Raw genomic sequence first — 63,739 nt, forward strand, 5'->3', positions numbered from 1 at the left:
AAAATTATTCAAAGGACATTAATATTATCTAGAAAAATATGCTAGTCTTTCAAATGAAAGGTATATAACATCAGTGAGTTCAGTGAGCACTTTCTGAAAGCACAAGGATGCAGAGCTTTGAAGGGAAGAAATTGTAAAATCTGGTTCACCATTGCTCCAATGACTGTACATCTACATTTACTTTGCTAAAATAAAGTTGCTGTAAGACTTATGAATTTGTGTTCTCATAGATGCATGAAAAAGAGCTCAGTCTACTTAGCTTGCTAAAGAAAATGTTAGGAAGCAGTTTAATTTCAGAGAATTTTAGTATCTTCAAGATAAATTATTTTTTGATAATAAAAGTCTTCTTAATCTAGAAGACAGAAGGGTAATTAAATTCAGTGTCTGGAAGTGGTTTAGAAAGAAAATCAAACTGAATTTTTGGTACATATTTAAACCATCTTGGATTATCAGCTGCTATCGGTGTAGCAATTCAATGAAAAGGTGGAGAATTTGCATTAAATCCAGTCCAGAAATCTTTATCATAGTTTCATCCTCAATGAATCAAAGCTTTTAAGGACTGATGCAAGAATCAGAATAACAGATATTAGATCACCTGGGAGCAGATGTTATGTCCAGATGGGACAAATAAAAGTGTAGTCTTTGCCTCTTCTTTGGACCGTGCTGCGTCACACATGCAGTTATGTGCTGGTTAGATGGTTATGAATGGTTTCTACATTGGTTGCTCTTCAGTTTCAGAGAAGAATTTGCACATTATGCAAAAACTTTTGTCAAATCACTACTGGTATCATTTCTCAGTTCTACCTTTCTTGTAATCTGAAATAAAATTTTTCTTTAATAGCCTAATACCAGTGTAATTGTTTCAAAAGCCACAAGTATATCAGAATCTGTTCTTTTAGAGAAATGGTTCTAGCATATTTAGATCATCAGTTCACTTCTGTTAAGATTTTCATAATACCCTTATTCTTTAAAAAACTATTACACATCTATCTTCTCTTCAGTTCACCTTCTAAGTCTACCACTCTTCAGTTTCCACTTCCACAGCCATCTTGGATTCTTAAGTGCTTTTTTGCAGCCTTCTGTAAACTGTAAGGATTCTGATATGCACACCAAAATGCCACATGGCTTCTGTTCATATTGGCAATTCACCTTATATCAGCTTCAGAAAGAAGATTTATATCCAAAGCTTCTCATCTCCCCAAGAATATAATGAATCTCTTTTTCAAAAAGTTAATGATTAGAAACATGTCTGCTGACATGCTGTTATTACGCACAGATACAAAATAGAACGCTGGGAAATCAACTTAACTCTAATACAGGGATATAATTTCACTGGGTATGTGGACAGTTGTCTAACAATCATCTCCAGGTTTCCTCCCTTTTTTCCCTTTAGCACTGCTGTCATTTCTGTGACCATTTTGTCTTCTTCCGCTACTGCAGGCACAGATACAAACAAGTGACATCTCATTTTTGTCCCTCCCCAGTTAGCCAGCTGGAGCTTTTTGAAGCATTACGGAAGGTTGGTTGTTGACCTAGGGATAGCATATGCAGCACCAGCCTGCATCCCATAATGGTCTTACAGGTAGTCACAGCATACCCAAAGCTGTGGGCAAGGGGAGATCTCCCACACCACCAGCTGTCTCTGAGTGACACCTCAAAGTCCAGTTTGCAGTTCATGAGCCCATTATTGGCCATTTCTCCAGGTTCACACAGTGTTTTCAGGCTCTTGGAGTATTTTCCTTACTGGCCACCTGCACACATTCCTCTGAAATAGAAAATTCACTGGTTTGCAGTTTTTGCAGACTGTGTTACCCATGCCTTGCAACACCACACAGAGCCCTAAGTCTGCCCCATTTTTACTGTATGGAACCTTGTAGGGCTGCACCCAGACACTGGGGCCTCCCACCTCTGCTCACAGGATCTGTCTCTTCCTAGCATGTGCCTGTGGTGGTATCAGGGGCCACTTTTTAGAGGGTGCCAAAGGAACTAGGCAGCAGCAGAGGACAGTCAAAAAATACATCTCATGTCAAAATGGCCATCAGCCAACCACAAAAAGCAAAATGAAAACACACAGGGATTGATGATCTCATAATTGATAGCCTCCCTGCACATAGTGAGAGGACACTTCCTTTTCTGTTATTCTTTTGGGTAGGAATGGCTCAGCAATAACTGAGTGTTATGAGAACACACATTGTCAAAAAAGGCCCTGTCATAAAATGGTGTCTGAAATCTTGAATAAATGTTGTCCTTATTTTATTACCAAGGATAAGCTCAAAGAAAGTACACAATGTCCTATTACGTAGTTTGCTATTTCTTGTCATGATGAGCATGTTCTTGTCCCCATCCTATAAGTGCATGGTTCCTTAAGTACAGTACAATCAGTGTTACTTTGTCTAAAATTGGAGAGGATTACCTCTGACAGAGACAAAAGTGAACTGTATTTATGGAGATACCTGTCTAACAACACTATTTGAGAAGGAATACATGAAAAAGAACTGCAAATATTAAAGAACAATTAGTGCAGAATTTTCTATTGATGACTGCAGTGTTTATTACTCCCTTGCATATAAGTGAGGTTATATGTATGTATGTTCTGCAAAGCCCTTCACCTGGGGTACTTGGAGGAACATATAAAGACATTAAAATCTTTATATAGTGAGCTTATTCCACAGGTGTTAGGGAAAACATGTTCTTTCCATGACCTTTTCTTTTAAAAAGAGTTCAGATTTAGTTGCTACTTTTCTTCTTCTGGTTTTTTTTTTTTTTGGTTGGTTTTTTTTTTTTGGTTTTTTTGTTGGGTTTTTTTTCCTTACATGGTATTCCAGCAATGGAAAGAGTATTTTTATGCTGAGTTGGAGGCTGTTATAAATACTCTGCTGTCCTTATGACCATCACAGCCAAAGAACTGGCAAGATGCTTGCATTTTCTACAAGTCTTGCCTGCAAACAGGGCAGTACACCACTGGTACTAAAAACCCTGAGTGCGTCAATGTGCTGAGTAGTTTGTCACTCCCATGAGTCACTGACAAGCCCAGTTATTATCAGGGCCTCTTTGGTTGGTAGCTATGGAGCCAGGAGTGGATGGGGAAGATAGATTTCCCTACTCAAGGCTAAGAAGAAGGGCTTACTCTTCCAAGACTGAGATTAATCAGATTCTCTTATTAGGATTGTGTTTGCCTTCAGGATCTCTCCTGCAGAGAGTCTGTGAGAGCAGATACAAAGACAAAGCAGAAGACTGAGAGTGGAAGCTCCCACAGAGTTGTGGGCATTAGTGACCACTGCCCACTGCAGTTTATTCACTTGGTCAGTACCCAGCAAGTCATATTTCTGCCATTTCTAGTTCAGAAAAATGTAAAGTGGGGAAGGGCAGGGCTGTCACAAGGAGAGATATTCACCTCAATGGGGTGAATATCACCCCATTGGCTGTTTGGAGCCATTTGAAGCTGTTTGGAGCTGGTTCCTCCATTGTGCTGCTCATGGGGGGCTGCAGGAGGCTGCCAACCAGCTGGAAGTGAGGACCTGACAAACCCAGAGTAGGGGAAACAGCTCTTTGTGTCATGGGACAAGGAGGCACCTTGTGATTCCTCATGAGGACCTCAGAAGGAACCTCCAGTGCAAGAAACGTACAGATCCACAGAGTCCCAATATGGGTCCTGGGCCCAAGGGGGCTGTACCTACCATAAGCATTCCACTCCTCCTGGCAAGGAGTGCAAAGCATCGACCCTCACTGTGGCAGCCACCACCCTGTGCTGATGTGGCAGAGCCCAGGAGCACAGGCAGATGGGGGGAACACCAGGGAAGAGGTGCTGGTGTTAGCCACTTGAGTCACTTTTTTTCAAGGGCATTATAGTTGAGAATTTTCTGTACTAATTAAAAAATTTAATTAGGTAAAAGTAAATTTCTGGATCCACAGCTTCGGCTTGTTCCCTTTGCCCATAATAAGATTTTGACTGTAAAAGCCCATGAACTGGGAGAGAGCCAAAGTATGAAAAATTCAATGGCAAGCTAATTATGTAAAATTCCTGATCACCTCAGGCTGTTCAAATAGGAAAGTATCTATTTTCTACTTTTGAAATATTAGCTCATAAATATATGCCTCTTTGGGCTTGACTCTGCTCTCTGCTCCAGCTCACTGCATAAGCTTTCAACACAAGCTCTAATCTATATGACAAGTACATTTGAACCCTTAACTAAACCAGTGGTAGCTGGGTTCAGGCTACAAAGGAGGTAAAAACCCGAGCCAGGTCAAGAACTCCTCTAGTTCCAATGGGGTCTCTGAAAACCCACAAAGGAGCAGAATGACACAGTGAGCATTGATGCACATAAGCTTGGAACACTGATCATGTGAAAACTCATGAATAATGAGTCGATCTTCAAAACATAGTTTTAAAGGCACAAAGAAAGCTGAGGGCACATGGAGTCTCATCCATACCTTTCCCCTTTGACTATAAGCCAACCACTTTATTCTATGACTGCCTCAGTGAGCTGTATTCATGACAGTAATCTCCTGAGCTGGGAGGCCTCTCAAGGTCACTGCTTAAGGCAGAGAGATCTTTTACTGCCAGTAGACCTCTGCTAAGTGACCAATATCATGTATAACCAAAGTGGGGTAACTTTGGTTTGTGCCTTGGTAATGGATTTGTGTCTTTGTAAGTTCAATTTGTCTCGATAGTTTTGATACATTTTTCAAACGACTGTTGCTGTACAACAATATCATGGACCATGACATAAAACTTGGTTAAGTGGGACTTTTGCATTGTATTAAAACACTTTTGCTAATACCTTTTCAGCAATGAAAATCCCCATTCACAGCAGCCTATTGATAGGACCAAAGCTCCACAATAGCTATGTGTGGAGCTACCCTTCTAGATACTGGATGTCCTTACTTGCCTTGCTCTATCCATGATTATTTATGTGCTGTTGAATTTTCTCTTCAAACACTTATACTTGGTTTGTTTTTTGGTTTGGTTTTTTTTTTTTTTTTGCTAAAGAAAAAAATCTTTCCTTTTCAAGTGTTATTCAAAGAACACAGTCATTAGCTCCTTTTGCTTGTAAAAGATTTTTTTTTTTTTTTTGCTGTTTTTTCTCACCAGTCATCACTGGCTGAAGGACTGGAAAGAGAGTATATTCAATATGTTACTCATGCTTGTAAACTTCCTGGACTAGAGTAGGCATCTTGATGGAGAAAAGAAGAAATAGCCTAGCCCCCTCTCTAAAAACATGTGTTACAAACAGTACTCAATTGCATACTGAGTTACTGATCTTTACCATTATAGGTCATTAAAATCACCTTTTCACCTGATCTCACATTTCTTCACCAATGAGTCACAAAGCTGACACTGTACCCTCTGCTGTGAAAACAGTTGCAGGATTGTGACTTGTAGAGGGACAGTGGAAAATAGAGAAATATCTAGAGACAACTGTTCCATTGCACTGAGAAGCAGCTCAATTTTATATACCACTAGGTGTGAAGGCAAGGTGGTTTGACATGTGATAAGTCCTCTGGTTGAGAAAATGTGAAAATGCATTTAGAGAGAAAGAAGGTAATAGAAACCAAGATTTCTTAAGACAGGTCGTAGAGACCGAGCCTTAATTTTCAAGCAGGAATTGAAGAAAATTTTTTTGAGTCAAATCTGATCTTATTTAAGGCAGATTTTGCTTTGTCAATATCATTGCCCTTTGAGTTGAGCCCAATAAATCTGCAAGAACTAGACAGGAGAAGCAGAGATGCAGGAAGGCACAAAAAAGGAAATGCATCAAAACCAGCTGCAACAAGAGGAGAAATTCATATAGCAAAGAAGCAATATGCAAAAAAGACTGTGGCTATATATTTTCTAAAATATTTTATTCTTTTCTGCCATAATGATCTGGGTTCTACTTGTTATTTAAGACAATATGATATGCCCTCAACACACAGAGAAAAAACACGTATAGAATATTATTCTGTTCCTGAACAGAATTCCTGCTACATTCAAAGGATTACACCTGCAGTCTAATTTAGGATGTAATTCAATACCTCACAATTTGAATGGGATACCTAATCTGCCCAAGAGTGTCCACTCATTTCAATTGCATTTCTGTACGTTTGCCAAAGATCAATAGCTGAGGCCTTGAACATTTCTCCTGTCTATACATATAATTAGATGACATAATTCCTTTATTTTAGAACATGATTGCCTGCATAGAAGCAACTCTATTCTTCATCCCCACATCTTCTAGGTTTCATTTAAGATCAAGATACCTGTTGGGGGGAAATGAAGTATGTTGCTCCTGCTGACTACAACTATGCTGCTAAATAACATGGAGTGACGATGGATCAGCCTTAGGGCCGAGTGCAGGCCAAATCACACAAATGGGACTGCACTTATACATGCTAAAGAGGGCTGTTTCTAAAACTTGGACCAAAGAAGACTCATTTTTTGCCAGAGCAAAAGAATGAATAAACAGTGAAGCATCTCAACTGACCTGGAGATGATCACAGCTTTGCCCCGTATATCAACTGCTTCAAGGCCTCTGCCTCACAATATGCTTTCTGTATGAACTAAGCATCCACTCACCACATTACATTCCTGATCAGGCTGAAGTAACCATACAGACAAATCTGGAGCCCTGGCAGAGAGAGATCTGAGTCTAGGAAGTATCCAGCAATCAAAACATATTCTCTAAATGGACAGGGTTGTTTTTGGTGGGGAAAGTGTATGTATGTTCTAAAGGTGAACAGCAGCATCTGGAAGAACTGAAAACTGGGCCAGGTTTGCCAAGAGAAGCCCAAGAGCATCAGCTGAATGTAAGATAATGTGAATGAATGTTTGCCTGAGGGCTTACTCCATGGAATAATTTTGCATAATAGCAGAGTAGCTTCATACCTGTTCAGCAGTTCATAATTGTGTGGCAAGATAATTTTGTAATCTGGTAATTAACACTGTACTGTGGAACCATGGGATTGTTGCACAAAATTCTGTTCTCAAGGTTGCTGGAGAAGGCAGAACTATAGTCAATTAACACAGTGGAATTTTAAATACCCAAAATGTTGAGTATCCACCTAATTCAGAGTATCTTCCGTTGGATGTGAAATCACAGTGATGAACACCAAGTACATGGCTGGCAACTGTTCAACAAACTTTCTGTTGTGCACTGGTGCCTGGTTAAGAATCTATCAACTAACCAGAAGAAGCTTTAGGTTACACACTGTAAGTGCTGTCACTGTAAACACAGCTGGTGCCATGGTGTAAAACATGAATCTTGAAGTCTACTTGAGCAATAAGACATGATCTTGATGTATCAGGGCACAGGATAATTGTGAATCTCAAGAAGCAGCAAGTACATCTCCCTGTCTCACATTTGTGCTAGCAGATCATGTCAAATATGCCCTTGATTTATGCAGCTTTACTTATATAGGTATTGGCAACTGCTCTTCCTAGGGCTGATGTCCAGTGTCTATAATAACATAATGCTCCTATACTGCAAGACTGCATTATAATGATGTAAGAGGAAAAAACACCATAAACTGCTGTTCTTCTGTTCTCCTCTTACTCCTTAACATGGAAGCTTGAAAAGCATTTGATAATATCTACAAACACTCCAAGAAATCACCATTCAACAACTTTAGGGCATTTAGATACAAACTGTTAATAATGAATATATGTATGGGTCATGCATCAGTTATAGGTCTTTAGGCCAAATCTTGAGTAAGAGTTTATGATCAGGTAAAGGACTAGATCTCCTTTAAAGTTTGTGTCCACCTCCACAACGGTAATGGCACGTGAAACACTTGATTTGTCTTCTATTCCCTGTTATGTATGCCTTGCACCCTCAAAAAATTACTATTTTGTGTCTATCAAATTATTTTTTCCCTTGTTTCTAATTATTTGAAATAATATGTGGAAAGTGCTACATCTCAGATAAGTGTTGGTTTTCTAGAATAGTACTGAGTTGTTGCATTGCATGACCTTGAGTCTGATATGATGAAGTAGTGGGACATTTCACTTTGAAAAACCCACAAGATATTTGAAGATATTATGAGAAAGAAGGACACCAAAGGCTTTTTGGGAGCTTGGCTTGAACTATGCTACAAACATGTTCAGTTTTGGGTTGGGTTTTTCCAAAGGAAAGGAAACTAGCTAATCCATTCCAATTATCATCTTCAGAATGAATGAACATTTGTGAGATTTGTGCAACTAAGGGGTTAGAACCTATGAGCGAACTGGGAAGCTGAGTCATCTGAACCTGTATTCTTAGAAAACCAATGTGCTGCTACTCTACAAACATTTCATTACTGTTACTTTAGCTCTTAAGAGCGTTTGCTCAGAAAAGAATGTTACTTTCTCATATGATAGTGAAAAGTCTCATAATATATTCATAACAAGGAAAAAAAAAAGAAAATAACCATGTGAAATGGTGAATTTTCTTCTAATACAAGCATCCCTTGGAAAGGAAAGATTTTACATTATGTTCTTTCAACATAAGCAAAGTTCTTTAAAAATTTTACTACATACAAATTTATTAGTGAAATTTCACTCTAGGGAATGTTTCTCCTGGAAAAATAGGGATGAAATTTATCCAGTAATTACGAAAAAGTGCTTGCTAAAAACAACTTGTTTATTTCTCTTTGTTAATTATTTTATCTCTATATGGATTTAAGAACGATCCTATATTTTAGGATTTCTTCCACTCAGGACACTATTTTTTTTCCCTTTTGTGTGCTCATCACTTCTTGCATCAAAACCAGTTTTAATATATACATGCTTCTGAGAGACAAAAATTGTCTGTGCTGTTTTCATATGATGTCACAGATTTCAAGGCAGTGTCTTATTTAAGACTGAAAAAGGCCTAGCTCTGGAAGATGAAAGATCCTCAGTGTTCAGGCAAGAAGGGAGCAGAAAAAGGAAGTTTGGATTTCTCAGCTTTTGAATTGCAAGACTAGAAGAGTTAGTTCAAAGACAGAGCAGAGCTTTCTGAAGAAAGGCATAGAAGCATGTTTTGTTTTTGACTGGATTTCTATATTGTTTACAATAATTTTTCTGGTTTTTGACTTACAACCTCAGTTTCATCTGCTGTTTGAATCACTAATAAGAGTAAAGGTTTGGAATCTTTGAACAGGAAGTCAGTAGACAGAGCTCCATATAATATCAAGTAAAATTTGAAAATAGAATCCTGAGTGTTATTTAAAGAGTGTTTAAATTTTTTACTTCAGTTTTTTTAAATTTGTTAAAATAGCCTATGTCTTAATCCTGCCTTACGTATTATTAGTAGAGAAATACTCATACATAAATATAAGCTTGCCATCTTAGAATAGCACCCACAGAATTCTCAGCTATTAACAACAGTACATGCTAAATATGTAATTTGGTTTATGCATGATTGGGAAGGAGAAAAGGAAGAATAAAACCAGTTGCATTATCTACCATTTTGTTCTACATCTTGCATTTTCTCTATTGAAGGCCTCCATTATTAGCATGGAAAAAAGGAAGCTTTTCCCTTTTCCAGATTGAAAAGTATCTATGATCTCATTTAGGCATTTCAATCATTTTCATAATGATAGTTGAAATTAATTCAATCCTAGCCCCAGTTATATACAATTTGTGAAATAAAAATGTAAGAAATACAGCATTAAAAAGAATGTTAATTGCAAAGACTAGAAATAGAGATGACTGAGTTCTTACAAGATGTGTTTTTGTACACTGTGCCCAAAAGCCTGTATATAAATCTAAATTTCAGTAACTAAATATGGTTTGGCTTTCAGAATGCTGAATCACTCAAGAAAGCTGTTGACATAATTGAAAGCCAGGGAAACTTGCACTCTCGGAAAATAAAGCCACATTTTCTTACATGCATAATTTTACCATATTTATTGAAATATTTCAATCAGAAATTATCTAACTCTTCTTCATAAATTTGCCTGCTAAAATATTCTGTTTAGTAATTGGTTCTCTCCATCATCATTTTACTGCCTATATAGTGGACAACTAGTATCTGAAGAGAACTTAAGATGAAAGGGAATCAAACCAAAAATTAAATCTAATAATTATTTCCTGGGTGCATAAAAAAAACTGGAGCAGTTGTTCCAGAAATCTTAAAACTCTAGGGAATTTTGTCTAGAGTTCTACACAGCTGGCTGAGATCCAGACTCATTCATATTTTATAGAAATTTGAACAGGAATATTTTTATAAATGTTTATTGCATTACCTCTCAGCTGGACAATCTTAATGTTAAATGAAAGGATTATAGTATATGCTAGCTGAACCCTGAGGCTTCTAGAAGTCTGTTTTGCAAATTACAACTAAGAAAATATTAACTGCATTAGCAAGAAGAAAATAGCAACAGTAATGGCTTAATGGACAGAACAGCTGTTTTGCTGCTGCTGAAACTCCATTTGCTATTTAGAGCTCACCACGTCTAAAAAATACACTTTTTATCTACTAAATGCTCAGTGTTATAACAACTTTGAAAGCTAAAGAAGGAATTTTTAATTTCTTTTTTAACTAGATGTTAAACCAAACCCACTTTAATTATTTACATGAATCCAATGATGTCCCCTAAGCGGAATTTTCTCATCCGAGATTTTGGAATAATCTTCATTTCAAATTCCACTTCAAACTTATTCACACAGAGTTTAGATTTGTAGAGATGATAACAATCTACTTTCTTCTCTGAGTAGTCTCTTTCAAACTGTACTGGACTTACATGGCAATAATTCAGTAGCAGCAGAAACTTCAGTAGTGGCTTCTGTGAGAGGATGCCAGAGCTTAAGTCCAATAAAGCCAATACCAGCTGGGTCCAAGACAGACTTGCCACTGGTCCAAGCTGAGCCTCTCTGACAACATATTTAAGAAGAGGGAAAAATCTGCTGCTTAGCAAAAGCTGGAGACAGAAGTGAGGTGTGAGAGAAACAGCAGCGCAGACACCAAGGTCAGTGAAACAGAGGAGGAAGACATGCCTCAGCTTCCACAGCAGAGATTCACCTGCAGCCCATGGTGAAGACCTTGGTGAGGCAGCTGTTCCCCTGCGCCCAAGGGGGTTCCACATTGGAGTAGAAATCCATCTGCAGCACATGGAGGATCCCACATGTGAGCAAGTGTGTGTATCCCAAAGAGAATATGACTCCGTGGAGAGCCCATGCTGGAGCAGGTTCCTGGCAGGACCTGTTGGTTCATGGAAAGTGGAGCCATGCTGAAGCAGACTGCTGGCAGGATTTATGACTCTATGGAAAGCAGCCACAGTGGAGCAGCCTGTTTCTGAAGAACTGCAGCCCAGTTTCACCCAGTGTAATAGACCCATGCTGGAGCTGTTCATGAAGGACTGCAGCCTTTGAGAAGATCTCATGTTGGAGAAGTTCATGGAGGACTGTGTCCCAAGCAAGAGAATTGACACTGGAACAGGTGAAGAATGTGGGGAGCAAGGAGCAATGTGCGATGAACTGACCACAACTGCCATTCCAGTCCCTCTGCACTGCTTGGGAGAAGGAGTTAGAGAAGCTGTCAGTGAAGGTGAGTCTGGGAAAAAGGGAGAGGTGGGTAGAAGGTGTTTTCATATTTAGGTTTATTTCTCAATATCCTATTCTGATTTGATTGTTAGTAAATTTATATAATTTCCCTGAGTCTATTCTGTTTTGCCTGTGATGACAATCGGTGAGTGACCCTTCCCTGTTTTTTTTAAGCCAAGATTCTTTTATTGCTTTTTCTCTCCCCTGTCTAGCCAAGGAGGAGAATGATGGAGGGGCTTTGGTGGCCAGCCAGTCAACCCACCATTGCCACAAAACATGTCATTAGTATAAGTTACATTTATTAACGTATAACTGAACTTAAAACACACAGAAAGTGACAACAGTAGCTTTCATCATGAGATTTATAACTTTCAAATAAAATAGAAGAAAATATAGAAGGACTATAACCACTGGAAGGAGAGGAAGTGCTAAAGCTAAAGGAGGTATTACCTGCCTCAAAGAAAAACTCTTAAAAATAGAGGAGAAAGAAGGGGAATCAAAACAACTTGGAAAAGCTGCATTTCCTCCTTTATCTTATTTCCCTAGATCCTGACCAATAGCTTGTTTTTACACTCTGGACACTTAATGTATGGCCTAAACCAAAGCTCCTTTACTCTGGGTAGATGCATGGGAGAAATACCAAGCAGATACTATCAAGGGGTAAAAATCACACAAAAGTTTACTGTCAAACTATGAAAATCAAGGAATTGTGCAAATGATGTAGTAGAATATAAAACACTTATCACACTATTGACTTAGGCAATTTAGCAACCTTTAAACCCATCCAATGTTATTTTCCATGAAAAGAGAGTTAGAAGAAGGGGAGAAAGTCAGCACAACAGGAAAGACAGAAAAATAGACATATAGCTACCAACTCCTGGGCTCCTGTGATGTAATGGATAGAAAACCTCAAGGTAGGGTTACAGATCAACACGCTTGCCTTGTGGTCAGCCATCCTAAACCCTTGTCCCATCGTGGGCCTTCCTTCCAGATGGGACTTCTGGTCACTCAGGGGCTTGGCCACTCAGAGGCTGGGAGAAGCACCACTGGGGGGCTGCCTCCAGTGTGCTCTGGCTGACAGACACTGCTTGGCTGGGGTATGGGGAGCAGGGCACCACCCCACCAGAGAAAGGCCTGACCCACCCCTTATCACACACATTCCAAGCATCCCAAGATGTCTCAAGACAGACTACTCTTTCCAGTCTCTGACACTTGCTGACTTCTTTTTTTGGGAGGCGCAACATATCCTGCTTAATTTTGCATAGCTGTACATCTATCCAAAAAAATGTGTTCATTGGAGGATGCAAAAGTCTCTCCCACAAAATAAAATCATCAAGTATAAAATCATCACCTCTTTTTCATCTTCCTTCTTCTGTTACCTTTTCTGTGTCATAAACACAAATCATCATCTGAATCCTTTTATTTATGGGCAAGATATAGCTACCATTGCATGGTTTGAACAACAATTTGTATATTCTCTTTCAATATTTTTTGTTTTACCAAACTGCAGAACAGTCTATGTGACAACTCTATGTTACAAATTCTTTAAAGGAAAAAACTTCTTTTAATGGTGGTGGTTTTTTTTTTTTTCCCAAGAAACTTTTCCATCGAAACAGTTGAGGCATTTTTACTGCCCTTTTATGGAATATTGTCATCATTCTTTGTGCAATTATCCAATGCGACCATTTAATGCTAATTTTTCATCAAATCAAATCAATGCCAGTTATTAAAACAACTGAATTATTTCAGTCTTTGTGACAATGAGAAGCATGTTTGTTTGGTTTTTTGTTTGGGATTTGTTGGAAACTGTAGCTCAAATCTCCATTCTGAGTGGGTTGAATTTCTTTGTAAGAACTATATATTCAGGAGGCAAAGTTTTGTCTTACTCTATGAAGACATATTTTGGTTTATCACAGGAAAGGCATTTGGCATCTTGTACAGGAGATCTTATCATAAAAGAGGGTGTGGGAACTAAAAATACCATGAGGCAATATAATAACTAAAGGAGATACAGTTTCATTTCAGTCAAAATTACTAACTTTGAAAATAAATTGAGATAATTTCAGAACAAAGAAAATGGAAAACACAGATTGCTTAGGTAATCAGACAGGCATACATAAAAGAAATTTCCTGATATACACAGACTTAAGGCACTGAGATGAGTAATTCATGGCCATAAAACTTGATAGTGGAAAGAAAATGAGTACTTTTGGTTCACACATCAGATCAAGTTATTTTGAAGATTCATGGTGATATATTCTATTTTTTCTTAATTACTCATTGACATATTTATATATTTTTCCCATCAGGAATGTATCTCTATGTAAAGCAACTGTATTCAAAATATAAGTTAAGAGCTTTTACACATCTCATCGTTAATAATGCATTTTGGATGCTGGTTCTTGACCTGCCACCGTCATATTCAGTCCCTCCCAAATATTTCTTTAAAACTAAATTATAATCTTTTCTTGACCAAACAAGAAAGATCATTTTAATCTTGTTTTCTTATTTCCAAAAGAGAGAAAAAAATTTACTTATATATTTTCCATTACATTTTTGAGGGTCAAGACAGAAAGTTAATAACTTTCTCTTGCCCATTTGCTCTGACAGCTGGCGGTCAATTAGTATTCCCTCATCCCATAATTGGAATCACTGATTACAAACCACGGTTGCTAAGACTCAAATATTGTGGCTCATTTGCAACTTCACTGCCAGGTGAGATTAAGGGAAATGTCCCCCTGGTTAAACCACCAGGAGCTGTGCCAAACTATAATCAGTCTTTTGCATACATCAGAGACCTACAAACACAGCAGAATGATTGTATAAGCAGCAGCTGCAAGTTAAAGCTGAATCAAATTCTTCAAACATATGCAGTTTGCCAGATATCCAACCACTCTTGCAAATGCACGTATTTCATTACTTGGCAAGTTTTCCAAGACATAGAGCTAACACAAAGTAGAGGTATACCAAATTGTCCACACAATATGTAAACGATATTTTAACCACATACGGAAAAGAATTCTGATTCTTCTATTGATGAGATTATAATTGTTCTCTCTGCATTCAGTTTTCAGAATACCTAATCCTGAATCCTGGTAAACACTGAGTTTGTACAAAATCCAATTTCTGAAATAGTTTGTCCATGAAGAACTACTTAGCATAATGTTATCATGCTATCTTTTTACCAAAAGTTAAGCTTACACTGAACATTAGCTGTGATGTGAAATTATTTGGGGGTAAGAGAAGAACTGGGGGTAGGGAGGTGATTCAAAACTCTTGTAAATAGTGAGATTGACAATGTGACAATGAGAAATATGGTCACTTAGGAGATGAATAATGTTTTGATTCTTCCATTACCTTTTTTTTTACCTCTCAGTAAAGCTCAAATATAATACCATGCTCCTGTCTAAGAGCCTGTTTGACAATCAATCTTTACAGATATTGCCCTTTCAAATTTTTTTTTTTAATTTTTTTTTGTGAGGGGATTATTGAGTTAGAAATATTATTGTATTCTAGGAACTATCCAGGGAATCAGAAGGCTATAGTTCTGTGTTCATAAATATAAGTTCCTGATCTGATGAAGATTCCTTTTCTCTAACATTTTTCCCTTTGTCTCACTTTGTTTTCATTACAACCTCTTTAGAACTAAGATTCTGTCAAGTTTTTGCTACCATATCTTAGCACATTGAAGATCAATGAATGGGAGCAAGCATCTGCTAACACAATTCAGACAATAATTGGAAGTAGTTTAGCATGCAGCTCATTCTTTCAGAGGACAGTTCTTAAAAAAGTGCTTAAATATTTTTACGCTTTCAGTGTTTTCTTCAATTTTCAGAGCAACCTGCTGAAATACTCATCTTTATTAGCTGTTAGTTTGAAGTGAGCTTGCTTGTTGAAAGTAATCTATATGGTTAATGTTCTGTTATGTTCAATAGGAATAAGATTACTGTTACTGTTCACTTCACAGAAGTAAGTCCCTGTTTCATTCTGAAATGTGCCAATAAGAGGCCAAAAATCTTAATAGAGTGTGTTACCATATATATGCCTATCCTCATGCTTGATATCCTTGCCAATCTCTTATCCTCTTACATTTACATGTAGGGTTTATGTGTTGAAATGTGTATTTCTTAAGGTCTGGCGTGTCTGGGATTTCAAATTATGCAAACTTTACCTGGATCATGTTTTCCAGAGATCTCTCATGGGCTCTGGCTGCTTCTATATCAAATACAGCAGCTTCACTGCTCAAATTATAGGGGTATCAGTAGAGGAAGTGAGTGTCTGTCAGAGTTTCTTACCTCCCTTCTCCAGCTTGTATTCAGAATTTTAGACTGAGATTAACACTGCATCCACTAAGGGGACTAGCTTGCTTCATTAGCAAGAAGGATGTGAATAGTCATGGATGGGGCTGTGATGAGAAGATTAAATTTTCAACTATCCCAGAGTGTATATAAAGTGGTGCTTCGAAGTCAGCATCTGGAACAATGAGTGGAGAGATAAAACAAAATATGTGTAAAGTTTTGAGTGTTGGCGACAGTGATGGGAAGAACAGACCCGCTGGAGGAAGAATGCCTGCAACAGATGAAATTTATAGGTGAGATGAGTTCATTGACTACTTTCAAAATTTTTAGTAAAATGACTATACAGTTTCTCAGGAATAAAGGTGGGTCTTGCTTGTGATGAAGAGACCCATTGGATATGCAAATTAGCAAAAATTCCTATCTATAACCTAAGATTATTACCATTTCTATTTGTGAGTAGAAAATGAGGGACATACAATCAGCATATCCTCAATTAAAAAATTTTGTACGATTCTTACATTTCCACTGTGTTTCTATCCAATGTATTGCTTACTCAGAGAGTGTTAAAATACTCACCAAAAAAAAAAAGTATTTTTCTGGGCAGTACATAATGGAATGACTTTCCTTTTGGGTAGATTTGAAAATCTCATTTTTAAAGAGGGCAAATTAATCTAAATTATCAGATGTCAAAATCTTTGCAGGTTTTGAAAACTTAAGTCCAGATATTTTTACTACTTTTAATATGTTACTTTGTGGGTTTTTTATGTAATATCTTCTATAGAAACAACACTAAAACGGCAAAACCATATTACTCTGTCCTATCCAGTCCCTGAAGTGTATCTTTGTAGACAATAAGATGGCCACTCTGCAGAAAAATGCAGCTAAAAATACAGAAATCCAAAACAGCATAAACAAATAACATCCCAAGAACATTTATTTGTACACACTGGCCATCAAACATATCTTATGAAGTAATTTAGACATAGATATGAGCATTGTATGTTTCTGGAATTAGTTTAAATGAATAATCTCAAACTGCTTTAGCTTTTGGATATTCTTTGGCACCATCATAGTATGCTGTAGGACTATCAGTGACTGGCAATGTGTTACAGTTCCATTTTTTCCTCTCCTTGGCTACAGGGTTTTTTCTGACCGTGTTACAGACCTATTAGAACTTGTATTTTTATTCCATTATTAGTAATACATGAGTTGTTTTTGTGGTGTTTGTTGTATGGGTTTGTTGGTTTGGTTTTTTTTTACTGTGTCTCAATTGTATCATATTCTTATTAAAATTAATTTTCTTTTTTTAAATAGTTCCAAGTTTGATAAATTTAGAATTTGCAATTCAAAGATAACAATAAACAACAATTTAAGTTACTAATGCTTGTTTAGCAACGTGAAACTTAAAAAAAACCCAAACCCCTACTGGTAATTCATTCAAGATTTCTTGTTTTTTATGCCAATGGTTTTACCCTTGACCTGGAAGGACCACAGCCTCCAGGGATTAGTGGTAATTACATTTCAGACTTAAATCATTTCCACAGAGCAAAGACTGCTAATTGAATCACATTGTGCTGAACTGCATAAAAATTATGCCAAATTATGTGCAAATACTTTAAAAGCAACTTGCTTATAAAAAGGTAAGTGGCAGAGTATATTGTACTGTAAAATAAAGTTAGTTGTAAGAGAGGTATTTTCACAGGAAACTGTGAAATGTATGAAATGATTATCCCCCATACTGAGGTCTATTTCAAATAGTTTATGGAAGGAAAAAACAGAAGTAAGAATATGTTTATAACTATTTGTGAGCATTTTACCGTTGGCTTATACACCCATAGCTGGAAAGAACTTCATAGATGCTGTTTTTTACAAACTTTCTCCTCTAACTGATTTCAACTCTAGGTTTGGTGCAACTCACCTAATGAGATTGCAAAATCTCCTGCTGTTAGTTTTACTTCTACTTTAATGTGTGTTGTCTACTTAGGACAAACATTGGTGAAAACATGGTTGGCATTTAATGGTCCAGAGACTACCTGGAGACTGGTAAAGTCTGTTGATATATCTGTTTAAATATCTGTCCTGTTTGAGATATTTTATTTATACCTGGAGGAGGTGACTGGAATACATCCTTGTCAAGTTTGCATATAACATTAGTTTCATTGCTGTTCAGCAATATTCTCAATATTCAGAAAATAATTTCACCTACAAGTAGAAAAACCATTGTTTTCACTTCTCCAATAAAAATACTGTGACGGTGGTCACAGGGGTTTGCAGGTGAAGAGAGAGATGAGAATGTTGGCTCCATGATCAGAAGGCTTGATTTATTATTTTATGATATATAATTACATTATAACTATACTAAAAAGAAAAGGAAGAAAAAGGTTCCTTCAGAAGGCTAGCTAAGCTAAGAATAGAATAGAAAAGAATGATAACAAAGGCAGCTCTCCTGGACTCTTTCTGAGATAGTTTGGTCGTTGATTGGCCATTAATTATACACATCCAAGATGGGCCAATCACAGGTGGACCTGTTGCATTCCACAGCAGCAGATAACCATTGTTTACTTTCTGTCTCTGAGGCCTCTTAGCTTCTCAGAAGGAAAAATCCTAAAGAAAGGATTTTTAGTGAAAAGATGTCTGCGACAAAATACTAAGCACTTTTCATAAGTAATTGATGAAAAATGTCTCTCTGAACATAATATATAAAATTGTTCATAACTCAATGATGTGTTTTCAGCAACACATACTCATCAGTTTGTCTCTCATAATTTTTGGTTCTCAGCATGAACTGAGATTAATTCTAGTTTATGCTGCTACTTCTACCTTTTAAATTTCAAGAAGCAAAGTTAGTCTTTGTGCTGCAAACTTCTAAATTGACACACACATCAAATTTTGTGTCTTTAATTTCCAAACAAAGGTTACCAAAATAACCAATTATAGCTTTCCTTGGTTTGACTACTAAACCTATTTCCCTAGAGCTCTAGTCTTCACATAATATTTATTGTTATTGAAACATAACAAACTTTTAACTTTCTGAAAGAGTCAAAGACTTTCATGCACACAGAAGACATTAGGTTCCATGAAAGAAGTTATCTATTATTTGGGCTGAGATCTCAGAAAAGGTGAATATTTGTTATCTGTGTTCATTGGATACTAAAACCATGGTCTTTAAGTAGCTTTGCTGTTCTTGCCTGGTTGATCAAAGAATCAATTAAACTTTGTCAGTCAAGCTAAGTGTCTTTGGGCTCCTCCAGGTTCCTGTAGACTATCTCTTTCCCAAGTCTGTAGCCATTTGTCCTAGGTTTGCTCACAGGGCAGCAAAGCCCAGAGCAGCATGGGCAGGGCTAAAATGCTATTCTGTGCACCATCATCCCAAGAGCTCAGTTTCCGTTAGGCTTTGAATTATATTGAACATTAAAGGTATGATGAGTTCTTAAAAAAAAATAAAAACAAAGGTGTGAAGCAGGATGCATTTTTCTGGCCACATGGTGTTGGATAGGATTTACTGAATTTCCTTTTTTACTTTTTTTTTTTTCCAGGTAGACTTATTCTTCTAAAAGGGCACTAGAAGTGTTTTGAGGAAAGCCTTTAGATCACACTAAAAAGCAGTATTGTTTCAGAATTAAAAGTCTCTTTAACATTAAGGTATGTGTTGAACTTATTGATTCCCCTAAAAACATGAATGCAGGCAGTGATGGCAAGATAATTTAAGCAAGTGGGGAATGCACTGTCAAAGTATTAGATATAGAAGGATCTGGGGGGGGGGGGGGGGGGGGATATCTCCATGCACACTTTTGATTAGCCCAATTAAATTAGCAAAATTATCTTTTAGTCCTAGTTGAAGAGCCTATGCCTTCCTGACAAATTAGACACACACCTCTCTAATCAAAGAACTAAAAAGCAGGGGGAAGAATATTAGAAAATACTGAAAAATACTGAGAGGTTCCTTTAGGACAAGGGTCTCACACTGAAGATTGTGTTATGTGAAAGCAAATATGAAAAAGGCCTAAAGTGGAAGCCAGAGGAATGTAGCAAAACAGAAGGAAGAAAGCTTCAGAGAGAAAAAAGGTAATTTTTTGGGGTTTTGTTTTGTCTCTTTTTTAATCCAGCATGTGTTCAATGCATTATTCTCTTTTAGAAAAAGAGAAAGTTATCTATTTCAAGTTTCCTGTTTCATTTTGTTCTGGACTCAAAAAGATGCCGTCTTACATTTTCCCTCAGATTTCTCTCCTTTGGTCAGGAGTCACTTGGGAGCTGTGAGAATGGTACTCTAAAGTTCAGTAGTTACCTGCTGAGCAGAGCAACTGTACTGTAGCATTCAGAGTTACTGGGTTTTTTATTCCTCATACTCAGACACTTCCATAAGTCTCTGATGTTACTAGGTATTCTTTCTGAAATATTCATTTCTCAGACCAGAGTTGTTTGAGTGGTTGTACTTGGAAAAAATAGAAGTACAATCCTTTCAGCTTCTTGTTCTCTATTTTTTCCTTTGTATCAAAAGGACAAATGCAAGCATTTTGTTGCAGTAACTGTTCAATTTTAGGGTATAGGCTTACCTTCACTGTCATGAAAGCATATATTTCAGATGTAAGAAGAATTCCAGTTTTTTACTCTATTTTATGTGGACAGAGAAAGGATGAGAAACACCAATCTGTTGATTCTGTGAACCTGTCTGATTTTTACATTTTCTTGCTATTGAGGGAGGTGGGAGAGGTGTTGCTGAAGTAGCTTACCTCTTGCTGTAAGTCAGTGCTACCTTCACAACTTTCTCTTGATATCATCTTCTGAAAGTAAATTATGAAAAAGAACTCTATAAATTAAGAAATATTAATCTCAGTGAATTTTTCAGAATTTATAACATTAAATTCCCTGGCTGAATTATAAAAGGGGGAGATGTACACACATCTGTTCCCCCAAAGACGCAAAATAAAATCTAAGAGTATAAAGTAATTTTAACACAGCAATTTTCTGGAACTTCAGTGTGAATTTCAAAGGTGGTTTGTCCCATGCTTCATTTTTTGCTATGATTGCAACTGAAAGGTGTGCTATGTACTCATGGGAGATTTCAGACCTGATAATCCATAGGCAATCTGCAGGGGAACAGCTGATGTGATCTTGTTCTCCTTACAGTCTCCTTAGCAGTTTCCATTACAGTGTCCTCTGCCAGTACTGGCGTGCTGAGATCTCAATTTATTTCATGTGGAGCACAACTATTTCTGATTTTTTGATCTGATTTTTTGTCAAACAGAGCTACCAATCCCAGCCTGTGGTCTGCTGTCCACTTTCCCCTGGGCTGGATGTCTTGGATATTGGAATGAGTGTACCTGGAATGTCACAGCTGAAGGTCCTAGGGTCAAGTCCCACCAGAAGGGCCTGAGCTCTGCACTTCAGCAGCACCCCTCTTACGTGTCACCCAGAGCTCTGGGAGCAGATTGCACACAGGGGCCCACAAGACCTGCAGCATCCTTAACAGGCTTTAAGAAACTGGTGAAGTCAGCAAGAGTGCTAAGGGAAAAGAGCTGAGACAAGTATATCCTGTTTGTCATATACTGTTATGGCATAGGGAATGCTGGGTGTGTGGCCGGGAGGAAGGTCTGGGGTGTGCTGCAGCAACAGGTTGCCTTTCAGAGCAACCTAAGAGACAGGACTCTTTTGAGTCTTTTTATACTTTTCTTGATATGAAAAATCTGCAGAAATAATCTTCACTTTTAATTCACTTGAATTAAGAATTTATAAATAAACATGAAGGAAATATATTATTAAAAACAAACAGACAAACAACCTTTTTATTATTTATTTTAAATTTCATTGCAAGTTGGCAAAATGTCTGTTCAGTTCCAGTAATAATAGAGGCAGATTCTAAGTATTCACAGTTATTTATGTGGTGGCATTTTGGACTCGATACCATGTCTGATGAAATTTCACTATTCAAGAAGAAAAATAATGTATTATTGACAACAAAGCTTCACTCTGTGGACTCAAGCCTCTTTCTTTGTTGTTTCCATGCCTGATACTAAGCTGTAAGGCAAGTACCAACCTCATTAAAAGCTGCTTTCCAATTATTTGGTAAATATACTGTACAAGGAGCTATCAACAACTTCAAAGATTAATTACTAGGCAAAGTGACGCTTGCATTTTTCAAGATAAGACCGAACTGCTGAAGGAATTATATTATTACAGTACAAGGCATGGTACTTATGTGCTGATGGCTGAAAAAAACCAGGAGACATAGCAAATTATAACAAAGAAATGGAGCCTATACTTCATTTAATTGGGCCTCTTTTTATAGGTATAGAGCATGTATATCATGCATCATACTTACCTGCTTTAATTTTAAGCTAAAAAATAATGTGGGGGAAAAAAGTTTATTTTTTTTTCTTTTCTCCCTCCCTCTCTCTTGCTTTATATTGACACTATGGTTTCACTTTTGCATTACAAAATTCTCTGAGCTGGGATTATCACCTCCTGTATATTTTCAGAGCACTTTGCACCGAGACATCAGCCTGGTTGAGGTTTGCAATGTTGTGAATAAAGACACATTGTTAGACTCACTGGGATGTTTCAGCTGTGTTAAACCACTTTGACAGCACAAAGCAAATGCAAATGTAGTTGTGGTAGCTAGTGAAATCAGATTTATTAAAATTCTTATCCACTAGAGAAATCAAGGTGAATAAAGCATTTGGGTAAACTGCATCCAAATTCTCAATGGTGGACCGTTTACTGCTGAAAAAAAAAATAAAATGCATAAATTGGAGAGAAGAGGGGGAATATAGGTTAAAATCAAATTTAATAACATTTCTAAAAAAAACACAGCACAACCCTATATACATAATATTTCACTGGATCTGATCCTAGTCTTATGGTGGCAGTGCAAATATTGCTTTACACAGTAACTCAAGAAGTCTTCCAGAATACATTTTTTCATCACCATTTTGTACTTTTTTTTCATCACCATTTTTACTTTTTTTCTCAGTATTTCCTCTTTGACTAAGTTATAGAGTGGAACTGACTGATGTAATAGCTGAAGTGTAAGCCTAAATCACAGAAATTCCACTTATTTAGTTTTTATCTTAAGCTAAAATGATACATGCAAATATTTATATAAATTCTTGATTTAAATATATCATGCTTTATGGAAACTGAGGGAACAATAAGGCCAGGTTGCCAGAAATGCACAAAACAGCTGACATCACAGCTCACTGAATATGAAAATTATTTTCAATTTTGTATATGTGTATTCAAACCCCTCTCCTATTTTACATAACTATTTCACTACTATCAATCTATTTATTAGATTAAGAAACTTCTCTATAGGGATTCAGTATTATAATCTTTTTTGTGTAGAGAAAAACTATGATTTTGATATTGTCCTAGTTGCTCCAATTTTGTCTTTAAAATACTTTTCTGCCTTAAAATAATGTTATCCTTATTTCTTTCATTTTACCCCCTGATATGTGCTTTGCACTTGACTGAATTTCTTTTGCTATGTATGCTTCCTTTCTTTGCTCATTTCTTTCTTAAGGGTAATCAAAAATTTTCAGCCTTCATCTGTTCTTAGCAAATTAGAATTTTCATTTGCATATTATATTTCCAAAGAATGCATGACAGTATAGATGCAATGGTTTTAAGGCATAAGCCTGGGATGGCCACAAGGAAAGAAATCATTAGTGAATTTTGCCTATCATCTTAAATTAATGCTACAAAAATCTTTTTATATAATTTTAAAATTGTATTTTAAAAAAGCTTTAAAAATATATTTTCCTACATTGTGGAAACAAAATGATACAAATTCCCTTAGTAATATAGGAAATACACATGGCATAAAAAATAACCAACAACCAACCAACCAACCACAGAATAAATCATGTTTTAAAGAACCTTGTAGATAAACTAAATAATTTTAATTTGTATGGTATTGCTGTATATTTGCTCTGTTATGTCTTGAGCTTGTTCTGCTATCTTTTGAACTAGCTTACCAGAATTGTTTATTTCTTGTGTGAAAAAGTTTCTTTTTCCTAGTCCTGCTGTGATTGTGTGTGTCAGACCTCCTGAGGCTAGCACAAATCAAGAATGACACATGTCATTTACAGCAAAAAAAAAAATTCTCTTCATGGATTCAATAACCTACATAATAATTTTTTAAGGCTTGTGAAAAAACACATTTTGCATAGAAACCTCTGTTGCATTGTTATGCTCATTCTTCCTCCCCTCTTCAATTTTAAAATTCATTAATCACATCTTTTTTTTGATCCTCTCTTAAAAGTTTTGGGAATGGAACTATGACTTGTCAAAGGAGATCAATGATAAGAATATAATGTAAGTCATTCTTTCCTGGAGAGATAAATGTAGTCCTTGTATGGATGATCTGAGATATATTTAGGGAGAGCACAGAAGCCTGATCCCTAGCTGTGATCCACTCCCATCATTCCTTCTCCAAGTTCACAATTATTGTATTAGGGATTCTAACATGTTTCACTTTGCCCATTCCCTTCAGTATACATTTATTCTTTACTTGTTCATTCACCCATGAATTTGAACCTGCTGACACTGGCTGTGTCTATTATTTCCTATGACAGCAAGTTCCAAAATTTCATTACCTGCTGTGTGAAGCAATACTTTCTTTTATTTGTTTTAAACTGCTTTCATTTGGGTTATTCTAAGTGTAATGTTATGGTATTTGATGAAGAAAAACTCCTGTTCATTCATTTAACACCCTAATAATTTTGTAGACCTGAGTCTGTCAACTGTTCTGTCTCTGAACCAAAGCCCTAGGCTTAGTTCCAAAATTCCCAAACAAAATTATCAAATTATGGAACAGCTGTGTGAGGAGGACAGATCATATACTGTCTCATATCACTAACCTTTGATATCTTTTGATGCCTTTTGAGTGTCTTCAGAATTACAGAATAGCTGAGGTTGGGAGGGACCTCTGGACATCACCTGGCCCATCCACCCTGCTCTAGTGGTGAATTATGAGGAAGAACACCCAGTCCATGCCAAACAAATTCCAGCATGAAGGTAATACTTAATCTCTCAACCCATGTGGGGTGGTAATGTCATTGGGCATATGCAGTACAGGTCTGGAGATGACAAAAAAAGATTTCTGGCATGACATCAAGGCAAAAATGTTGAGTTTTTGTAAAGGCTTGTCTAGCTTCTCCATTCCATTCATTTAGGCACCAGTCCCTATTTCCATCTGCCATTAAATTTTATTTTAATAGAAAACCTGACAGTGGGCTCTGCATGGTGTCTTTTGCATATAAAGGTGAAGAGTGTGTTCACCTAAGTATGTGCATTCATAGACATGCCCATGATGTGTGTTTGTGAATGCATTTGCTCACAACTAAGTATCCATCTAGCAACATTCTTTCTTTTACTCTGTTTCAGAGTCAGCACCTGAACTCTGATTTCCAGTGGCCTTTGTCTTAATCAAGACTTTCCAGCAATCGCATTATTTTATTTAAAAGATGTCAGAAGTCCACAATTGTGTGAGAGTACAGAAGAAATGCCTATACAGAACAAACTGCAAGTGAGAGCTGCAGGACCATGCAAAATGCTTCCTGTGACTCCATTGTAAATCAGTTTATAAATCTGAATTTTGGAGGACGGTTTCTAGTTAAAGATACAAAAGATCTAAATGCTTGTACTACAGCAACTCTGGCACCTGTCATCATTGGTGAACACGCGATATCACGGGAAGGCTGTATCAGATTTCATCATTTATAGTTGATATGACTCATGGAATTTGTATCACAGCTGAGTACTGTGAGACATACAATAGCATATAATTGGCACAATGATCTCAAAGGTAGATATAAACGGTGTGCAAAAGTGGGACAAGATGCATCAGGAGTTCAAAATGTCAGCCTACAGACAAGAAAAGGGCTCACTCTAGTGGTACAATCCAGCAAAACAATAAAAATGCTCTACCTGGATGTCAACATCTCGCAGCCTTAAAGAGCTGGGGCGAAATGGAGGTATGAGACTAAAGAAAAATAGGGTGAATCAATTGTAAAAATACCCAGAAAAATGTGCAAACTCCATGACTGGTAATATTTCAGGGGACCTTTTTGACAGCTCTGCACAGGATCATCACAGGCAAAATTAGGAAAGCTTCTTCTTCTTTCAGCCATACCACACAAACCTAGCTTGCTTTGGCAGTCAGGAGGACTGGAAATGGGGTGGTTCTCAGTCCCTTCTCTGGCTCCATAAGAACACCTGAACAGACAACCCCAACATGCTTGTATCATCATGTCAGTTCCTTTTTGAGACATGAGAGCAATGGCACTTCCTAGAACCTCATAACAGCTTATAACATTACCCTGCTGTGGATATTCCCTATCCACAGCAGGGTAATGCAGCATGTTGCTCTCTTGCTTGAAAGACAGAAGACTGAAATGGATACTCCACTGCTTGGTATCACAATGCAGTTTCTCCTAACAGCTTTTGGTCACTAATTCTATTTTACTGCTTTCTCTTTGCCATTGATACAGTGGCATTCATTATTATTTAAAATAATTTGATTTTGATAAAGCATTTTCAGAATACCTCCTTTTTTTCAGATAAAAGTATTGATTTTGTCACACTGGTTTCACTGACATCTTCAAAACAAACAAATGAAAACCAAACCCCCACAGAGGTTCCCATAGCAACAAAAAATGTTTGTAATTTCTCATGGAACTATTACATTAGCCTTGCTTTGACAGTCCCACACAGTTAAAAGCCACCTTATTAAAGGAAATACCCTTTCTTTCACCACATTTTCTGCTTTATATTCTATAAACAACATAATATCAGTGATGTTCCCCAGGGCTCAGTATTTGGGACAATCTTGTTTAATTTCTTTATCAAGGAAGGAAACAAATGCACCCGCAGACAGTTTGCAGATGACACCAAGTTGGGCAGGAGTGTTGACCTGCTGGAGGGTAGAGAGGCTCTGCAGAGACTTCTGGACAGGCCGGATCAATGGACCAGGGCCAGTGGTATCAGTTTAAGCAAGGCCAAGTGCCAAATCCTTCACTTTGGTCACAACAGCCCCAGGCAGTGCCACAGGCTGGGGGCAGAGTGGCTGGAAAGTGGCCCAACAGAAATGGACCTGGGATGCTGGTTGAAAACCACTGAACATGAGCTCAGAGGGCCAAGAAGGCAAATGGCATCCTGGCCTATATCAGGAATAATGTGTTCAGCAGGAAATGATTCTTCCCCTGTTTACTTGGCACTGGTAAGGCCGCATCTTGAGTGCAGTGTCCAGTTCTGAGCCCCTCACCACAAGGAAGACATTGAGATGCTGGAATGTGAACATGTTAGTGGGGCCCTGGAAAAATGTTAAAGATAGACTCTGAAAATGTTAGGCTTTGTGTTTTGCCCAATGTGTTTTGCTCCCTGCGTAATCAGTATGATAAATGATATAATTGTTAGATGTGATGATTGTTTAGTTATTAAATATAATTATTATATAATCATAAGAAGAATCATGAGAAACTATGTTAGAAGTTTAAGGGGGGCCACGAGGAGCCATGCTTGGCTGAAATCTATGTATACAATAGAACAATATAAGTTTATATTGTATTAATGAACAATCATTAACATTAAAGTTATATAACGATAGAATATAAAAACATGTTCACCCCGAACCCATATCGGAGTCAGATTTGGGTTGGTACCCCTGACACCCAGAGCTCTTCAATAAAAGCACCTACATATAATCATTCTTGTGATTATGTGTTTCTGAATGCTAACAAACAGAGGATGGCAACAGAGCTGGTGAAGGATCTAAAGAGCAATTCCTATGAGGAATGGCTAAGGAAGGTGAGGTTATTTCACATGGAGAAAAGGGAGGCTAAGGGTGACCTTATCTCTCTCTACAACCACCTGAAAGGAGATTGTATCACAGAGGGCATCGATCTCTCCTCCCAAGTAACATGTAACTGTACTAGAGAAAATGATCTCAAGTTGCACCAAGTTTAGATTGGATATTAGGAAGAATTTCCTCATGGAAAGGGTTATCAAACTAGAACTGTCTGCCCAGGGAAGTGGTTGAGTCACCATCCCTGGAGGTCTTAAAATGATGTGTAGATGTGGTGCTTAGGGACATGGTTTAGTGGTGGATGAGGCAATGTTAGGCTAATTGAGGGACTCAATGAATCCAAAAGCTTTTTCCAACCTAAATTATTTGAATAATTATATAAAAAGCAACAACAGAAGGAATACAGGGGTGTAAGAGTCTTTGTGTAATACTCTCCCTTTCTGCTTTTTTTTGTAATTTTTTAACCTGAATCTAAGTACAGTTTTGCAGTTAATTTGATTATTTAAAGCCTAGTTAAAGACTGGATGGGGAAATAAGAAAAAGCATTAAGAGAAATCACAAGATCCTTCAATGATAAGTGCAGATAAGCAGCAGGAAAAAAATAGTCCTAAATTGTTCCATAAACAATAATTTTAGTCTTGAAATTTGCTGTTTTAATGGTATGAATGTTACAGTGAAAAGATGGGATTTTATTTTCAGGAAATACCTGATTGGTGAAAAAGAGAGCCAGACTTCTCAATGGCACCTAGAGAAAGGAAAAAAGGCCATGAAGAGAAATTGAAACACAGTAAATTTCACTGAAATATAAGGTTATTTTATTTATTTATTTGTTTGTTTGTTTATTTATTTAGTTGTACAATGGTAGTGAAACATGTTGTCCATATTATTTTTTCCATCCCTGGAGATACACAAAACCTGATTGGACAAGGCACTGAACTGCCAGCTTTAAGCAGGGCAGGTAGATTAGATTATCTCAAGATCTCTCCTAACCTCAGCCTTCTCATGTTCCTGTTGTTTTAAATTGAAAACTAGATAAATTATCATGGCTATATTAAAGTTATGTCAGATATTTATGTGTGGCTTGGGATATCCTTACCACTGTGAGCTTTGACAGAAGCACTTGGCATCAGAGTTCAATATTTACAAATACAGTGCATGTAACTCTAGATGTGGAAAATCTTTTGAAATGCCAATAGAATTCACAAGGGAAAATATTAAAATGGAGAAAAATTAAGGAAAAAATGTAAATCCCTGCAAGCATACCACCCCAAAGGTGTCTTATACTTGAGCGTTCATATGAAGTGTCTTCTCATTATACCTGTATGCCCTAACGAGGACTGGAGGTGGAAACAAAAGAGTACATACTTCAAAGGTAAACCTCTGTGCATGAGAAGAAGAGATATGATTTTATAATGGTGGAAGGCAGTGAAAGAAACACTTGATCAGAAAAGACTCAAATGATCTCACTTCACAGAGTCTGGAATTAAAAAAATAAATTAATTAAACATTGATTTAATTAATTATTTATCCTTAACTAAAGACTCAAGTTCAAAAGAAAGGAAACATAAACATTCATAAACATCATAGAGATACCCTGCCACAGCAACAGAGCCTTACTTACACTGACTACTCAAAAGAAGTATCAGTCAGATTATTTTTAGTTTTTTCATGTGAGCAAATGAATCAGAAAAAGCCAAACTAAACACCACTAAAAAAAATGGCTTTGTTTCTTGGGGTTGGTTGTTCATTGGGGGATTTTTTTATATCATCTTAAGGTTTTGGATAAGGAAGAAACCAGTTTAAAAGAGATTATTGTTTCTGAGCTTGTTAGTTTTTTTTTCATGCAACCACTAGTTTTATATTTCATGGTTTTTCTTTAACATTGTGTAGAAAATAGGAAAGCTGTTTGGCTGAAAAATTATTAAAGATCAAAGCCTGTTTTACAACAGGCAGCAAAGCTTTTGAACTCAGGTGTCAATTACTTTATTAATGCGTTCAAGTGCCTGCTGTTAAAAGTTCAAAGGCACCATTGCCCTCACCAATTAAAGTTTAGTGTTCTTGAAAAGAAGTGCAGTTGTAGTTAATCTCTACTACTGTGAGATGACATCTGTTTAATTCACATTTTTACTCTTTTGCCACAGTATTAGAATACATTATTTTGTATAACACTTACTCATAAAATCACAGGAAGGCTTGATTTGGAAAGGACCTTATACATCATCCAGTTACAATCCTCCTGTCATGGGCAGGGCCTACACCTGGCTGAGGAACCCACCCAGCCTTGCCTTGAACACTTCCAGAATGGGGCATGCACAGCTTCTCTGGTTGTTCCAGTGCCTTACAATCCTCCAAGTCAAGAACTTCTTCCTAACATCAAGTCTAAATCTCTCTTTTTCTTTAGTTTAACCTTGTCCACTTACTTTCTTCCCATGCAAAAAGTCTCTCTCCAGCTTTCCTGTAGGCCCCCTTTAGGAACTGGAAAGCTGCCATGAACCTTTTCTTCACACTGAACAACCCCAGCTCTCTCAACCAGAGCGTGTAGGAGACATGTTCCAGAAAATCTCCATGGTGCTCCCTCTAATAGGCATGCATCTCCCTTGTGCTGACAACTCTGGACCTGGATGCACCCCAGGTGAAGTTTCATGAGTAGAGGGGTAAAATCACCTTCCTCAACCTGCTGGTCACTTCTCTTTGGATGTAGCCCAGGATGCAGTTGCACTTCCAGGCTGTGAGCACACACTGCTGGCTCATGTCCAGCTTTTCCTCTGGACCCCCCAAGTCCTTCTCTGCAGGGCTGCTCTCAATGAGTTCTTCTCCCAGTCTGTACTCATGTCTGACATTCCTCTGGACCAGATGCAGCACCTTGTGTTTACTTACTTTCTTTCTTTGCATGATGCCTTTAACCATTATAATTTGGAAAATACTCATTTTTCTATTGCTTTTTGTCATCTGAAATATTATAAAGTAAGCCAAAACAGATTTCAAGGATGTCAGTTGTTCTGCTTTAGCTGCCTACATACCTAGATTTAATCCATAGTGTAAGAGATAGGGGTTTTTTAAAATTTTAGTTGTAAACATACTTGTAATTATTAATTGTGGTTTATCAATATGCAGTATTTTTACTAGCCCCTTCCACCAAACAAGTTCTTATTCTACTACTTTCCAAAATGAGAATTCAGGTCCATCAGTTTACTAAGATTGGCATTCAAATTTCAGAGGCATTTCTGCATTCATAATCACCCTGCAGAAGCCATATTGGTTTATTTACTGACATACTTAGAATAATAAATCAATTTCTCTTCCCTTTGCCCTTAAGTATATGCTCAGTTTTATCAGAATAACCAGTAGATTAATTGCCATGTGGGAAGAGAAACAATTGCTAATCAGTATCTGAAATGTTTATTATTTTGTAGGTAAATCTTGCTAAACTGAATCTTTGGTGTGAACTTAATGAATAGGATGATAACTCTTCAGTTTGCTTTTCCCTTCCTAACATAATTAACTCCTTCCTACAAAGATAATAATCAGTTTTGACTATTAGACTACAGACAATCAATTGACTATTGATTGTCAATGAAGATTGACAATTTTATTATTGACAATCAATCATAAACTTCAGTATTATGAAGATTAATATCTTCGTGCAAAGATAATCAATCAACAATCAGTAATCAATTTCACACTATAACATGTGAAATAATTTTCTAGACAAAATAACTATGTTAAAATTTAATAATGTGATGAACTAATATGCTTTGCATATGCTAATATAACCCAATAATACAAAGCTTGTGTTGATTAAAACTAGAAACCTTTGGAAAAGTAGTAAAATAATATCTAATCAATAATAAAACACTTGAGTGTTTGTGAAGGGGTAAATTTTCTTTCTCACTGAGATTCATTGATGTTAGAATTGTAACCCAAAGATCATAGAAAAGAAACTGAGTGAAGAAATTAGAAAACCATATGGAATTAATACTTGACTAATATATCACTCCTGTAATCTTTTTCAGTATTTCTTTTGTAAACAGTTTTGAGCAGTGAAAATAAAACAAATGTGTGTAACAGCATTCAAAATTAAGAGCTTCAGGAAGAAGGCTGAAAGAATTAACTTAAATCTTTCCATGCAGCGTCTGACACAGTGTAGTGAGAGAAAGCCCTAACAATATTTGTCAGAGGTCTGCCTCAGCTAAGTAGCTATAAATATTACTCAATTTTGATACCAGCATTGGATGATTGAAATGGTCAAATAATTTTGTTCTCCAAAAGTCATATTGTGATTTGTGAAGATCATCTTTTCTCTGGGCTGTGTTCCCCAAGTTCTGTCTTCATAGAAAACGATAAATGAAAGCTACTAAATATACCTCACAAAATAAGGTATTACCTTTGTTATCTATTAGTAACAGCCCTAAAATACAAGCATAATATGTGAAGAAGAACTCCTTCAAGACAAAAATATATTTTTCCAGGAAAAAAAAAAGGTGGGCAAAGCTTAGAGAAAAATAAACCTGAAACACATATTCAAAAGGAGGTTGAGTCTTAATTGTTGCTATAACTTTCGTACCTTGTCATATGTCAGTTAAAACAATTAAAATAAAAATTAGAAAGAAAAATAATACAGAAGAAGATGAAATAATTAGGAATAATTAATAATTGGATCAAAACTGGATTTATGCACATTCTGTAATTTTATTGGACTACACATGATAAAAAAAGCTGTCGTTATAATGGCATAGGCCTATCTCTGTCTGTGAATAATTTTTAAGGAATCAATGTTGCACAAATACAGGAAAAATTTCAGGTTATGGGGGAGTTATGGAATGAAAAGGAAATTATGTTGATGATTATGGGAGGGTCTTCTTGTGACCTGCTTGTTTCTGTAGGTAGCTAAGCTGGGGAAATGTAAGGAGATGTGGGTGAGTTTCTAAGGTTACAGTTAATCAACATTTTACTGTTTCAGTAGCAATGAGTTATGGTATTAATAACATTATGACTGGCTACGTGCTTTTTCAGGTACAGCCAAGTAATTGGTCTATATTCAGCATTTTCTGTAAGTTTTGATCAGCCTTGTGTGTTTGCTTTGCTGGGTGTTTTACTTCTTTTGTTAAGCAAAAGAAAAACTCAAACACTGAAATAAAATCTGAAGTATTTTATATAGTTCTGTTGCCATAACTATAAAAATTAAGTAAATATTCATATGAAAATAAATGTACAGTGAACACAGTAAAGAGAGCATTTGAAAAAGGAAACAGGCAGGGAAGACAATTTTATTGTCCAGAAATGTGGGGTTCAGAATCAAATGTGATAAAGCTAAATTTAATTCTTTCCATTGAGGTTCACATAATTTCATTATAGAATTAATAAACTTTTCTTTCATCTCTTACAAAAAAAACAAAATCCCAAACCTGCAAAACCAATGCTTTGGTATGATTTCCCAAATAATCATTGATATATAAGTCAAATCTGTAGGCAAGGTTTATCCTTTTTTTTTGTAATTCTGGTTAATATTCAGAGTAAAGAAGAGGGTTTGAGATCAATTTTAAGTATACAGACACTGTGAGAAATAGTTGTCTATTATGCTCCAGCTTTTCAGATTTTTATTTATTTCTCATATGAAATTGTTCAGTGGAATGACAATCTTCAGGATCTGCTTTTGCTTATTCATAAAATGCCAGCAAGGAAAGCAGACAAATATAAATATTTAATGAAGTTTTAAGGCAATTTTCTTTCTAGAAGCTAAAATGTTGTCTGTAGTACTTTCCTAGTCACTAAACAGCCATAAGTACAAACATTTTTGAAAAGATTTTAAAAGCTTGTTTGCTGAGGAATATGCTGAACTATTTAAACAGTTTTCCTTCTACTGAGTAGCTTTAAAAGTAGGAAATATACCTCTGGTAGTTTGCTATCTCTATGCAAATCAATAACAAAAGCTCATGAAAAAATAAAGACCTATTAGACAGTGCATTGAAAGTTGCTATATTTTTGAGCAGCAAGGATAATCTTGCAATGAAGAATCATCTTGGCCTCAAAAGTAGAATTCAAATAATAATTCAGAAATGTATTTGAAAGCATACATATTCAATATATTACTTTACAGAGCATTTTTATATCAATATCTCAAAATTGCTATCATGGCAAATAGTATAATTCCAGTTACAATAGAATGTTCTGGGCTTTAAAACTCCCAGCCAACCCTGAACTTGTGGGCAATCAGCTGTTTCAGCTGGATCCCTCTGAGTCCATTGGCCCTGATGGCATTCATCAAGAATACTCAACAAGTATTCAAAAATCATTGAGCACTTTCTCAATGACTTTTTTGAGCAGACTTAGGAGTCTGTAGAGGTGCCAGTCAATTGAAGTTTTCCCAATTTTCAAGAAAGGCGAGAAGTATGACCCTGGAAACTGCAGGCCTATCAGTCACATTTCAATGACTGATAAAATTATGGAGAAAATAACTTTGAGAGGTTCTGAAAAACACCTGAACAGTCATCAGTCACAGCCAGCATGGTTTCATGAGGAAAAAGTCCTGCTAGTCATATTTAATTTCTTTTCACAACAAGGGAACCCTAACTGATCAAGGGTAGCCAGTTGATGTAATTTTTTTGATTTCATTAAAATTTTTGATACTGTCTCTCTCAGTATCCATCTGGAGAAAAGGCTCAGCAAACAACTGGATAAACACATCATGAGATTTGTGAACATCTGGCTGAAAAGGCAATGGGGTGATATCAGGCTGGTGACCTATCGTTAGAGGCATTCTGCAGGGCTCCATCTTAGGCCCTGTGCTCCTCAACATCTTCATAAATGACTTCAACATGCAAATCAAAGGTACACCAAGAAAGTTTGACAATGATAGTAAATTGGAAGAAGCTGCTGACGCCCTTGAAGGCAGAGAGAACCTGCAGAGAGACCCCAAAAATCTGAGGGCTGGGCAATCACTAACCATATGAAGTTTAACAAAGACAAGTCAGTTCCCAGCCTTTACTGCTGCACATGTATATTTCAGTCCAGGTGTAGAGTTTTGCCTTTGCTTTGATTGAATAGTGTCAGGATTTTGTCAGTGCTTTTCTATAACCACTGATGATCCTTTAAATAGAAGCCTTTATTTCCAGAGGTAGCCAATTTGTATTACCTGGTAATTTGCTGCGGATATAGCCTGTCCCATTATCTAGTCATACAATAAATTAGTATTGAGCTCAACAGATGCCACAAGTAATAAGCCACAAACTAGACATTGCAAGGCTAATCACAAACCTTTGGGCTCAGTGTCATTGTTACTTTTCCTCTCACAGTCTTCCCATGCAGGCTATACCTCACCAGCTTTTCTAGAAATATATTAGGTGTCAATAAATTTGCTAATGTCAAAGGAAACAACAACCATTTTCTTTCCCACCATGCATAAAGCCAGAACATCACTACAGAATGCAATCACATATGATCCACATATCGATACATTCTAGATTTGCATTGGAATTGCCTTGGAATTCATTTAGGAGTACCTATAGGTCAAGAAGATGTAGAACAGTCAGGAAGGGTTTAATAATGTCAAATCATATTTGAACAACTTCAGTTGTCTTCTAAGATGAATTTTCTGTATGGATTGTTGAACAGTGGTAGATGCAACAGTATTTTGACTTCTGGAAAGTTTTTGACATAATAACCTTCTGAGCTTAAAGGATTGAAATCAACAGCTTGGTATCTGTTTATTATTGGGAATTAGTGGAGTCCTTGGTGTTTGATAGTGAGGCACATGTTGTTTAATATCTTTATGAACAACCATGGTGATGAGACAAAATGTGACCTTTGACCTAGAAATACTATGATGAACTTAAGGACTGGACCAATGGAAAACTCCTAAGTTCCTTGAGGGAATAAAAGCCATTTTCTGCATCCTGAGTAGAAGAACACCAAAAAATAATGCATGACAAACAAGTAGCTGAATAGGACTTGGGAGCAACAACGAATTAATAAAAATTAACTTCACAAGGCATTCTGTGATTTGCTGTGAGAATTGTACCTGACCAACAAAGAATTTTTTTTTTTCCACTCAGTGCTAACAAAGCCACAACTGGGACATTGTATCACTCTTGCTTGTTTCTCCCAGCTCCAAAGTGATGGGGAGAAAATTAAGGCAGTTTGAAAAAAGGCACATATCGAAGAATATCTGTATGAAGGAGCTGGATGTGTTTAGTATGGCAAAGGGAAGATTAGGAGGTAATTTAAAACTTCCTGCAAGTACTTGAAGGACAGTTACCAAGCCAGTACAGTTCATTTCTTTTTGTTGTGTTAGGAGATACATGGCTCTGCCCATGAGTCTGATCAAGTTCAAACTATTAGGAAAAGTTTCTTTCACTGAGAGGTTGCCAAGGCACTAGAACATGTATCATATATTGGTTTTAGGATCCTCATATTTTCATATTTTCACTTATGAGGAGCAGCTGAGGGAACTGGAGGTGTTTATTCTGGAGAAAAGGAGGCTCTTGGAGGACCTTAAAATCTTCTACAACTACCTGAAAGGAGGTTATAGCCAGGTGAAGGTGGTTCTCTTTTCTCAGACAACAGGATGAGAGGAAACAATCTCAAGCTGTGAGAGATATTAGGTAAAATTTCTTGATGAAAAATGTTATCAAATTTCGGTACAGGCTGCACAGGGAATCAGATGAGTCACTCTCCCTGGAGGTATTTAAAAACCAGGTAGATGTGCTGCTTATGAACATAGTTTAGTGGGACTTGGCAGTCTTAGGTTTAGGGTTGGACTTGAATGTCTTTTTCAATCTAAATGATTCTATGGATCTTTTCTTAAATTAGGGAAGGGACGTTTTCCTGACAATAGGAATACCCAGGTGTGGCTTTTGAATCCTTGACCACTAGATGAAATTTACAAATAAAACACAAATGTGAGACCAGGGCCTGCATCCTTCCTCCATGCTAAATAATCTAGTTGCACAGTATGAGTAATACCTCTTTTCTTTTTGTTCAATTCTACAAATGTATCCCAAAGTATGTTAATCACAGTGAAAAAACTTCACTATTAAGACTGATTTCACCTTGCTGGTATTATGGCTAATTATGAATCTGTTAATCAGAGCATTATCCCAGGATATTTGAGTTTGAATTCTCTCAGGCTGATGTGGGAACTGAGGAATTCCTGAAAATGTTTTTAGTTGGAAAAAAAATAAAAGGGTTCTGTAAAACCATGCATCTGAATAAATTGCCTATTATTCTAAATGCATCAGAAAGTTCTAGTAATAATATTACAGAAAGACTGAACCTTTCAGCATCATCAGAAATAGCAGGCCTTTTGGTGGTTTACACAAAAGTACTCATAATTTGCTTGGGTATATCTAATGCTGATGTGCTTGGCATTGTCATAAGAGTGGCAAATGTGTAGCAATAAATGTTTCATCCTGAAAAATATTGTGGTGCTCATTTGGCTGAGATGCCCCTCAGATAAGCAGCTGCTGAGGTGTTTCCAGACTGTCTGCCTGGAATTTGGATGCCTAAATTGAATTTCAGTCCCATATTAGGCAAATAAAACATACATAGGTTTAACTACATTTCCTCCAGGGAATATAGGCCATTAATGTGTCCACTAAAAATTAAGGGAAAGCAGCAAAATTGAAAGTGATAAATATATTCACACCATATGTTTCAGCAATCTAATTTTACATGCCTGTGTCAGAAGCCTAAACTCTGTTCAGTTGCTTGAAAACACTTTCTGGAGGAGTCTTTATGTAGGCTGTTTCTCATGATTATATGTGCTCTAAATTCAGTACTTATATGCAGAATCCTTTTTTGCTATATACAGCAGATAAATGGCACAGACAGGAATAGATCAAAGTTTTCAGGCAGACTCTTTCTAGTTCCCTACTCACTGGGCTCTATTGTCACTTGAGGTTTTTTTCACCTACCTCAAGACTATGCTTTTTTCCCCCTGGCACTTGTGTAAGAACAATAGGACCTTTGTTGTACAAAACAGTTCTGTAAATGTTGGCAGCTACTTACTGAAAAGGAAACAGAATCTGTGTTTCTTGCATTTCATATCCTCCTTCTCACCCATCCTGGCTCAATGAAGTGTTCAGCAGTGAACATGATCTTGCAAGGACAGGGACAGGGATAGCAATAGGAGCAGAGTCAGAACAGATGTCTCCCAGCATTTGGAGATTAGAGCAGGTTCCTCCCCACTCTCTAATCCACCCTCAAAGGATTCTCCTCCTTCTGGCAGGAGCTGTTGCTTTCTTGGGGGCAAGGGCCTGAAAAACCCCAGGGCTGGAAGGACACAACAATGCCCTGTTGGGGCTGCAATGCCAAGGAAAGACCCACCCACCATGGGTGCCCTGCTCCTCCCAGGAACCTTGGGAGTCAGAGTGACACAGGTTAAGTGCAAAACCAAGGAGAGGAAATAGGTACTAGGAAATTTTCTTCTAAAATAAGTCAGTTTTATTAATAATGAGGTTTTTCTGCCCTAAATAGACTATTCTGACTTGCAGAAATTCTCAACTCCATAAACACAGTGCAGCCCTTTTAGTCAAAATAAAAAGGATTTTGAGTGCCACCTTTACTCCTGTTGTGGATGGGATTCCCGTGTCCACAATCTGAGCCATGGACTCAGGTCAAGGATGCTAAATTTATATGCCTGTCTACAGGCTGGGAGTCTAAGCTCCCATTATGGGCAAAGCAGTTAAGGGAAATAAGTAAATTTCCTAAACAAGGAGAGTCCAAGATATTTGAGACATCTATATGCACTTGGCAGATGACTACCTATGTCTTTCTGAAATAGCCATTAAATTCACGTGAGATGTCACAAGGATGTTAAAAGGCATAAGATGCCAAGGAAAAACTCTGCCCTCCCTAAGGAAAAATCTTACTGTGATCCATAGAATCAGGGGAATTTGGATTACTCATAAACAAATTAAATTAATATTACAAATTAAATTTGGATTTAATTTGCTCACATTAAATGATACACCTATATGGCTGATTCCCATTCCCCATGTACAGCAACTCAAATTATGCTAACTGTACATGTACGTTTCCTAAGATTTTGCTAGGGTTGAAGTAGATTTTTAAATTAAAATGTGGGAGTTTTTTTATTTATACTTCATGACAGTTGGTAATGGAGAAAATATTGTCTAACATTTGCAAGCAAACGTGGTAAACTTTAAAAGAAAAAAAAAGGAAATTATTTGATGTTGGACAAAACTGATGTTAAAAGCCAGCACATAACAGCATATGAGGAAAGCTAAAACAGATGAAAAAAAATATATATATATAATTAATTATATGGGACCTAACAACTATATATTATAAAACAGAGTGAAAGATCTCTATATACATACCACAAGTCTGTCTGGCCAAAGACTGTAAGGTCCACAACAGAGCTAATAAACGCCTTGCGTCTTTATAGATTCAAATTCTTAAATTATGTTTCTCTTCATCCAAGGTATTTTCCATAAACAGGATTAGAAACCTACAACACCTTTCTGAAAATTACCCAATGGTTAGAAGACTTTATGTGTCCTCTCCTTCATGGAATTCTGGTGGCCATTAAGGCCAGTTTTGCATTGCAGTGTCTTGTAGTTGTGGTTGCTATATCAACCGACTTCTACTGAATTGCATATTTCCATGAAGCTGTAAGAGTATGGACGGATTCAAGACTTGCACCAGTGAATCTGATTTGACTGAAATCAGTTGAAACATTAAGACCTTCTATTAGTTTGGTGTCATCCATTTTCCTCCTCGTGCTGTCAAATACCTGCACACACCTTTAAAAATTTTGAGAAGGAAGTCTAAGTAAAAATTGCTAAAAAAAAATCAGAGTTGTCTTCTATGTGGTCAAGGACTTGAAGACATGAAAAGGTTACAAAAAGTATTTCCTAATAATTTTGAGTTTGTTTTTTGTTTCAAGATTCTTTCTTGGTTAGAACCAAAACTAGAGAGATGAAATTTCCCTTGACCTTATCCTTAACAACTATTAATAATTACTAATTTCAAAACCAAATCCACCATAAATATGCCTCAAACATTGAAAACTGAATTGAAGAGCATGCTTTAAAGATATTCAGAAATGTGAGATGCCTAATGGAAAAAATAAATGAATAGACAATTTTCTCAACTGGTTTTAATACCTTATTTTTTCCAGAATTTCTCTTCTCTAGAACTGGCAGGAATTAATCATTGTGAAAGTAGCTGCGTCTGCATCCAACTGCACTGCAAAAGTGTTGCATGCTCACATTGATAATAGTATCAGTGCAATTCTTATGACATTATGCCAGTAACTAGAAATATGGAGATAAAATTAATTCTATATAAAAAGAATAAAAGGAGAGGCTGTGTTTGTTCCATTTGAGGGTTTGTTCATCAGGTTCTTTCACACTAATTACAATTACGCTTTTTAGTTCAAAAATATTTTTCTATGGAAGTGCTGATTGTTGTTATCTGTAAAGATAAATGGACAAGCAGAAATAGAACTACTACAGATAGAGATGAAAAAAGCTTTTTTTATTGCCTTACATGAAATGATAAGTATATTGATGAGGTTCCGTATTAGCAAATTTTGAAAAATGAAATATTCTACTGAGTTTTGGCACTGTATAGGTAGCTGTGTTTAGAAATTAGAAATAGAGTCAGTTATCTAAATCCAGTCTAATTTATTTAGCTCTGTAATTCAGCTATGCTTATTCACTACACCAGAGGAACATCTAAAACTGTACTGGCCTTCATGGCTGCTCAACAGTCTTGGACTACAGGGGAGTTTTGCAGGATTGAGACAAAACAATGAAAGAGAAAAGAGAGCAGGGTGGCTACTCTACCTTTCTGTTTGAGTGTAGTATCAGGGAGGTATTGAGCATGCTATCTTGTTGTCATGCAAAAGAAATGAGTTAAATTTAATATCAGGAAATACTCCCTTGCCTACAGGTGCCTACATGCCTCAGCACATCCAGCCTGTCTTCTACCTGGCTCTTGGGATTTGATGGGTTTCCTGTGGGTCCTGTAAAATACCTGCTAGTGCCATACAAATGCTTCAGATATCATAAGGGTCAGAAATAGCTGTAAGTGATTTCGTCAGTTTATGATGCCAAGGAAGATTAAGCAACATTAAATTACTAAGTTTACACTTTTGATTCTGTCTGCTCCTAAGACAACAATGAGATTCATTTTCCTGAGCAGCAGGACCTAGAGTTTTCCTGGGCTATCCCACCTGTCTTCCAACAGTGCCTCCAAAAAACCACAAGTTTGCTGTCATTCTGAACCATATCTGCCAGACTGTCCAGATGTTTGGATATCCTAAGACATAGCAGATGGCACTAAATGTCTACATGTAGCAAACAAATTGAATCTCTGTTCAGTTAAATCAGTGGATGAGGCCTCAATGTCATCTGAGACATCCCCATTACCTTCAAGCGATTGTAAATCACACACAGGCCTTGGACGAGACCCACATCTTTTTCAGATCAACATCTGAATATCAGCAAGGAATATCCTAAGGGCTCTTGAAAGGCATTAAATACCTGTGTTTAGGTGACTGAATTAGTAATTGAGTGTAGGGAGCTCGTCAGCTAAAGAGATACATACATTTTATCACCTGCAAGTTCTGTAGACTTCACTGACTGTGTTGAACAGAAACTCTGTATAGTTGTGCATACATAGTATATTGGCAAGGTTAGGTAGGGGTGGCTGCAGGGATGGTCTGTATAAAGCCAGAGGCTGCCTGAACCCAGCTAAATTCAGCTTGCCGCAGCAGAGCAACACACATGAGCCCATCAGCCAAGCTGATTGCCTTGAGGAGAATTTATCGTTGGGAAAGGCAAAACACTGTGGAGGCATTGAGGAATGAAACTTGGAAAAAAAGTGTGAGAAGCAACCCAGTGAACACAAAAGTCAGAGAGGGAGAGGAAGGAGGTGCTCTAGACTCCAGAGCATTCTCTTCAGACCATGGAGATGCCCACATCAGAGCACATATTTATACTGCAGCTTGTAGAAATTGTAGACTGTAGCAGGTAGGCATTTTGTGAGGAACTTTTGAGAGCTCATGCTAGAGCAGATTGTCCTGACACAGACAGCAGCCTGTGGAGATGAGCAAATATTTCATTGCAGCCAGTGGAGACTACCACATCAGAGTAGATATCTAGACTGTGGCCCATGGAGGACACATGCTGAAACCAATTTATTCTGAAGGAATGTAGGTAGGACATGTAGGTGATCCACAATGGAGTCAGAAAAATGTGGGGAGCAGGAAGGAGCTGCAGCGAGGAACATTTAGACATTTAGGTGCTGACAGTAACCACCTGTTTCCCACCCTGCCAGTCACACTTGTGGTAAGGATGCAGGGAGTAAAGGACTGAAGTTGAGAAAAATAAATGGCTTGTGGAGGAAGGTGTTTTAGTTTCTGTCTTTGTTCCTCAATATCCACATGTATTTTAATTGGCAGCACATTAAATTAATTTTCCCCAATTTGAGTCTATTTTTCCTACGACAATAATTTGTAAGTGATCTCCCTGTCTGTGTCTCAAGCAATCATTTTTTTCCTCTGTTTCTCCTCTTGTCATGTTGAAGATAGGGAATGAGAGAGAGCAGATGGGTGGGTGTGGTGGTTTAATCCCAGCTGGCAGCTAAACACCATTCAACTTCTCACTCACACCCCTACAATCTCCTCCTGCTCCTCCACCTCCCCTGGTAGGGAGGAGAATTGGTGAACCTCATGGGTTCACATAAGAACATCATCATCATCATCTCATATTCTTTTTATTATACATTGTAACACACTATACACATAACATTAATGGGATGAAGAATTAATAAATAATATATAAATATACTGTTTCAAAATACATACTATTTTAAGTTTTGTTTAATAACCATTAATATATTAAAATATTTATACTTATAATAGTTATATTTAAATTTCATAAATATAATTATTAATAACAAATACTATTATAATAAATTAATTTATGATGATGAGGAGGAGGAGGAGGACGAGGAGAGAAAGTAACAAAACCCTAGCGAAATAAGTAATGCACGGTCCAATTCTCACCACTTCCTAATCAATGTCCAGCCTGTCCCTGGGCAGTTATCAGCCCTGCCTGGCCAACTTCCTCCAGTTTATAAACTGGGCATTTCTATAGTTCTATAGACACTATATCCATCTATATATAGATGTTTTATAGTAAGGCTCACCCCTTTGTCCAGCTGTCCTGGCTGTGCTCCCTCATGTGCGTTTGTGCACCTCAATACTGGCAGAGCATAGGACACTGGAAAGTCTCTGACTGAGGGTAACCACTACTTAGCAAAACCCCCAAAACTCCCAAAACATCAGGGGCATCCTCAACATTGTTCTTATACTAAATCCAAAAAGCACAGTGCTTTACCAGCTACTAAGAAGAGAATTAACTATGCCCCAGACGAAAACAGGAAAGGAGGGGTCTGACAGCCAGCCAAGATCAGCCTTCTAATCTTGAAAAGTTTTTATCCAACTATCTTGGGTATTAGAGTATCTCAGATTCCAAGAGAATGTGTATTACACTTTGAAGATGTCAAATAATAGTAGTAGTTAAACACCTGTTTTGCTACACATCATGAAGTGATTAGAATCTCCAAATAAGTCTTGCTGTATAAAATGATGCTAAAGAATTCTAGCTAGATCAAAAGATTAAATGCAAATGTGAATACCATGATTGCATGATCAGAGGAAATTAATTTTAAACTCTGCAAGAAAAGAAAAAAGGTAAGTTCCTATTCTAATTACACTTACTTAGAAGAGAAAGTACTGGAGATATTAAACCTCTTTTTATCATGGGATATAGTGCAGAGGTAAGCATGCCGTAATATACTACTGTAATATACCTGGCCTGCCACGAAAGGGAAATGTTATTTTAGGACACTGTCTCTGCTTCTGACTTTCAGAGCAGGTTCAAAAAGCAAAATGTCTATCTGTTTATAAAGTTTCAGGAGGACTTTGATGAACTTCCCTCTTTTAGTTAAATTTTGGCATATCATTACATAAAACCAGAATGCTAATTGCCTGGTTTTTCAGTTTGCCTCCCATCTTTTGCCAATACCAGCTGTATAAAAATCCCAGATTAGACAATTACTAAGTCATTTACTCATAGGGACATTTCCTTTTTAACCCAACAAAACTAGAAAGTGATTTATGCTTTCTCTCTATATGTCTATCTACCTATCTATCTATCTATCTAATCTATCTATCATTTCAGTTATATATGTGAAAAGCAGCTGTGATTTCTGTTGCATAAGCTTATTTTTTAAAGTTACTTGGAGATGTGAATAGTTGAAAAGTATAATTTATATCTCACATTGTCTGAAAAAAATCTATATACATTTGTGAAGAGTGGATAGGCATCCTGGAAAAAAATAATCCAGTCAGACTTTGTCTGACTAGGACGTTGAATTGTTGTTTTTCACCAGATGAATATCAGCCTACAGTGAGCTTCCTGTAGCAAAATTATCAGATATGTCATTTTCCTATTAAAAAGAGAAATACTAAGCAATGAAATGGTATACAGCATTGATTAAGGCATTATTTGAGTACTGTATGTCCATATTTTAAGAAAGGTGTAAAAAATTAACCAGGGTTGAGAGGGCCTAAGAATAGGAGCATTATCTACTTATTAAAATGAAGATTGAAAAAATATATAATGTACACTATAAATAGAATATATAGAATAGATACAGGACCCATTTATAATAAATAGGATAGACATTTGTACAAGGAGGTTCATGTTGAAGGTGGAAGGATCTTTTTTAATTAGCAGGGAAAGCATTATAAAATCTAATAGCCTCCAGCTGAAATAAGCAGAACTTTTACTAGAAATAAAATATAAACCTTTAATAGCAAAAACAATTATTGCATGGTAATTTTCCCACAATTTACAGTCTTTAAAATAATAGTGGAAATCTTTTTGATGTGCTTTAGTTTAACAACAAATTACTAGACAGATTTAGAAAGGTATCAAATTAGTATAACCTCTTGTTTGAAAGTCCTTCACTTTCCCCCCTCCTAAATATGTTCAACACCTACTGAAATCACTGCCAGTGAGTTTAGTCTCACTCGTCTTGTCTTCAGTACAAATAATCATTTTACATTTTACAATGCAATTAGAAAGTGTTTCTGCAAGAAAAATCCTATGGAAAGATTCAAAAATATTTTTTTCATGATCCAACCATTCTCAGAAATTACTACTTCTTCAGCCTATTTGTTCTTTATCCTCTGGTTTTCCTCTAATAAGATTCCAAACAGCTGTATGTTATCTGAGAATTTTTGCAGGTTCATTCCACTGATTTTAGGAGCTTTTTGTTCTGAAAAAAAATTTCACTTCATACTGCAGAAGTTAGATTAAACTTCTTTCTCAACACACTGTTTGCTGACTTAAGTATGCTGACTTTGAAGCGCATTCGTTGGATATGAAGCAGTGAAATAGAGATGGATGTGGCACACTACAGCATAGATCTGTAGCTGAGAACCTGCTTCAGGTCCAGACCTGTTCCAGGTTGTAGAAACAGGGAAAACAGCTACTGTGAGAGTAATTGACAGTCTTATGGTCAGTAGTGACAGTAGAAGCCTTAAGCCTAGCATTTTTACCCACAGTTAGAAAGTAATATCATCTGTACATCATGCACTAAATTTACTTTTTTATGTTCTTCCTTAACTTTAGAAAGCCATAGAAATAATACCTTGCTAAAATATATGAAGCAGTTATTATTTTGAAGACTAGATCTCTGAAAATATAATGGAGTATTTTATGTCTCACATTTTCAAACTTTTTACTGCCATCATCAAAGCAATAAACAGGTTTACTTAAGATCTGAGATTATAATGATCCCAGGCCTTGGATTCCCAAACTGGCAGCAGTAGTCCCACATATAGCACTACAACTCGTATAAATTAATCTTGCTGTTGTAGATAATTGCAATATAGACACTCAAAAATTTATCTGCATTTATTGAAACTGTCAGGCACATTTTTAGATCAGTGACCATTCTTCCTCTTCTATCACTTTTCTAAAATAATACAATTAAAATATGTCTGAAGTGCTAGACCAAGAACCAGTCCCAGGCTCCCTCATGATGGGATGTATCCCAAGAGCAATGCACACTAGCTTCTAGTTATGCTAACACAAAACAGGATACTCATTGAAGGGAAATCCTGACAGCACAAAAAGGACTGCTGAAATGTACACCAGGAACACGTTGCAAAAAGTCTTTGTTCCATTTGGACACAGCTTGTGGCAGCAATATCATGTAATCTCTTGAGAGTGCTGACGAAATATCAACAACATTTTTAATACTGAATTTACTAGAACTGAATTTGAATTCAAAAGCTGTGAATAAAGTGGAAAAAAAAAGCTTCAAGGTCAAACAGTAAAGACTGTTGGCATCCATACTGCATAAGATTTATGTTTGAATGGTCAAGCTGGAGAGGCCCAATTAAGCCAAGTAGGCAGTCAAGCTCCAGAGCTTCTTGTTATTCTTTCATGCAGTAGTATGGATGGAGCAATAGTACCTGTAGTTCAGTTTGAGTTATCCTGAAAATTCAAAGAAGAGATAAGATGGAACCATGTTCAAATAGAGACTTTCTGTCAGGAAAGAAAGATGGCAGCGTAGTGCAGTAAAAACTGGATCAGTGTTACTTCTGCTACTGAGTGTATATCCTGAGGCAAAGTAATTCACTTCTCTAGGTATTAGTATACCAATCATAATGAGGGTTAGAAGTTACTTTACAGAGATTTTTAGGAATTTTCTTTTAGATTAACACAAGGACACCGCTGTATGAATGAGAAGTCCTGATAGTTGCTACTACAACATGTCACACCTTTTCACTTTTCTGTTAGAATGAGTAAATAAATTCTGTCTTTTTGTGACTTAGCAGCATCAAAAACTCTGTCTCAAATAAATTTTACCTCAAAATTCAGCTAAACAGAAACATGAGCCTGATGCAAGATCATTCATGAAGGAGCAGGCTCTTAGGATGGCTTTAACTTGTCTTCTGTGAATATCTGCATTCAGCCATAACATGTCCTGGTTAACTGTGTACTTTGGTTACATTAAACTGCCAAGTAATCCTGATCAAATTTCTACTCACTGCAGATAATTTTTTTGGAGACCACTGATTGCTATGTCAAACCAAATTGTCCTGTCTGGAAAGAATATCCAAAAAATCTTGAAAGTTTGTAATAAATTAATAGGAAAAGTTTAAGAAACTTTTTTTTTAATGTTTAATAGAATTAATCCTACTTTCACTAAACATACAGGCAAAAGGATGGAGTCCAGTGTATTGAACTAAGGCACTGAAATTACTTTTTAATTTTTTGTCTTGGTTGCAGAGAGGGGGAGGAAGTTTAGTGCTGTGTGGTGTAACCAGGTTGTCATTCTACACTACTCAGATCATCACTGGGGGTGTTGTTTTGTGCTCTTAGTAAATTGACATCTCAACCCATAGTCACTGCTTTTGGTCCCTCCCTTACCGTAAGGTATGGCTTATTTGGAGTTTAATTTCCTGCTGGTGTTAAAACCAGTACAATTTTAGGTTCCCTTTTTCCCCCACTGAAGAAGTTTCAGATATGATCAAAGGGTAGAGGGCAGTTGTCTTTGAATATTTTCTGGGAAAGATTCATTTTAGCAAAGTCTAAGCAAATAACTGTAGTCCTACTGCTTTGGTTTTTAGGGTTTTTTAAAGGCATCTATCTCCAGTGAATAGACAGCACTACAATGGACTACCAACGAAAATGGCAGTGGCTTGCTGCTATTCTGTCACTTACTCAGCAAACTACGACATCAGAAAAAGTTGAAGAAGACAGTTTCCAGCTCCTGCCCTAAGAACTACTCTGCTGACATCACAAAAACTTGCAAATGCCAAGCATTCATAGCTAATCAGCTACTTTGTCACCAATTACATCACAAGCTGCTACTGAAAACACAAAATTAATAACAGTAGATCTAAAAATATATATATATATATTTGTGTTGATATTAAAATTGAATAAAAATAGACAAGTTCTTAAAAAATACATGAAAACACAGTAATATTGATAGCGACCTGATATCCACAAGAAAATGAAATTTTGTGATTTTACTAGCAACTAAAATTTAGAGTGAGCATAGAGTAAATACAGTTAGAAAAAATAGACATATCTTTCAAGAAAATAAAAAGTTGAAAACAAAAAGTGTTAGACCATTACCTGGACTAGAGAAAACCTGCAAAAATGCATTTAGAAAATTTTGTTTACATCTATTTTGTTATGGGAATCAGGGAGGGGTATCTCCAAAGCACATTCACTCTGGATAGCAGTGGTTAAAAAGGAGCAGAAGCCCTGGAATAGAGTCCAGATGAACAGAAAATAATACTGCTCATTGCCAATTACAAGAGTCATTTTGGGAAAGTGACTTGTCAAGTATATTTCTGCAATCTATAAGAATATAGAGACTTACCAGAGCAGTAAAGCAGACTCTACATTTCTTCACTTTTTAAGCCATTCATTTGTGGAAAGAGTTGTTCCCACCCTGCTGCATTGTGTATAACATTAAGTCTGGTTCAGATTGTTGTCTATATATGTCACTTATGCTGTTGTACTCTAAAAAAAATATTTTTCTGAGGAGGAGAAAAGATTTAGAGAACTGTTACAGTAAATACATGTAAACAAGAATCTAATTTATTTTGAGAAGAAAGAAAAATTGGGAAAATTTCAACACAATGAAACAAATAGGTAGGAAAACTCAAGTAGCTGGGACACTGGGCTGCCTGTACCCAGCACTAAGGTTTGTCTTCTGCTGCATCAAAAGAAAAGGTTTCCTCAGCTGCTTCTCCTGAATTTCTCTGGGAATTTGGTGAGGATGTGAGTACATTCAGTCAGGATGTGAATATATGAAAATGATACATTTTTTCCCTCAGATCTGGTACCTATACATCATTGAGTTAAAAGCAATTTGCTATGTTATGCATCAGCTCATGTTATGTTAAATTAGCACTCAAGTGCTACATGAAAAAAGATTTGTCAGTCTCTTTCCCGGAGTGATCACCATTCTGTGCTAATCAGTCATCACTTTTTTGAGGACAGTCTTTGTTCACTAAAAGGCGTCTGATATAATTTAAATCAGGGAAAGATAGTGTTTTCAAACATTTTTTCTTCTTAAATTTATGATAAAATTTCTATTTTCTAAAATATAAATCCAGCACAATGTATTATAGTCAGAAATTCCAACTAGCTACAGGAAGAAGCCCTGTCTTCATCAGCTGTATATTAATTTTTTATATGGCTAAAGGTCTTTTGAATGTCAGCTTCTAAATATGGCACTGCTGTTTTAAATCAGTGCATGTCTTTCGCTAATTAAATGTATTACCAATGTTATGGTGGAAACACAGCTTCCAAATCCTGCTAGGCCCATTTTTTGTCTTTTTCAGATCACTGATGTTTACAGGTGTGATCATGCAAAGTCAAACCCTTCATTACTACTAGTCCTTGCATAGAAAATGAAATGTATTATAAGCCAACACTCAATAAGGATTGTCTCTGCTTCTTTTAAGAAGGTTATAATGCTTTTAAATAATGCTTTAGTCTAGTGTTCTCTACTTGCATACTGATTCTTAAGTTGCACATATATGGCTTAATCACACTGCTCCTGTTATTAAAACAGGCTCATATTCAGACTTGGTAAAACTTACTTTAAGCTGACTCCTTTGCAATCTGATTTTAGTACTGTATTGTTAACCATGCTTAGTCAATCTAGCAGAATATTTTTTTTTAACTCTTGCTTTTTTTAGAATTTTACATTTCTGTTTTCCCAGCATAACACAAAGTTCCTTTCCTATGTCCTGTGTGGAATTAAGGAATTGCAGCTTTGTATTCCAGATGGCATTCAGAATCATATAAGTGTATTAGAGTCTGTTTGTGGAAGCCATTTTGCAACACATGAATGAGAATAAGGTGATTTGGAATAGATAGCATGATTTACTAACATGCACAGCATACCTGATTGCCTTCTGTGATGAAGTGATTAGTTCTTTGCATTAGGGAAGAGCAGAGCAGCAGAATGTTTCTACCTTAAATTTCTGAAGGCTTTTGTCATGGGCTCCCACAGCCTCCTTGCATCCGGTTTGAATCATCCAGATGAGTAAAAACCTGCCTGTATCAAGTTCAAAGGATAGAGGTTGCTGGGGCTGGTTACAAATGGAGTTCCTTGGCAATCTATAGTGGCACCTATTCCCTTTAGTTCCTGTTTATGAAGAGGATGGAGGAGAAGACAGAAAGCACCATCATCAGATTTGTGGCTGATGACAGTCTGGAAGTGCAGCTGATACAGGACTGCCATCCAGAGGGAACCAGACAAACAAAAGGGCCCTGGGAACACTGTGAAAATCAACAAGAATAAAGGAACATGGACAATATTTCTGCAATTTTCAGACTGGGAACTTGATGTCTGGGACTCATCCCTGCATTAAAATACTTGGGGGCTCCTGGGGACAACAGGCTCAAAGAAGGTCAGCAGTGTGTCCTGAAGCAATGAAAGCTAGCAGCATTGGGTGTTGCTTTAAACAAGAGCACAGCCAGTTGATCAGCCATCATCCCCTTCTTGTCAGCACTCATTAGGCTACATTTGTATCCAGTTCTAGGGTTTACAGCACATGAAAGACACTGATAATAAACTGGGCAGCTCCAGAGGAGGCCACTAGGACAGAGAAGTGGAGCACTTTGTGAGGAGAGTTTGAGATGGGTTTGTTCTGCCAGAGGAATAGATGGCTTTGGGGGCAGCCAAAATTCACATAGCACATATGGACATATTTTGTAGTAATGGACATTCATCTTGATGAGCCAGAAAGGAGAATAGGATAAGGCTGTTGGAGCTGTTAGTGTTTGTACATCAGCCTGTGGGCAGTGAGGACAGTAAAGCGGTTTCAGTGAGCTGTACTATGCTGATAAGATGATGGGAGTCCAGTCAAGGGAATTGTTTTTGCCCATTCTTGGACTTAAATATTAGAGATATTTCAGAAATCCACTTCTGTAAAACAACTTCCAGAGAAAGCTCAATTGACATAGATTAAAGCTGCATCAAGTCAAACTGTCCTTGTACTACCCTTTCCTAAACAACTTTTTGTAATCTCTGTGTTTGCAAGCACCAATACCAGACAAAAGCCACTGAGGCCTCTCCATCACTCTGTTCTGAAGCTGTACAGTGAGACTCCAGATGGAGTCTCACCAGAGCTGAGCAAAGGGACAGAAACCATTTCCTTGCCCTGCTGGCCACACTGTTTTTGATGCAACCCAGAACAAAATTGGTTTTCTGGCTCATGTCCAGCCTCTCATCCACCAGCACTCTCAAGTCCTTCTCAGCAGGGCTGTTCTTGATCTGCTCATTCCCCAGCCTTTTTTGATCTTGGGGATTGCCCTGACCTAGGTGCAGCACCTTGTACTTGGTCTTGTTAAACCTCATAAGATTCCCATGTGCCCACTTCTTGAGCTTGTCCCATGTCCCTCTGGGTGGCATCCTGTCCATCAGGTGTTCTTATGTGTTGATATGAAATTCACAACATCCAGAATAAATAAAAAAAAAACAATTAGTTCAAAGACTCATGTGATGTTTCTCACATTTATCCAGCACTCAGTGACTGAGTTAACAGTCTGGTGACATAACTGATTGAACCAAAACTTGCAAAATAATGGAAATATTTTGGAGGTGACTGGCAAAGACCCAAAAAAACATCTAGAACACAATTCTACTAAATTTCAATTCAAGCTGATTCTGGTCTTTGGTTAGTTAGGCACATATTCTCTTTGAGAACTTACTGTAAAAATACATATACTTCTATCCTTATTTTTGTTTAGACCTTGATAATACCAAGATATGATAATATGTGCATTTAAAATGGTAAGTTAAGGTGAAATAGACATGTCTAATCCTGAGTTCTTCCAAAATATTATATTAAATTAAAAATGCTATAAACAGTAGCTTTGCAGAACAAGGATTATGATTTTAAGATGCCAGAACTACTTTTCTTTTTCACTTTTGATTTTACTTACAAATTTCTGTACTTTCTTTATATAGCACTAATAATAACCGCTTATCTATGCAGATATCTCATCAATACATGCACTATAATCAGCCCCTCACATTTATTTTTTCTGTTTAAATTCAGCTCAATAGTTATAGAACTCAAAGAATGAAAAGAGGTGCAATTTTAGTTCTGTCTCTCTAATAAAGCAAGAATGTTCTCTATATTTTTTAGAACTTTTTATAATACTTAGCATTACAGTAAATTTAATTTTTTTCAAAGGTATAAATCTTTAAGCTTCTTTGAAAGACTAATCACTGTTTAATTTATCACCCTCACCCAGACTTTTAATCTGAGTTCTTGTGAAATGATTTAATCTTTGATTATGGCTTGTGTAGAGTAGCCCTACAGCTCATACAGAAGTCAAACACAGTTCCTGTGGTGAAGCTGTGTCATGTTCCTGCCAGAGGGATTGTAATGTCCTGCCCTTGCAGTCTACAGAAAGAAAGCACTTAAGCAACCTATATTGCCAAATGAATTGCACCTTTTATTTGCTCTTAGCTGGGCACAAAATAATTTAAATGACTATGCAGATTGCTCCTGTTTAAATTCCCAGACTTGCCAGTTCAAGACAAACATACACACACACACACACATACACACACACCCTATTACCACCACGACCATCTCTAAAAAATCCCAAACAAAAAAAAGGGGCAGTGGAAACTCATGTCTTACATAACTCTGAAGTCCACCGGCACAACCATTCCATGATGGAGGAGCAGCATCTCTAGGGGTTTGATTTTATGTTTGTTTTATGGAATGTTTTCAGCAGGTGTTCATCTCTTAGTGATTCTAAGAATGTGACATTTGCCTTCTGAGTCTTTATCACATAAAAATGTAGCATTCAAAACCTTTATGATGTTTTCTCTTCTGCTATGATGTCATCCCTTCATTTAACTCACTCTTTGAATTTTTGCCTTTGAAATTGTTTTAGCTCTACTTAAGATGTCTTTGAACATATTGTTTGTTTTGCAGTGATAGTTCATAGGAGCAGAAAACCTGTGGTTTTTCTACCAGCTTGAGTAGCCAGTCTCAGGTACCCAAGATCATCTTAAATACTGTTAAAGACAAATGCTTATGACATTTAATGTAGTCACTGTAGAAATCTTAACCAGAAGGAATCAATTTAAAATCTCTTTCTTCTTTTCATTTAATTGGTAGAAAGAAGAGGCTGTTGTGGACTGTGGTTAGTCTCATCCTACTGTAGGTAGCTGAAATCAAATCTGTTGTGTCTTTTAGAAGTCACTTTCCTTCCATTGGTCATAAAGTAGTTTGAATAACAATCATATTGACATTGTGCTTTTCTTAAATTTGTAGAGAAGATTCTCACACAAAATGTTTTATTGAATATGGCTTTCAAGGTTTGCTTACTTCCATCATCTTCCAGAAGTACTTCCAGTACTAATTCATGACCAGCAATATGCATCCCTGTTTGAAAATCTAGGTAAAAATTTAGCTTTAAATTGTTAAATACCTATTTAGAAGAATATCATTGCAATTGATCTGATTCCTGATTTTCTGTGCAGAAGCAGATTCTTGCAATTTCTGGAAGCCAAACATATATGTCTTTTTGTGGTCTGTCAGCACTCTACTACAGTAACCTAACATGTACTGGTAGTCAAATTAGACCATCTGACAAATCCAAAATAGATGCATGAATTGTATTTCATTAAGCGTTTCTAAGTTAGACTCATCAACAAGGTAATTAAAATTAGGTGGCAGGAATCCACTGACAATTTGTTTCAAAAATCTGTTAAGAAAATTGATTTCTATAGTCAAAAGGAAATAGGACCCTGAAAATATGTGCTTTGCTAGGGCCTGGGATTTTCTTTGTGTTTTGTGCCAATCATCAGTTTTATCCCATCCAAGAAATCACTTACTGAACTTTCTTAAACGTGGTGCATCAGATACACCAACAAAACTACAAATACATAGAGCCTGTTTCATATACACATATGCTTTTCCTGTATATCAGCAGTATATTCAGAAGATTTTTGACCATATTAATTTACCATCAAAGCTGCAGAATGTTTAAGACAATGAATAAGACATTAAAGTTACTGCTCAGAGTATTCTGCTAAGATTTCATGCCTGTCCATAGACCTCAACCTTTAGAATCATCTTTCCCTTTTTTATCTTAAAATTCCAAATCATTTTACTTTTAGAATACTTTATCTTTAAATATAATTTGCTTAATATTTTATGTGAAGAAATGGCAGAGGTCCAAAAATGAATCCCTCTAGCACACTGCCAAAAACTCTCATGGCTCAGAAAGATGAAATGAGATTTAGCCTTTTCAATCTACTTGGATTCTCTCATAGGTATGCTTAACTATTTGTAAAGGAAAATCATCCTTTTTTCTGATGTAATTAATTCTGCTGAAAACAAATATGATTTTGTAACACTTGTTGCTGTTCTTGTAAATACAAAGATTGTTCACCTTGAAAACTTTCATATTATTTCCTTCCTGTTTGAATAAAATTAAGTGTATCTTTCAAATGAAATAAAATTACTCAGCAATACTATTGACAATTTTATAGCAAACTGATAAATAGTTTCAGTATCTTTTATGATACATCTCAAGTGTATCCATAGATGATGTTTTAGGTGTCCCTTCCATCTTTTTTTTCAAATAAGTCAGTTAATGTGTTAAGTTAAACAATACTATGTTTTTTTTAATTTTATTATAAGAATTTACCTAGAAATGCTGTCTGGCTTTGATCAATGTAAGTTCTTTGCTGAAAGCATCTATTATGAAAACAATGTAAAAACAATGTTTTACTGGTAATGTGGACATTACAGTTCTTAAAAGAATCTTTTGTACTTTGTAGAACTATTGAATAATGAATGTTTGTATAGCCATATAGCAGAGAAATTAGCTAGTTAATTTTCTCCCATGAAAAATACTTTCCCTTTTTTTCAATCAACATAGAAAAACAGTAGTTTAGACCTTTACAAAAACCTCTTTTAATGCATCTTTTTTTTAAACACAGAAATTACTAACTCCATTATTCACTTCTCCAGCCTGAAATGAACACTTGGAGGGAACAAAAAATTACCCCTGGTCTGTGTAATTGGTGTAAAGTGGTTTAGAGTTGTAGTTGAGGTCATTTTGCTTCCAATCAAATAGTTAGCTACTGGATTGAATAATACATATTTAACTCCTTTGTAAAATCTCTTAGTGGGATATTTATTTGATGTACAGGAAAACACGGGAGTAATTATTGAGAGAGATTAAGTGATTTTGCATGTTAAATAAACAAATCAATTCACTTCAATATTTGAATAATATAAATTTAAAACATTAAAAGAAAACACTTTCCTCAGGATTTGGATAACTCATGCAGTAAATCAGTTGAAAGCAAACAAACAAACCAAAAAATGGTCTAAATGCACAGTGTATCCTGACCACTGTGAGCTGCTTAGCTGATGAAATATAGCTGCAGTTGACATTAAGCTGGTAGTCAGCTTTCTCTGAGCTTTGTGGTGCTGTTATGAAGTGATGAAGAATAATGACTTGAAGTGATACTTTAAAATCTGATTATACCCTTTTAACTCTTCAATATGTAAGTATGTAACATTTTGGTCAGGTTCAATTTTTGGACTTGGCAAGCGGAATTTGTTTTAATGAAAATGAAGGGAAAAGGTTGCATCTGCACCAAAATAAAAATCTAGCAGTACTGTAAATAGCTTGTTGTTGTTGTTATAACATATGAAAGGATATGGCAATTTTTCCAATGCTGAGCAAAAGAATTCAGGGTGCTGCAGATGTGGCTTCTGTGAGATGACACCAGTAGTTGTTCCCATGTCAGACAGAGACAGAGGCACTTTCAGATGACTCCAAGATGGACCCGGCAAAGCTGAACTCATCAGTGACATATGTGGCACTTCTGTGATAACATATTTAAGAAAGGGTAATACCTGCTGTGCAATAGAAGGCAGAAGAGAGGAGTGAGGAGATACAAAAGAAACAGCCCTGCAGGTACCCAGGCCAGAGAAAAAAATTGGAGGAGGTACCCCAAAGGAAGAGCCAAGGCTGAGCTGTAATCCTTGGAAATTGCCAGATTTCCACACTGCAGCTCATGGGAACCCCATGCCAGAACACATCCATGTGCCCTGAAAGAAGCTGCAGCCCACTGAGAGCCCAAGCAAGAGAATAATGTAAGTAATTTACAATAAAAATAATTTCCCTAGGTCAAGTTGGTTTTGCATATAATGATAATTGGTGAATAATCTCCCTGTCATTATCTTGACCCATGAGATTTCCATTGTATTTTCTCATATTCAGCTGAGGGGGTGAGTGATAGGGTAGCTTTGTTGGCACCTTGCCTCCAGATAGGCTCAACCCGCCCCAAAATTCTTTGTAAAGAACCCATTTAATATTTGCCTCTCAATACTCACTACCAGTAAACCAAAACTCTAACTTTAATTGGATGACTTACTGATGATTGAAATTGAGTTGAAGAACAGCTTTAATGTATTCTCTGAAAATTGCATTAACACTACAATGGTGATCTCTTATTTAGAAACACTTCTAAAAATTTAAAACTTAAAAAAACCCCCACCAAACTACACAGGAAGTCTTGTTCATAGACAAAAAAAGTCTGCTGACATTTCAGAGAAGTCACTACAGACAAAGTACAAACTGCTGGTGTCACAGGCATGCTTGAAGAAGATGGTGGAATTGTGCAATGTTGCACAGTAATACTGACAAATTGCTGTTAAGGAGTGCTTGTTAGCACTGTTTGAGGCATTTGTGCAAGAGCAAGGCAGTTAATTGTGCTTTATGTAAGCTTTTGCTTAGAATATTAATTTATTTTCATTCCATATTTTTTATTAGAATTTTAACCATTATGTCCTCTAGATTAATAGTAAATATTCTGTATTGTTTAGAAAAAAATTTGGTGTGAGAAGTAAAGATTTGTAAAAAACCATTTTATGGGAAAACATTGATTAAAATGAAATACAGAATTAGATCATAGTTCTATTGACTGTAGATTTCAAAGGGATGCTTTTAGATCAGTTTGCAAAATGAAAGTTTGCACATGTAAACAATGTCACTCTGTTTCTTTGCTATTCAGATTTATTACAGTTCATAAGCCTAAAATTAAATTAAACCAAATGTAGTGTACTGCAAACTCAGGACAGCTTAATGTGACTTTACTTTTCTTTTCTGGAAAAGGCCATAATTCTGCATTTTCTGTAGTTGTCACTTCTTGTGGGATGAGAAATAATTCAGTACTTTGTTGTAGGGTTCTAGTTAATTCTTGACTTCAAAATTCTTGACTTGTTTCAACATTGGTTTTGAACTGCCAATATAACAGATTCCCCAGATTCTTTTGTTGATAAAAGTTTAAGGATCATTTCTGCAATCAAAAGTGGAGAAAGAGAGATAAACCAATACAAAATTATCATACAATGTAATAATTACTTCTGGAAGTATGAGATGTTTTTAAATCAGTTTTGAGGTCATCAAATATAATAATGGCAAAAACAACATTATGCATTTTTTCACTTTGTATTGGAATAACACAGGATGGAAAAGTAGCTAATTTTGTTTTACAGTGGTGACAGAATAGAAAAAATGTCTCTTTTCTGGTTCTGTGTTACATATTGATTCCCAGTGGGCTGCCTTGGAGCAAGTAAATGGCAAATAAATAGAGAACAGCTTAGGCAGCAATAACTTATTTATTACAAAAATGACTGAGGGCACCTCAAGTTGTGCAGCAGAGTGCTCCCAACACATTAAAAGGCCGGTATCTGATTCAGCAAGACATACCATGGACACATTTGTGAGCATGGCTTTGATTGTTTAACTGAGTCAAGGTCATATACTTAAGGGCTGAGACCTTCATATGGATGATGTCTAATTGAGATGCACTGAACTATACAGTCTTTCTTGCTTAAAGCAGACTGGTAGGTTGACAAAACAAGATCAAGAGAGAGCAATGTTTTAGTATTATTATAATTCTGTATTATTATAGGACAGGGTTTGGCAAAACCAGAAAGCTCCAGCGATTACTGGATCTCTTTTAACTCTCTCTCCTGGAAAGAAGAAGGGCTTTTACTCTGCAATGAATAGGAAAGTGACAAAGGTACATGTCTGTGAGGGTGGCTTCTTCTCCAGGATAACTGAAGCTTCCAGGAACTTTCTTCTCTTGAGTGACTTTGGACCACCCAAAAAATGGATTTATGAGTAATGATTACTAGTCTAAGATGATTCTGAAACAGTTTTTTTTTTTTTTTAAGGATTAATTATTAAAAGATGATTAACAGAAAATGGGATTAATATTCTCTCAGATTCCTCAAACTGCCGTTTTTGTAGGCATATCACTGATATTGTACTTTACAGGATAAGAACTCCAGTCTGAGTTTTGCATCCATGTACATACCTCCCTTACAGCAGCATGGGAGAAAGCACTGAATAAATCATCAGACAGGCTGAGCAAGAGTTTAAAATCAGTTCCCATAGCCCTTGGGAATCCATGGGACAGTGGAAAACATTAATTTTTAACCGTTCCAGTGTATATCAACAACAGAATTTTTACTGTATTCTTTCCTACTACTTTTGTGTTCCAGTCATATATAAGATGAAATGTATGCTTTTTCTCAGCAGTTATTGCATGTGGAATTTATTATGTTTACCTTAAAATGCATAAGGCTACCCATGTTGTCCTTATCATTCTCTTAGCTCCCTCTGTCTGTAACAGAGATGAAAGATAGCTGGGTCTTCCCATGCTTCCTTACTCCCCACAAACACCCTCTCCCTTGGGATTGTCTCTGGTGTGATTTCTCCTAAGAACATGAGGTGGAAATCTCAGGAGGAACTGGCTGGATGCTCACATCATGAATGCATTCCAGAGATAGGTTAGCTGTGCTGATTTCAATTCAATTTGGTACACATTGGCCTGCAAAAGGGTATAAAATGCTGCTGGAGACTGGGCCAACCAGGCAAATTGGTCTCCAGAGGTGGCAGGCAGCTTCTATCTAAGCAGATTGCCTCCTGCCCTGACAGAGATGCTTGCAGGGTATATCCAGCCCAAAGATGGGGAATACTCACTTTTGGACATGTGAGTAAAAGCACTAAGATTTGGTCACATGTAGAGATAAAATCCTAAAGTAGCCAGGGAGGTGCTTTGCTGCTCTGTAACTGTGAATTCTGTGAAGCTGAAGACTGAAAAGCTGTATTTTTCTTGTGAAACCTGCTTATATTATACACTGTATTAACAGTATTTAGATATTTTATTGCAAAAGATCTAATCATAATCATCCACATAAATAGAGCCATATATCTCGGACCTGACTAAGAGTTTTAGCTCTGCTACACTTTACTGGGTATGAAAAGGACATTTGCTGGAAGTATTTTCTTTCTGCTTATCTGTGAAAGAAGACTGGCCTAAGCTAAAAAAGCATGGTCCTGTGAACCCATATGTGCTGCACACTTTAATTTTGGTGATTACTTAGTGGCATTTTCCTCTGTGATCTTAGAACACCAGCATTAGCTCAGCGTGTTAAATTGTACATGAAAGTCTTAATTCCATACCTGGATGTATGACAGTTTTCTTTCTGGTGATATTATGCAACTTGGATATATTTATGGCATCATGAAGAAGACAAATTGTAAGGGTTGAAGATTCTGAAAATCCAAATGACCAACTTACAATCCATAAGAATCTACTTGGGACATTACTTCAAAGTCTAACATATATATATTAAGAAGATAAATTGAGAAATGGACCTCAGATACATAATTTTTGAAAACTTCAAAAATATACATAAATGTTTTATATACAATATATTTTCTTTTTATATGCAAAAGTTTCTATTTTTATCACATTTTATAAAAGAGTAGAAATATTTAATAAAAATTAGAGAAGATAATAAGTGCTATTAAATCATGACCTTGCATTGTGGCTATGGTAACAAGGTGCTAATAAAATTATCTAAATGAGGATATATGATCTAAATAAAAGGATATTTACAATTTTAATGAGCCTTAACGTCTGGAGAGAAAATATCTGCATCTTCATTGGAGGGTGGTCTATTGATCAAGTTTATCCTGATCAAAACTGCAGATCTAAATAGAAAACACTGACTAAATTTGCCAGGTTGACTGAGAAAGAAATATTTAATAGGAGAGTCGTCTATTAATCAATTAATTAATTTGTTTTATTTGTTTATTTATTTAAGTCTTTCTGCTAAATTACAGTAGTTCTTTCCTAGACTTTTACTTCTGTGGCTGTTAACCCAAGTGCTAATGTGTATTCATCACATAAATACAGGGAAAAGTAAGTGTCAGGTACCTTTTCCAACCTATCCATCAATGGTCTAACATAACCTTTATTTGAAACTTACAAAAAGTAAGTCTGCAACAATCAGGCAAAGAAGTACATCCCAAAGGCCCCTTTTCTCTGGGTGAAATTAATTCTACGCATAGTACCAAGGTCTTACTTAATTCCTGAAACAAGACCTAAATTGGACAATTGTGTAAATTAGGATTGGATCTGATTAACTAAAGATTTACTGAGTTATCTCATTGTTAGCTTTTAAGATATGCTCTCTTTCCCTTTTGGGCTTGCATTTGTTCATGTAAAAGCATAAATAAGGGTGGGTTAGTTTGTTTATTTGTTTTACAAAAAAAGCCCAAGCAATAGCAATAGTATTGGAATTACACCATCACCTAAATTGCATTTAGGTTTCTCAGCTTCCAAAACCTGTGATTGTTGGTGGTGCTAATACTGTGCACTCATTTAAAGTCCCATATAAATCAAAATTTTTATAAATTTTAAAGCAGAAGTTACTGATCGTCTCTTGGTTTTTTATTGTCTTATCTGTCCTCCATCTCACGTTTTATCCTTGAAGCTATCTAGGGCAGGAATTGCTTTATACAGCTCCTAACACAAATGGTGGTGTGATCTATGCTTTGAGGTAAAAGTGAGATGAAGATGCAGTTCTGTTGTTTTGATAGTTGGGAGACAGTGAGGAAAGAATTTCCTGCATTTTTCCCTCATGTTTCTGAATTTATGATAATCTCTAGGTATGATTGAACTATAAAGAGACATATTGCCACTCTAGATATCTTATGAATTCAAGGCACCATAGGACCCCTTTTCCCAGAAGCTGAGGATGAAATGGATCCTTAAATCAGATTTTTTCATATGTATCCCTCTCTTTTATATTTTTCCCCAAGAAAGGTTGATACAGATTACTCTTTTTCTCCCCAGTGGGATTATTTAAATACCTTCCCACATGTGTAATGTATTATGTTCTAGAGCCATAAATTAAATATTTCTACAGTCTATTCATTCGCATTTAAATTGCCTTTGTCTCACTGGCCTAAAATACATAAGCTAGCCATATTTACGTGCTATTATTTTTATTTTACTAGTATATTCTATAGGAGATTTCTGAATAAAATATTTGAATCTACAAACATGATTTAAAAGTATGTTCAATTTTCAGTTTGCAAGTGTTGTTTACTTTTTGACATATAGCGTTTGGAAAATCCAGTCCTAAAGACAAAATGGATTGCTGCTGAATCTGAAAACCACATTTTTCTTTCAGACTCTTTTTCTTTATCACAATCTCAAATTTCTTTTGTAAATCATCTATCCTTTAGTTCACGTTGGAAAGGTAATTATTATTATCTAATAAGGAAAATCTCATGCATTAAAAAAAAAAACAAATCAGGATAATAAATCAAGAAAATAATAACTATGCTGAATAGCATCTGAGTATAATATACTGAAGACCTTCAAAAGCCTTTGCACATCTCATTTTTCTTTCTCAGAGTGGATATGTCATATATTTTCTGTGAATATCTGGTTTTTCTTCCATAACAGTTTAATTTTATTTGGAAGCTTGGCTTAATTTTCCCCAGTTGGCCTTCACAGTTTTTAGCTGGTTTAGCAATCTCATAAGTCACATCTCTCCTGTAAGGAAAGCCTAAAAATTGGGGTTTTTCAGACTGGAGAAGTCTTATTGTTACATCTCATCATTAACTATAGCACATAAGCCTAGTGTAGGTTTTACATAAGCCTGTTGTAGAGAGCTAGCTGTTTTAGGAAGGAAATACCTTTTAGGTTCATGTTAATGACACTAATGTAGGTAGGTCAATAGACCTCTACATAGAGCCCCCTATTTTTGTTTTGGTTTGATACATAACGTCTTATCAGTGACAGATTAAAACAATTCTTTGTACTCTACCAAACGTATTCTTTCTTATTCATGGACGTTCTTATCTTCTACCTAATTCAATACTATCACTGCTATTAAATTCAGTGTTTAGTTCTTAGCATCTTACTTTTAGCCAAATGGAAGTAACAATAAAAAAAATATCTCCACCTTTATCTTCGGCATTAGATGTTTACCCATTTCTTCATTTTCCTATGGGAAAATAAAATCATAATTACAGGAATACTACATCAGGTTAATTTAAAACAATAAAGACTTAAAACAGTGGGAGAAGGAAAATAAAGAGCCTGTTTGTCAGCATGCTGATTTAAGATTTGAGTAAACTCAAACAGGATGTTAGGAAATGAAGATCAGTTAAGCATATTATAGCATTAAACAATAAAATAATTAATGTGTGCTTGAAACAGATAGCAATGACAGAACTTCATGAACCAGAAAAGATTTCCTTGAATTTAAGTTGCATTTACTGAAATTTTGGAAATCAAGAGAAGAATTACAATAATGAAAAAAAAGAAGATAAATTATTTTAGGTGCTATGTGGCCATTAGATCTGTTTCTTGACATTACACTTTGAATATTAGGAAGAATTTAATGAAACATTGGAACAGACTTCCTAGAAAGGTGGTTGATGCTCCAAGCCTGTCAATGTTCGTCCTTAATAACATGATTTAAATTGATCAGCCTAGAACTCATCAGGAAGTTGGACTTGAGAGTCAGTTTTGGTTCCTTTCAACCAAAATATTTCTATTCTATTCTATTCTATTCTATTCTATTCTATTTAGAATTTGGGGGGGCGGGGGGGGGGGGGGGAGTTCCTAAACCCCCCAGGAGTTCCTTTCAGAACATATAAACTGACTATTTTAAAATAATTTCAATGTCAATCAGCAACTTTCTGCAGATATATCTCAGCACTAGAGTTTTGTTTTGTTTTTTTTTTCTGGGTTAGAGACATTATGGCCCTCTTTTGAGGAAATATTTATAGTTGAACTGAGTTGAGGGGGTTTATCAGATTGTTGAAGCACTAGTTTTTATCAGAAAATAGGTGTTTCAGGGAACAATGTGAGAAATGTGGGTTTTAGAAATGTTTTAGTAATAGAAGATGCTAGAAGTAAGTATTAGGAATCTATTAGAATAATATAAGTAATTCTAATAATAGAAATTGCTATTGGTTCATCATTTCTCTATGACATGATGAACCAAGAGATACAGTCTAATTCTTCTCTCCTAGAGAACTGGCTCAGTGCTTCACAGCAGCTATTCCTGATTTATACCAATATCAATAAATTATGAATCAAGTCATGACACAAAATAATGTGTGAAATAGTTGGGAAAAGAGAATTTGCAACACTCTATTCTTACAAATGAAAGGCAGCATTCCCTAGAGAAACTAAATGCATGTGGCAATTTTGGAAGTTTGGTCAGAAAAGAAGGATGCTATCATTTAAATTTTTCCCCCTGATTTAGGAGCCTTATGGCAGCAGGGCTATTGTTTCTGATGATTGATATCACACACATGTCAGACAGAAGCAGCATGATACTTAGGATCTATTCTCTTGTTCACATGCTGATATTAGAAACTGTAGGGGAAAAAAAAGAAAATACAATGTGTCATTTTCCTCTTTGACCAGACTTAAAAGTCTGTGAGAGAGCCCGAGACCTGACATTTGGTGTTAAGAAACATTTCTTCTTCTTTTTCTAAGTATTCAATTACTATCCAAATACTGTTTCCAAAACTTTCACAGTGTCATAACCTCTAATTTCCATGGAAAGTATCAGTCAAACACTTTCTAATCTTATATCAAAGAAGGATATCAAATTCATAATGGAAGCTGATGACACTTGACATAAGCCTGCATTCAGCATAAGTGAAATTTCAATTATTTTAATAATTTTTG

At 36.3% G+C, this 63,739-nt stretch overlaps 1 long non-coding RNA gene across 1 annotated transcript; it reads right to left on the bottom strand.

Moving 5' to 3' along the window:
- Window positions 1-44,390: 44,390 nt before the first annotated feature.
- On the bottom strand, window positions 44,391-51,335 carry LOC139591840 (uncharacterized). Its single transcript, XR_011679757.1, has 3 exons — window positions 49,641-51,335; window positions 48,032-48,191; window positions 44,391-46,128 (listed from the first exon to the last, which is right to left on the bottom strand). It is a non-coding gene; the product is annotated as an uncharacterized lncRNA (long non-coding RNA).
- Window positions 51,336-63,739: the final 12,404 nt, after the last annotated feature.

This window comes from Agelaius tricolor, unplaced genomic scaffold (genome assembly GCF_023055355.1).
Source record: "Agelaius tricolor isolate 1412-34295 unplaced genomic scaffold, bAgeTri1.0.p SCAF_7, whole genome shotgun sequence".
Taxonomy (NCBI): Eukaryota; Metazoa; Chordata; class Aves; order Passeriformes; family Icteridae; genus Agelaius; species Agelaius tricolor.